This window comes from Chionomys nivalis, chromosome 16 (assembly GCF_950005125.1).
Source record: "Chionomys nivalis chromosome 16, mChiNiv1.1, whole genome shotgun sequence".
In the NCBI taxonomy this organism is placed as follows: domain Eukaryota; kingdom Metazoa; phylum Chordata; class Mammalia; order Rodentia; family Cricetidae; genus Chionomys; species Chionomys nivalis.
Window position 1 is genome coordinate 18,372,742 of NC_080101.1, and position 72,089 is coordinate 18,444,830.

The window sequence follows — 72,089 nt, forward strand, 5'->3', positions numbered from 1 at the left end:
AAAACTGTGCTGCATATATTCCATATGCAAAAATGTGATCTTTGGCCTTCCTAAGTCTGCACAATTGCAAAGAACTGAAGCCCAAACTAGCACCGACCTGTCTTTCTGCATTGCCTTGTGTGGAGCAGTCTGTGGCTGGACAATCCTTACTTTCACGTCTGACTTCACAGTAGATACCTGAAAGCCAATGATTTTTTTCCCTCCTGGAATTGGCTCCTTGGTTGTTCCCCCTTAGTTGGAACTGCCATTTGGAACGTTCTTAAGTGCCACCTTTTCTTCAGTCAGTCTGAATGGATGCCCACTAGTGCTTTTTATTTAAATAGATGCCCTAATTTCCCCTTGTTCTAGTCCATCTATGCCATAATGACATCCTCCTAAATACAATTGTCATTATATCATTCCAGTTCAGGACAACAAATGGCCCCTGTTCCCAACTCTATGAACTGTAACTGTGCAGTCTGTTCTTTTGCCTAACCATCTCAACGGAGAATCTACTTCTTCTAAACACCATCTTTATCAATAAGTTCCTTCTCCCACAAAAGTCTCCTGTCATCGTCCCGTGTATAATCACCTGTCTAGATGCAAGCCAGGGACTCTGGTGACTGATGATATTATTTATTTATTTAATTGTTTTGGCATTATAGGTTTCTTATCATTATACAAAACCAAGGGAAAACCCTAAAAAACAATAATAAAATTCAGTAACAATTTGTTATAAGGAAAGATAGCTTGATACATATAAGTATAAAAGCACCACAAAATAGAAGTTAAAAACAAGATAACAATAAATTATATGCCTGTGTGTATCCTGTCACACATATTCCAAAGTTAAAACACTCTTAATTTTTTTTCTCCATTTTTCGATGGTTTGATGAATATTTCATTAGTGATCAGCATCTGTCAGAACATAAGGACGTGGTCTCTAACTCCCCTATGCCACTTATTCTCGGGATCAGGAGCATACTGCTTCTATCTTGTATTGTTTCTTACTTTGTGGTCTCCTCTTTTTTTAAATGAGTTCCTCCAGGGCAGAGGCTGCATCTTGTCCTTCCTCTGCATTCCCTGCAGATCTTAAGGAGGCCAGAACTACTCACAGGACAGAAGACAGCATGGGTGATTTCTTATATAATCAAGACAACCTGAAATATTGCAGGCAGTGCATTTTGGGGGGACAATCACCTATTGGAGAAAATAAGAGTAGCCCAATTTCTTCAGTACTAGCTCCGTGGAATGCAGTCCTCCAACCTGACCCTTTAGGGACCCCGACTTCACAGAGAATAGAGCACAGGGCCTGCTGATCACCTGGAGCCCCCTCACTTTTCTTCCTGGCAAATCATGCCCGTCACCAGTCCCACCACCTCTTAGGGAGGGCAGGCAAGATTGTCTTAAATGAAGTACATCAAACCAAGACATAGCGCTAACCTCGGTAATCAGCTTGTATTCTCTGGATGAAACAAGCAGCTCTATTTCCAAGAAAGTGTTGAGTCTCTCTCTCTGCATGGTAAGAAAGGCATTCAGCGAAAGCATAACACATCACGCAGAGCTCCTAGGAGTGTGTGCGAGCCCACAGATGAGCTCAGCCAGCTAAAGATGTAATGACACCATCTTTGCAAAGTTTTTTGCCTTTGAAGGTAGTCAGCACTTCCCCTCACCAAAGGCTTCATGTCAGGGTCCTGATGCCCGGGAGCCTGTTGAACACTCACTATTTCTGTCTTCCTCTTTGCCCTCTGATGCTGTGTGTTTAGTGGGTACTCCAGTTTATGCCCTTTCTACATTTGCTTGCTCCTTTAAAAAAGCAGAATTGTATTAAGATATGTTAACAGTACTGAACAATGGGTTTCATAGTGACATTGACATACTGTATACAAAGTATTTTGATCATGTGGGTCCTGCTTTACCCTCCCTTGCTGCCCTTCCCACTTCTGAAGTTTCCTTTCCTCTTCCCAACTAATTTCTTTTCTACTCCACGTTTTATATTTGACTTCTGTGAATCGGTGGGATTCATTAGGGTTACTCACAGAAGTGGGAGCGGTTTTCACTGGAGCGTGGGCATCTCATCACTGGCTATGATACTTAAGAAAATGTCTCTCCCTCCTCCAACAAACATTGGCTACTCACAGACCACAGCAGACCTCATAATTGCTCCCTCACTCTGTGATGTGGTGATGATGGCCCCAAGTACGTGTGGGTTCAATGCAGGTAATCACAGCTGCTGGGAGCTCAAGGGTGGCCATGGCATTCCATTCCTTGAGCCTCAGGTGGAGGGTGTGTGGTTCTAAATATCTCCTTTTAGGCTGAACACTATATGGCCATTTATTCTCAAAACTTTAACCTGTTAGGAATCTCTTCACTAACCAATGCCCTGTACAAAATGACTTCTCTGTCCAGGCCCCCTTGTGAATGACCTCAAAGTCATTCTCAAGTCTTTGCCTACTAGTGATATTTCTTTCTAGCTGTAACATGCCTGCTTGTGCCTTCATGCACACCCAGCTTCTGCTCTTCTGCTGGGCTTGCAGGAGAGATGAAAAGAGCATACATATAAGCTAAGCACATGGCAAAGACTATCTGATCTAACCTTCATAACATCCAGAACAGGGTTTTTATCAATTCTGTGTAACAGATAAGTAAGCTGGAACCTTCAGCAAAGCCAAGTATTTGTCTTACGAAGCACCTATAGTAAGAAAGAGGTGGACTTCATGCCCAATCTGTGGGGCTTTGGATATTCTATTCTTTCTTTAGACTTCAGTGTTGTATTACATAGTTAGTTATTTTACAGATACATAGAAGACACTAGCTTGGAAAATGAAGGAGCCTCAAATGTCCTTCTCTTAGTTGTCCCCAGACGTCAAGCCCAGGGAGATCAATGGACCTGCTTGTAAAAAGGCTCCAGGAGGAACAATTGTCTTCAAAATTGTTCCAGGCAGAAACTGGTTTAAATTCACTGCACGTTGAAATCACGCATGGCAGGAAGACTTTAGTTACAACCTGAGTGATGCAAGGTCTAGGCTAGATTGTACCTAGCTGACACCACAGGAGAGCAGTTGTGCAAAGGAGAGGAGGCCACCAGTGAAAGCCCAGTGCCTGACCCCCAGCAGGAACCTCAAACACATTCACTTAACTTCCGCCATTCAGATATAGTCACTTGCCCAGAACCCACGCTGTGAGCTCTTCTAGCCCTATAAAGTCAGTTCCCAGGTTGACAGAGAAGGGTGATGTCTAAGAGATGGGATGAGCTAGCATCTGTGGGACTGTTGCAAGATGGACCAGAGAGCAGCATGACTCTTCCCCTCTGAGCCACACCCCACTGCAGTGTGACCACCACAGCGGGAGAGCATAAAGAAAAACAGAGGCAGCTCCTAGTGGGAACCGTTTGTTACAATTGCTCTCCATTAAGCATTTGTTTCCACAGCAGAGTGCAGGGAAAGCCCCGGAACTGAGGAGAAACAGCTCACCCTGGGATTTACAGTTCCGTGTCTCTTACTTATGTCTTTCAGTCAGAGGCCAAACAGATTCATGTTTTCCTCTCGCACAAACTGCCTTTGTTCCTTTTCCCTGATACCCAGAAACTGTCAGGCTCTCTACTGTCTGAGATAGCTGACTATTCCCCATGAAACCTCTTGAAGGAGAACACTGCTGTCTCCAACAAACAAATTCCCGAAGACAAGGGATGTAAGGAATTGGGGGCAGGCATAAGGGGGCACTTAGGAACTTGACTGGTGGATGCGGCTTCAAGGGGAGAGCTGAAATAGGCAGTCATTGAGTCTTATTTTAACATTGCTGCCCTGTAGCTGTAGGAAAAAGTACCCACTGGCTAGGCGGCAGGCACCTGCTTCTGCCATGTCTACAAAACAATAGCGTCTTTTGAAGTGAGAAGCGCATGGTCCAGGAAGGATGGGAGAGGAGGAAGAGCCATTAGGAGTGTCCTAAGGGCAGGAGTTGGAATGTAGTACTGGAGGACAAGTCGTGACTCAGTTCTCCCACAGTGGAATGACCTTGGACAAATCAGTGGGCACTCTGAACCTTGGCTACACAGTCTCCCTCTATGAAACCAAGCAGATAATACCAGTGGGAGGACATTTATGGGAGTTATTGTACACAGTTTTAAATCTCATAAAAATTCAACAGCCCAAAATTAGTAACATATTTGTCTTATGCAAACTTGGATTCCAAACACAAAGCTCACAGCACCAAGGACCTTTTGCATTAGGAAAACAGTCATTCTGCCTCAGAAGCTTCTGGTTATCAAACCATTGAGGGGAGCAGGTGGTACCCTCTAGCTAACAGGGCATTTTGAGAGACAACCCTCAGGGTTTGTACTTTAGGTCGATTCCTTCCTATTCTGACTGGGGAGCATGAAGAAGAAAAATAAAGAAAAAAGAAAAATAAAATATCCAAATAAGAGGCAGATTATGTTTCATGATCTCTGAAGCTGGTTTCCTGTGGAACTCGCTCTGAAGACCAGATTGAACTCAGAGGTCTACTGCGACTGCCTTCCCAGTGCTGGGATTAAAGGTGGGTACCATCATGACCAGCCTGAAACTTTTCTTTAATTCCTTTTCACTGGTTGGAAGCTTCACTCTGAGGTCACCACTCCTTTTGTTCCATTTAACAGCAGGCTTTTCTTTAATCTGTTTACCTCCTTCAACCTAGAATTTAGTTCTATTTTACTTCCTCGTGCCCTTTTCTCCTCAAACTGTACATTTTGTATTTTTCCCTACTCACCTTGCTCCTTTTTTATTATAGATCTGCATCAGAATAAACACTAATAAAGATAGAACAGAGTCTATACTAGGTTATTTTGAGATTTCCTCTGCGAACACAATCAATCCAAAACTCTTCGCTTTGGTCTCAGTTAGACCTTTTAGACATGGTCAAAGAGCAATCCATTCTTCACCAAAGGATCACAAGAATGGTCTCTAGGTCACATAAAAAGATTTTTCTTCTCTGAAGCCTCTTAAGCATCCCTCCATATTTCAAATCAGCCTCAGCACCACTGTATTCAGGCTTCCACTAGTATAGCTCATTAGGTCAACTTAAAGTGTTCAACTGCTTTCCTAGTCCAAAATCCTAAAGTCCACCTTCCTCAGAGCAAAAGCATGGTCTGGACTATCACAGCAATGCCCCAGGACCTGGGACCAACTTTTGTCTTAGTTATGGTTTCTATAACTCTGTTTTAAATTCTTTAAATTAAATTAATTAAATGACCTGCCTTGCCAATTTGTGGTAGGAGTCAAATAAATGACACAAACAACAGCATTAAAAAGAAAAAGAAAAAATGCCATTGAAACAGAAGAGAAGAGTAAGGGACGGCCTAAATTAGGTATAGTAAATTCATGAAGCAAAATCTCATAAAATGACTAAGTAACAGGAAAAGGAATGGGTAGACCAACATAAATGAGAGAGTGAGGGGTCCACTCATGGGCTGCAAAAATCAATCTTCAGAGAGCATAGAATCGATCTGATTCCCTTGTGAGAATCCAGACCTGTCCAGCACTTGAACATATAAGAGTACCCTGGTAACATGATTAGGGTTCAAGGATGGTCTTTGCTTTGGGGAAAAATGAAGCAAGATCCTATAGAAAGAAGATACAAATACAAGCCAATAGAAATTCTAAACACAGCCTGGAGAGATGGCTAGGTGGTTATGAGAATTTACTGCTCTTTCAGGGAATCTGAGTTCAATACCCAAAACCTAAGTCATGTGGTTTTCAAGCACTTGTAACTTTATTTCCAAGACAACCTGATGGCATAGTCTCATCTCCACAGGTAGTCAAACACACACCTGTACACATATAAATGCACATAAATAAAAACAAATCTTTGAAATTTCTAAACAAACCTATAAAATCCTAAACTAATTGAAGTTCTTCACAAGTAGATGGAAGAGCTTAGGGAGTGGTGCATACTTCTCCCAAGAGAAACCAGAGAAGGAAAACTTGCCCAGTGAAATTAATATTGATTTTGTATCACTTTAATGAACTCTTGAATACTTTGACTCTTCCCAAATATCAGAGCAGTTTTGTTTTTGACCCATGACACTCTAATTCTAGGTGAATAATATGTTAAAGGGTGTTCATCACTATTTGTTCATTTCATTGGTTTTCTTCATCTCTTCCATTTGAATTTTATTGGGACAGTCGACACCAGGTCATTATTCCTCCCTGGGATAGTCTACACCAGGTCAATATTCCTCCTTGGGACAGTCAACACCAGGACACTATTCCTCCTTGGGATAGTCTACACCAGGTCACTATTCCTCCTTGTGATAGTCTACACCAGGTCACTATTCCTCCTTGGGATAGTACACCAGGTCACTATTCCTCCTTGGGATAGTCTACACCAGGTCATTATTGCTCCTTGGGACAGTCTACACCAGGTCACTAGTCCTCCTTTGGACAGTCTACACCAGGTCACTATTCCTCCTTTGGATAGTCTACACCAGGTCACTATTCCTCCTTGGGACAGTCTACACCAGGTCACTATTCCTCCTTGGGATAGTACACCAGGTCACTAGTCCTCCTTGGGATAGTCTACACCAGGTCAATATTCCTCCACAGATGTTGAGCACTGCTGACCTTGGAACTCTGTGTCTTTTTTCTTGTGCCTAGGAGTAGCACTATTAGGGGGTGTGGCCTTGTTGGAGGAAGTGTGTCACTGTGGGGGTTGGATTTGAGGTCTTTTTCTCAAGCATCACTCAGTGTGGCAGTCAGTTGACTTCCTGTTACCTGCAAGATGGAGCACTAAACTGTAACACCACATCTGCCTGCAGTCCACCATACTCCCAGCCATGTTGATAATGGACTTAATCTCTAAAACTCTAAGTGAGCCACCCCAATTAAATGTTTTCTTTATGAGTTGTTGTGATCAAATTGTCTCTTTACAGCAATAAAAAAGCCCTAAGATACACACACATATATGTATATGTATGCATATATCCACATATGAGACCTACATGCATACATATATATTCACTAATATGTACTTGAACTGACAGAGATATAAGGCCAAGATCATTTATAAAACTGATTGATTTGAGTTTCCTCACTTTTGAGTTTCAAAAGTATCTTTTAAAAAAACTGTCATTAAAAGCTCCTCTGTCAAAGCAAAGATTATTTGGGAATGCAATGAGCAAAAATGATGAAACTGGGAGTTTAGAACAGAAAAAATAAAATGTGTACACTGTTAATGTTAGGAATGGGTGAGTAGGTACTAAGGAAGACAACAAAGTTGGAGAGGCTGCCCATGATGGCACATGTGGAGAGGCGAGTTCTAGGAGGAGAGACACAAGGCTAGCCAAAAAGATTCTTGGTGTAGGAGGCCCTTCTGTATTTGTGTTGCTTTCATTGGTTATTAAAGAAACTGCCTTGGCCTAGTTGATAGGGTGGAACTCAGGTAGGCAGGGAAGACAGAACAGAATTCTGGGAGGAAGAAAGCAGAGACAGGCAGACACCATGAATCTCCGGGCTGAGATGGACATAGGTTAGAATCTTGCCAGTAAGCCACAGTCACTTGGTGATACACAGATTTAATAGAAATGGGTTAATCAAGATGTGAGAGTTAGCCAAGAAGAGGCTAGATATAATGGGCCAGGCAGTAATTTAATTAATACAGTTTCTGTGTAATTATTTTGGGGATTAAGCTAGCCGAGCAGCAGAATGTGGCCCGCTCCTCATACTACAGATTCTGACCAATAATATTGTGTTGGAAGAGAGTGGAAGTCTAGCATTAAGAGAGTGGAATGTTGTAGCATTAATACAGTAGGGCTCCCTACAAAAGTTTTTGCTGTGGTCAGTACGATTGCAATGTACAGTGGACGTTAGGCTTTTCTTGGAGCTGTACCTTCAGCAGAAAACAGAGTACACACTTACTAAAATGGCTATCGTTTTGTGAAGCAGATGGAGTGCGTGGGGGCACAGTAGCTGAGAATTCCATGTTAAGTTTCTCCATAATCATCTCACTTTAGTGTTCTCCTCAGTTGATCCATCAAGAGAGATTAAGAGTAGAAACATGTCCCATCCAGGAAATGCATGGAGACTAAATAGCCCACCACCATCTGTCCCTGATTAGGTGGGGTAGAGCAACTATGAAAGCTGTTCCCTAGGATGGGTTATGAATTCACTCATTTGACATGGCTGAGAGCAGATCTCCTGCCTGGGTCATTGTCCTTACTCAAGGTCTTTTCATGCTTAGAGAAGGAATGTACCATTCCACAGATATCAACGAATGAGGGAGAAACTGGAAGCCTTCTGAAGGATAGAGACATTTAAAAGACACTCTTTGGACTGTTTGATGGACAAAGGAGACATTCTATCTTGTACACTGCCAGGTATCTGATAACAGGGCACAACTCAGAAAAGAGGCAGGTTGGGACTTCAGAATAAGAGCCCTTGAACGCTTAGCCATTCATTCTTGTGGCTCACCAGTGCCTACCAGTCAAACCATAGATCAAGAAGAGCTGACTGCAAGGAGCCTTTCTGGTCCTATGCAGCTAAATAACATTTCTTTCTTATCTCAATTCTTGTTGATTTCGCTGTTTCTATGACCCGTGTGGCATTTTCGTTAACCCCTGTGGTGTTTCAGAGCTGAGATCTGAAGCTGACTGCCTTGGGTTTATAATCTGAGGTCTATGTTGCAATTTCTTTTCCCATAAAATGGAGCAAAACCAGAACCTGTTTTACAATGTTATTAAGACAGAAAGAGAAAAGAGAAAGAACCTTTGCAAAGTGCCAAAGGTGTTGCAGAAGCAGCCAAGATGCTATGGTTGAAATGACTATAACAGGAAGTATAAATGAGCTACCTCTCATAGAAGTAAGGCCTATGCATCAGGATCTGTGCGCAGTCTGCCTGTTTGATCAATACAAATCCAGTGTGGTGCATAGTGCACAACAACATGAATATATAATGAGCATCACATTCCTCAGGTTAGTAGAGAGGTGAGTCAGGCTAGACTAGGAGCAGGACCACTCTCTAGAGTGTCTGCTGCCATAGGAAATGGAAGTTCTGCTAACAGAGCCAAATGGGTTGGCCAGATTCAGACAAATGGCATTACCATGAAGGCATAATCCATTGGTAAGAGTAACAGTAAGAGGGCCTAGACAGAGAGACTCACTGTAAGGAAGAGCAGTTCTTTAAACAGACCTATTCAAATTTGCTGGGTGAACAAAAATTATTCTTTTTTGAGGATGTGGCCACTGGTAAGTTTCCCATGTACTTATAGACAGCTTTAGTTTAACTTAGAAGTTAATGGACTATAGAATACAGATAAATGCATTGAATTAGGCCATACGTAGGTAGGTAGGTAGATAGATAGATAGATAGATAGATAGATAGATAGATAGATAGGCAGACAAATAGGCTATGATGTATTGAGGAGGATATGAAGGGAATTGGATGGGGAATGGGAGTAAATATAATCATATTTCATTATAAACATGCATAAAATTCTCGAGAGTAAGGAATTTAAAAAAACTTAAAGAATTATCTATTCAAGACCCACACAATAATATGGAAATAGTTTGAAAGGCCAAGGGTCCAATAATCTGCACAATAATGTGACCACATACGCAGTGTCTTATGTTCAGAAGGATGTAGATGAACATACTGTCTCTACATATGGATGGTTATTCGGATCTCCTATACAATGGGTACTCATATCTGAAGTTCCAGATGGATGGAAACATTAACCATAGGCAGTTAGTCAAATATTGGACCCATAGCTTACACTCCCCAATTTCCATCATTCTTACGGTTGTAGTTGACAGGCTAGTGCATAGTCACTGAGTAGACTTTTCTGTGTCCTTGATGATGGATATCTTAGTTACTGTTCTATTGTTGTGAAGCAACACCATGACCAAGGCAACATATACAAGAAAATATTTAATTGGAGGCTGGTTTGCTGTATCAGAGGGCCTGTCCATGATCATCACGGCAGACAACATGGCAGCATGACAGGCAAGCATGTCGCTGAGGTAACAAATGAGCACTTGCATCTTATCTGCAAGTTGGAGACAGAGAAACAGAGGAACTGTGCATGGCATGGACTTCAGAAACCTCAAAACCCAGCTCCGGTGACACACCCCCTCCAACAAGGGCCTCCTAATTCTTCCAAAACAGTTCTACCAACTAGAGACCAAGTAGTCAAATATATGAGCCTGTGGGGACAACGCTTATTTCAACCACCACCGTGGGTTTGACATAACTTGAGGTGCTGGTGGATGGTATGAACACAAACTCAAGGATGGTCACTAACAAGAAGGGAGAAGGCAAGAGCCAGGACTTCAGCTCAACTCTTCATCTTGAACAGTTTTGCAGACAGATTGACCATGTAAATATTCTTTGATCCATTTCCAAAGAAGCTCCTCAGCTTCATCACTGGACTCACCCAGCCAGAAAGCATAATCCCATGGTTCCACCTTTGAAGGTAGGTGAAGCTGGGGTCTGGGACAAGGACAGGACGAGAAAGTCAGGCCAGTTAAAAAATGGGGATAGTTAGGGGACTGAGAGGTACTTGAGTTGAAATGTTATCATTCCATAACAGCATGCTGAAAAATGAAAGAATCACTCAATACACTTTGCCAAACAGCTGCTTCGATTGACTTTTTTTTTAAGCCTCAAACAACCAAATTGTGCAGTTGTCAAAGGCATAGCCGAAGCCGCAGACCATGCTGTTTTAACAAATAATGGATGGGTTGGCCAGAATGGCAATTAGCATCGCAAGGGGAAAGAGATGAAAATAAAAATGAGCAAATTTTCTAAAGCTGCTCTCTCTACATGGGAGGTGCCTTGCCGTCTTTTAGATTTACATTGGATTAAATTCATAGTCACAAGCAAGGAAGGACTCCAAAGAGCATAGGAGATTTACATACAATCCCTGAGGGCTGGGAGGTCATTATGTCTGTAAAGTGCTTGCCATGCAAGTCAGAGGACCTGAGTTCAAACCTCAGAATCCATGTAATTTAAAAAAAAAGCCATGCGTGTTGTTGCATGTGCTTAATGTGAGCACCAAGGAAGCAGAGCCAGGCAGATTCCTGGGGATCACTGGTCAGCCAACCTTACCTAACAGTTTGACTTCCAAGCCAGGGAAAAACCTGTATCAAAAGAAAGATAGATGTTGCCCTGGGAACAACGTCTAGAGTTGTCTTTTGATCTCCAAACACTCATCACACACACACACACACACGTGCACTCGCACCATGCACCATGCACATGCACACGTGCATGCACACACGCAGACAATTACAAATCAGTTGTTTTTCTTTTCGTCCCTAGTAACCAGACTGTGCACAATTGTGAACAGAAAAATCAGGACTATTTAAAATATCAGGGCTTTATTTCAGGCTTTAATTGTTGAACCGCTTCTGAGCCTTTCCTTTCTAATGCACATATAGCCATGATAGGAATTACCCAGAGACAAAAGAACAGTTTGTGACTGTCTCCTGGGCTGGCTAACTCTTCGAAACTACTTACCTGTAGACTTAAAGAAATAAAATAAAATAAAAGGGCTCATTTTGAACTGGTTGCCAAGAACCCGAAGCTCAGAGAACACACAGAAGAGAGAGTGAGGCTCCACGGACAGCATGGACAACAGAAAGTCCTAGACCGGCTCTGACCTGACTCCGCACTCACCTCCGAGCCCGGAGGCCCTCCCTTGCCCTAACTGCTCATGGTTGCATCTCCAAGGGACAATTTAAAAATATATAATTTTTTTTATCAAAGCCATTCGTGTTCACATGTTAAAAATCAAATTCTACTAAAAGGTCTATAATGAAAAATTACGTTCCCTTGGTCCACCCTGCAGCCTGGCCCCAGGCAACAACTTTAAACACTATAGCTGTTTCTCGTGGTATTTTATTTCCACATCTCCGATAATATAGCCTTGCGTGCTTTCTCTTGACTTACCTTTTGTAGATATTGTTTATTAATTTCTTGGTGTTTTAGCAGAGAGTTTACCTCCCTTTTGTTGCCCTACCTCTCTCTCCATCTTCCTAATATAGATAGTGGTTGCATTTCTCATATTAGGTTGACAACCCCCAAATGAGTGGCTTCAATAAAAAAGGGCTTATTTTGTGGGAGTCTCCAGATTTGTGGGTGGTTCGTCTGTCACTGTAACCTGGCCTTACTTGTTTAACCTTGCTGAGGTGGGAGGCTGGTGGGAGTGGGCTATCGTCTGAGAGTTCTGCCATTCTCCACATTTTAAACCTGGCCTTCTTCAGAGAACAGCAGCCCAAATGCAACAGGTGAACTCTAGTTCTAGGCATCATGTCTATATCACATAAGAGTCATCAAAGTAACTGACAAGGCAAACCTCTGACTCCAGAGCAGCAGGAAGAGAAATTCATGGCAAAGTCTTATTGCAAATGGCAGGCATGACGAAGATGCTGTTGCAAGCATCTTTAGAAATAATCTAGCTTAACCAATAGTCAGAATTATTTAAATATTGTGCACTGCAGGGCCAAGTTCAATAGTCATAGCTCTATTTTTGCACAATGCATTTAATCTTCCTGGGCTGAGGATTACAATGGGGCCTCTGAATCCACAGGTTCTGCATTGTGGGGTGGAGGATGGGGGTTTTCATTCAAACAAGTTGCATCTGTACTAAACATTACAGACTTTTTCTTTCATGCTATGATTTCCTAAACAATACAGCACAGCAACTATTTACATAGCATTTACATTGCATTAGGCATTTTTAGTTGTCTAAAGATGATTTCAGCTACATGGAGAATGTACGTAAGTCATATGCAAATGCTATGTAATTTTATATAAGAGACTTAAGCATTCATGAATTTGGGTCTACACTGAGTATCCTGAAACCAATGCCTAAGTGTATTAGTTACGTGTCTTGTGAACGTGACAAAATAACCAACAAAAGAAGTTCAAAGAAAGAAGGGTTTATTTGGGCTCACCATTCAAGGACAGAATCCAATCATGGTGGAGAAGTAATGGTGGCAGGAGCTTAGGCAGCTGGTCACATGGCATCCCCAGTTAAGAGAGCCAGAAACGTTTCTCAGCTTGGCTTTTTTCTTTTTATTTAGCCTAAGGACCCAGCCTATGGGACAGTGTCACGTACAGTTGATGTGGGTGTACCCACTTCACTTAACCTCATCTAGATTAACTACCCACAAGCCTGCCCCAGACTGTCTCCTAGGTGATTACAGAGCCTGTCAAGGGTAGCTGTCAATACTAACCAGCACAGAAAGGATGCCTAAGGAACCCCTACATTGTTCAATTGTTCCATAATAGCAATAGTTCACTTTCCAAACATTCAAATGTGCCAGGTATCAGATGGCTAAGAAAACCTATCCAGTTCTCTGTCCTCTGCCATCTCCACACGCTCACCCCACCTCCTCACCCCGGTATTCTGCACTGGCTGTTCTCTAAGTCTGCAAATAAAGGACAGAAGGAACATTTCGAAGCTTTTTTAGTGTCCAAAACAAAAAACCTCCGAGGACATCAGGTGCCACAAGAATGAAAGGGTGGTTTTACCACAATGTCTTCATTCTACTGTAGAGGGGCGGGGTCAACTTCCGTGAGGTCAGTGTGACTTCGCAGGGAGAGCACGAGTTCCAGGGTTTAGTAAATTACTATAAACCGGTAAAAACAATGGAAGGGACCAGTTACTGGGAACATAATAACTGGATTCTGATGGTTCTTGCAAAAAGTGGAGCTGAAAAGCAGAGGGCTTTTTTAGTTTTGCATAACACAAGAAAACAGCGTTGGAACTTAATGGTGTCATTTCTAGCGAGGATCAAAGTGGAAAGCCAACCTTATAACCCACATTTTGTTTCTGTCTTTTTTTTAAAAAAGGCTTAACATTTTTCCTCTCTGAAAAGAGAAAACAAACATGGATGTGAAGATGGGAAGATTTTATTCTTGGCTGCACTATTTACAAATTTCAGATATTAAAGCCTCCTTTGTGGATTTGGGGGTATTAACACATATAGGTCAGGTGCTTAGACAGTGTTTACATATTGACAAATTTAACAAACACCTTCTCTTGTTCTAGTTATTATTTAGAACTCGCTTAATGACTCGTTAACATGCTACCGGAAATTTTAGGGTTCTGATAGAAGAACAAGCAAATAATCCCCCTTCGTTAGAAAGCAGAAGACTGAAAATTGATGTAAAACTCGCTCTTGGAATATTTTGAAAGTCTCTTTTTTCTGGAACCATTGATAAAATTAAAATTTTGTTAGTTCTAACACAAGGAGAGAAAAAATGAGAATAATAATAATTTTGCCAAACATAATACATGTTGTTCTTCCCTAAGAAGGTGGCAAAGATGGTAAATTGAGGGGAACTCTAGCTCTAGCTTATCAGATCACACGGCAGCAGAAAGAACCGGTCTTACTGCATCTTAACTGAGGCTTGCCGCAGGAGGTAGTGGCAGGAGGTGTGTGGCAGGCCAGGCTTTTCATTCCTGTCTCTCAAAAGTTCTTTACTGAACAACTAGTAGATGCCATGTGTTGTGCTAGTAATTGGGGTACAGCCAAGGAAGTTTTGTTTTTTTTATTACTTATTAAAGAATTAGGTGAAGTTAATAAATCTTCCCTCTCATCCTCTTTAAAAACAAACTGACCCAGATGGTGAATGGACTGAAGACAATGATGCAGATTCAAAATGATGTCAGTACATCACAATTAAAGAAAAACTCTACCCTTGGTTGCGCTACTCTGGAGAACTTGCTTAAGGTTTCCAAGTCCCTACTGTTTTGTTTATAAAGTAGAGTCTGATGGCAGCTGTTTGACTTATTTTGAACTTTAAAAGCAAGATGTAAAGAGCACAGCATGGTGTTTGGAGTACGCTAAGTGCTTAAAAGATAAAAGACTTTACTGCTGTGTGAATGAATGATCTCTTCATGGTGCACATCCATTCATACACTGAGGACCTTTAGAATGAACTAGGTGGTTGTATTAGTCAGGGTACTTTACTGCACCTGAACTTATAGGAGGAATCTCTCAATTTCTCTCTCTCTCTCGCTGTATGTATGTATATATATAATATATGGGATACATATTATTTGTATATATGTATACGTATCCCATATATAATATATTAATATTAATATTATAATATATCGCATGAATATAACATAGGTGGTTGTATTAGGATTTGCTATAGTAACTTAACTTATAGAATGAATATATTTACACATAAATAATAAATATCTAAATTTATAATTTAGATATATTAAATATAATTAATATATTAATACATAATATAATATGTAATGTGGCATATGATATATATGAAAATAAATACAGTGTGTATATCTACCTAGCTATCTTATATATGACAATAAATACAGTGTATCTATCTATATATCTATATATGATTTATCACAATGACTTATAGGCTGCAGTCCAACCAATCCAACAATAACTGCCTGTAAACACAAAGTCCAAGAATCTAGTTGTTGTTCAGTCCACAAGGCTGGATGTTTCAGCTGGTCTTCAGCATATGCTGGAATTCTAAAAAAGTAGGCTCTAATGCCAATGAAGGAATAGATGTGCTAACAAGGTGAGGACAAGCAGGGAAAGGGTGAAAGCTTCCTTCTTCTATGTTCTTATATAGGCTTCCAGTAGAAGGTGTAGCCCAGACAGAAGGTGTGTCTTCCTAGCTTAAGAAATGGAGCAAAGATGTGTGTCGTCCTACCTCAAAGGTCCAGACTGGAAGTGGATTCACCCACTTCAAACCAAGCAAAAATAAAATCTCTCACAGGCAGTGTGAGGGTGCTAAGATGTATTGGAAATTTAGAGTTCTCAGAAAACACTTTGCTAAAAGGCCAATAGCTGAGTGGTACCTGAAAGAAACGTGGATGAGCCTCAAGGCTGCTGGTAGCACAGTGTGCTGAATTCTTAGGTGACATCAGACCTTTGGCTCCTGGGATTGATTCTCATCACTGTACAGTGTGGCACAAGGAATTTTACAGATGCCATTAGGGCTGCTCATCCACTGAGCACTTGTGCACATTTTTGGGGGGGGGGGAGGCGCTCTTTCTATCTCAGCCATTACAGGTATCCATTGCTAAAGTGGAGGAAGCCACATGGAACTACCAGAGAGAGACAGCTAGAACTGTGAACAAATGCCTTCTACAACCAGGAAGAAAAATGAGATTTCCCACACTACAGACACTAGGAACTAAATTCATCCTATCATCAGACTGACCCAGGAACTAGATTCCTCCCAGAATGTCCAGATAAAAACCAATGCGCACACAGGCAGCACATGAACTGTACTCTGGCTTTAAAAAGGACCACGTGGAGTTGAGAGGGAAAAACAATGGGGAATATGGAAGGAAATGGAATGATTTGACCAAAACACATTATGTGCCTATGCGAAGGTCTCAAACAACAACAAAAACAATGAAGAAATAAGGAACCAAGCTGGTCTTCAACTACAGTTAGTCTGGTCAGGTCCTAAGAGGAGAACCTGGTGTAACTCACCTGGATTTCTAAAGTCTATGGTTATGTGGTAATAAAGGTTGTTGCTTCAAGTAGTTATTGTATGGAGTGGGCCGCTTGTTTGACCTGGCTGCCCGGCTAACTTACACCCGAAATAACCATACAGAAATTATATTAATTAAATCACTGCTTGGCCCATTAGCTCTAGTTTCTTATTGGCTAATTCTTACATCTTAATTTAACCAGTTTCTATTAATTTGTGTATTGCCACGTGACTGTGGCTTACCAGCAAGATTCTAATCAGCGTCTTAGGCAGAAGATCCATAGCGTCTCTGACTCTACCCTTCTCCCCAGCATTCAGTTCTGGCGTCTCCACCTACCTAAGTTCTGCCCTATCAGGCCCAAAGCAATTTCTTTATTCATTAACCAATGAAAGCAACTCATGAACAGAAGAACCGCGTATACCATAGTTATGTCTGTATTAATTTATTATGCTGCAATTTAATTGCAAATGAGTGCTTAGGGAAACAGGAATTTAGAACTCTCAGCCATGGTTTCACGTTCAGGGTGCTTAAGAGAAAAGGTCAACAAATATGGAGTCCCCTCAGCCAAAGCTTAAAGAAGTCATGCCCTGGATTCCAGTAAAGATGGTGGGCCATGAACACTGAGCCATACCTGTGTTCCGGCTGGAACCAGAGCCCTGTGTTCTTACTGTGTCACGTTGCCCCTCAAAAGGTTGTTATTTTATAAAAATATTTGCACTCCGTTTTTGTGGCCCCTTGAAAGCGCCAGGTACTATAATTCTTTTTGGTTTTCCCTACTTTCAAGATTAAGCACACAGCAACACTGGGATGATTTTATGAGCATCTGCAAGAGTAAACGTTCAGTTCATTGTTCTTCATTTCATTTCTGTCCAGTGATTTCCTCGGAAGACGTAAGGTTGTTTATTGAGTTGTTGACAGGTGAAGAAATCAGACAAAAGAAGCTGTGGTCTTAATTTGGCCAACTTGCTCTTTTTCTGTCCCCAGTGTCTGTCTACTCACCTAGGAAACCAAGTCAGAGTCTGAGAGCATCTCAAAACAATAAAACATTTCTAGAAATGACACCTTGAATCCCTTCCATCAACCTACCCTTATATATTTTCTTTTAAAATGAAATAAAGCAAATAATGCTCAGGTGAGTTTCTCCTGGTGTCTACATCAAAGAAGAAATTAACAGAGAAAAACATCTTATAATGGAAACAAACAAAAAATGGAAACACAATGTAACAAAGCACATTGAAGACCACAAAAGCTGTCCCAGGAAGGAAATTTAATACCTACATGGAAAGAAAAAAAATTGCTCAAATAAAGTGCTTAACTATACATCTCATGGAGGTAAAAGAAAAAAATAACAAGTCAGATTTATTTTTTTACAAAGAAAAAAATTAGAAACCAGAAATAAGTAAAATAGGAGCCAGAAAAACAATAGCAGAAACCAGAAAATACTTAGCCAGACATTTAAAATAAATAAGCAAATTTTTAGAGCCCTTACTTAGAGTAAAAGAAAAATGTTCTGATAAATAAAACTTGAATGAAAGACGACACATTGCAACTAATATCACAAAAACATAGAGGATCCTAAGAGACCATTATAAGCAACTATGCAGCAACAAACGGGGAGTCTAAAAGAAATCAATACATTCCTAGAAACACACAGCTCATCAAGGCTAATGCATGCAGAGAAAGAGTCATACTAGACTAGCAGTGGGCAAGAAAACTGAACCAATCATCAGGAACTTACTGAGCCAATCATTGGCAAGTTATTAACATGAAAATAAAAAAAACAGTGATAACCATTGTCAATTGTCAGGTTCTAGAATCCCATGAAACAAGTCTTGGACCTGTTTCTGGAAGTATCTCGATTGAGTTAATTGAGATAGGTGACCCTCCCTAAAAAGGTGGTAGCATTGCCTGGGACAGATCTCAATACAAAGTCAAAGCAAAATACCACAAGTGTTTTCTGCCTTGCTGCTAACTTCATTTTGTCTTACAGTTTTAGAGGATACAATCCCCACTATGATAGATTGTATCCTCTAAAACTGTAAGACCAAACAAAGCCTGCCTTCCTTCAGTTGCTTCCTTCCTTGTCAGGCATTTTGTACTTACCAATGGAAGGGCTCTATGGCACCACTGAATTATACCAAATATATAAAGGATAATTAATGTCAATACTTCTGTAACAACACTCTGATACTGAAATCAAACCCAAACAAGCATTGTAAGTTGAGAACTAAAGGCCAACACCAAGAAAATTTGGCAAGAAAATACTAACAAAACAAATTCAACAGCACTTAAAATATATCATAGTCATATTTAGGATTTATACATGGATTCAAGGATAATTCAACACATGCAAATTAATACATGTGACATTAACTAAACAAATGAGAAAATCATACAGCTCTCAATAGGTTTTTTTAAAGGCATGTTATGTTATTCCATGATAAGTTCCCTCAATAAGTTAATAAAGAAAGAATGTACCTCAGTTAAATGTCATATATGATGAACACACAACTAATAGTCATTTTTGGCTCTTTGAAATATCACCTAAAATTGAGAAGACAAATCTCAGTTGTTAACTTGAGATCTAGAACAATCTGAGAGATGGGTCTCGCTCGGGTTTTGTTTGTGGAAGAGTATCTTGACTAGTTCAATTGATTCTAAAAATGAGTGTGGCACCCTTCTCTGACTTCCCAGTCCCAACTGTGTAAAAGACTGAGAGTAAGTTGAGCACAGGTGGCGTTCATCTCCCTCTTCTTCCTAACTATAGACACACTGTGTGCTTCAGGCTCCTGTGAACCTTTCCTTCTTCAATTTGCTTTGGTCAGGGTATTTTTCTCCCAGCAAAAGGAAAGGAAAATGATACAGAACATAAAGGAGGAGGCATTTATCTGCATTCAGGGGTTCATAAGTTTCAGTCCATGATCACTTAGGCCTGAGAGAAGGTGGAATATTACAGTGAAAAGCTTCTTACCCCATGAGAAGCAGGAAACAGCAAAAGAGAAAGAGAAAGGGGATTGAATGAGCTATATATACCCCAAAGGCTTGTCTTCAATGACCTTCTTCCAAAGAGAACCCACTCCCCAATAGTCCAGTAAGATATGAATTCCACTGGTGATGGGAAAGCCCTCATGGTCTAGTTATTTCTCAGTGAGCCCAGCTGTTAATAGTGATGCCTTGGGCTCAACCTGAGTCTTCAGATGTTTCATGGCTTAAACTGCAACACTGGTGAAAAGCTGAAGTATTTTCTTCAAGACAAGAATGGGTCGTTTTGGTACGGTTACTCAGTACAGTACTGACTCAAGTTATGGGAAAGTCTCTCATTAGAAAGAAGGGTATCGGTATTTGTGAATGACATAGTCTTATGTGTAAAAACCCACAGACTCTACTAAAAAAAAGAGAACCATAAAAACAACATAGAAAAAGTATTCACTTATATACTCTGATTGTGATTTATCTGAGAGGGATATAAGAAAATAATCTACTATAAAATAGCATTAACATAAGGAATGTCATTAAGCAAGGAGGTAAAAGATCTTAAGACAGAAAACTGCCAGTTTTAATGAAAGAAACAAAAGAGGGTAGAAAGGAATAGAGGATTCTCCGTATTCATGGATGTGAAGAATTTCAACTGTTGAAATATCCACATTTCTGAAGAGACTTTGTAGATTCTGTACCAAGAAAATTATGCATACTGATGCATTTCTGTTCCACAGTAAAAGCACCCAAATAAGAATATAAATTCCCTTCAAAATTAGTAAAAAAAAATGAATTTTTGAATTAAAATTAGCACAAATTTTATCTCACAAAATTACGTTGGAAATTGCGATAAATTAATTCATGAGGATATTTTCTATTGAAGACATAAAAGGCTATTATAAATATGTACTGGCATAATCTCCCATGTACCAAAACATCTATCAAAGGAAGTAATTTTTAATGAAATGAAATAGAGATTCTTTACATAGATCAAAAAATATATGATAATACAGAAGATAATGTACATTTGCTAGTGACAAATATCTCCAATGTCATTATCAGCATTTAACATTTATGAAAACATAAATTTATGTACATGGACACATTAGCCACTTTTCTTATCACCTTGACAGAACAGCTGACAGATGACTAAGGAAGAATGTGTTCTGTCTTGTGGTTCAAGGGGATACAGTCCTTCACGGCGGGGGAGATCCAGCCATAGGCAGCTATGGTGGTGTGACCATTCAGCCTAGCCTCCTTATTTCCACACATCTCAGTGCAAATAGAACGGGGTCCGACTCTGAATGTCACAGTCCTCCCTTCCTACAGGAACTCACTTCCTCTGGCTAGGTCCCAACTTCTAAAGATGGTGTGACTAGATGGGTACCAATTTTTTGAACAAGAGCCTATGCAGGACATTTCTCATTCAAATCATGACATATTATAAAGTCCAAAAATGTGCATAAAGTTAAAAACCTAAATGCAAACATGAAAAAAAAAAACAGGAAAGCATTGAAGAGTATTTTACAATAGGCAATTATTTTCAATATGCTGTTTGAGATAGGTGCTCATGAGTGTAGTGCTCACAGAGGCCTGAAGAGGGTGTTGGATCCTATGGAGCAGGAGTTACAGGCAGTTGTGAACCATTTGATGGGGGTGCTAGGAACCAAATTCAGGTCTGCTGCAAGGATGTAGATGCTCTTAATTGCTCAGCCATTATTAGGTCATAATTTTTGAAACTTTTTATTGATTCTTTGTGAACCTAGATCATAATTTTAAGTCTACTTTGGCAATCTCTGTTAATTTGTATATTTAGACATTATTCACATATAAGATTATCAATATTTTTTGAGTACTTAAGTCTGACAATTTCTTAATTATTTTCTGATTTACCTCCAGAAAATGATATACATGGAGACAATGTTCCATCAAGATTGAAAAAAGAGCAAAAGGAAGAATCTTCCCGTTATGATGTAAGACAAATATTGAGTGGTTATGGTTAGTGATAAAGTAAGAAATGACCTTCAAATTACTTAAAGGCTATTTCAAATATAAACTTTAATAAAAAAACAGTAATATATGTATATATATATTCAGTATATATATATATATATATATATATATATATATACTGAAACCAAAGTGCAGTGTGAGTTCAAATTTCATTTTCATTTTTCTCTAGATTTGAATGCTTGGGCATAAAAACAACTTCCCGAGTATCAGTGTTAGCCTTTCATTTCTTTCTTTCCATATATATATATATATATATATATATATATATATATATATATAGTTTTTTGAGAGAGGGTTTCTCTGTAGCTTTGGAGCCTGGGCTGGAACTAGCTTGTAGATCAGGCTGGCCTCGAACTCACAGAGATCCGCCTGCCTCTGCCTCCCGAGTGCTGGGATTAAAGGCGTGCGCCACCACCGCCCGGATCCAAAGGTCAGTGTTATCACTTCTAAAAGAGATAATAAATCCAAATTACAAACTATTTGGAATGATGAAAATGGTAGACAGCTCTGAGAACATTTTTGATTCTCAAAGCATAAGCTAGCTCTTTATTTTCTGTTTTAGGTTGTCCTAAACCTTCATCTTGAGGACTCCTCCAAACAAGAAAACCGAACTCCAGACAGTTTCAGATTTTTGTGTGCTCAGTTGTAAGAGTTCCATGTGGCCCTTTGACTATCTTTTCTGTTGAGGTTTATTTCCACTCTGTCTGTAATTTGTGCATATGTTTATCTTGCCAAGGACAATTCAGTACTATAAGATCACCATCTGATAGTTCCAATGTCTAAGTCATGTGTTGGTCTGTCTTTGCTGATAGTTTTTAGTAATGGATTATATATTCTGTGTTCTCCATGTTCTGAGCCATCTTGGAATATATTGCCAACTCCATGACTGCTGAATTGTAGAGACTGGACTTTTCTGTATAGCTCCAAAGCCTTAAGCAGGCTTTTGACCAATACACAAGATCACAGTTCAGTCCATTTTGACTTAGCTTAGCTTCTGCCAGTCTGTGTTCTGCATGGGTGGTTCTGGGGCCGACCACTCATTTGGATAGAGTTGTACACAGGATTTATGACCCTTTCTGCTTCTTTCTTGTCCACTATTTTCTTTACCTTTCACGTGCTAGCAGCTATGATTATACCGAGCTCTTTAGGGAAGACACATTGAAACCTTCATACATGGGTAGCACAAACTAAATCTTGCTTTCTACCAACCGTTTCCCCCCTCACACATAGACACATGAGAAAAATCGCCACCTTGTGTTCCCTTTCTCCAAACATTGACTTCCCACTGGAATCTATGTTCGTTCACATACTCACTCTTCCGCCTATAGGTAATTAATCTTTTATTTTTATTTTGGAATTTCTAGACGTTAGCTGCAGAATGGTCTAAAACGATCATATTTTACCAGGAGCAAGCAAAACCCCCAAGGCTCTAGATGATTAATTTTCACTTACTGAAGTTTCCTTGTCTTTTCTCTGAAGATGTGAGGTTTCCCAAGCACGTCTCAAGGACACCAGGCTTCTCAGAATCCCGATCCGTTCCTGTGAGTTCCTGCAACAGGCACTCTGCCTACCCAGAGTTGTCTCATTAGCCTCAAGCATTCACAGGAAATTGCACCCGGGCTCACACTGAACAAGATGACCACGGCACTGAGGGACCGCAGAGCCCAAGAACCAATTAAGCCTCAGGTAAGGAAAGGATTTTCTTCAGTTGACTGATGGCAGCCATAAACAGAGGCACTGACCACAGTGAGTTTAATGCGGGTCCCACACATTTCTTCTTCAGAGTAAAGAAGGAAGCATGACTGGAAGGGCTAATCTAACATGAGCTGCGGATGGCTTTTCTGTTTGCACTAATTCATGTTTAGCAAATTTGCTCGTCTGTGATTCCCTGGCACCAGGGGATATGAACGTACACGTTTAATAGGTGCTTGTGAAGTTCCCTGTATTGCTCCTGAAAAGCTGTTAGACTTACCTAACGTGACTGATCATTTTACTCTTTGGAAACCCATCATTCAGAAGAAGAACCATCTCGGCTAACACGGGAGGGCTGGAGCTGGGATTAGACTGTAGCTGAGCCAACTCTCGCTCTGGCCATCCACTTCTCGTGTTATCTATCTCTGAGATAGTCTTCTATACACAGCCTTTAGGTTAGAGTCTAGAATGTTCTGCATGGACAAATGATCTGCTTGGCGATGTGAGTGCAGGCTCCTGAATTCAGTTAGAGGGTAGACAATGCGATCATCGCATTTAATAGATGGTTTCTCTGGAATCTGGTTGGCAAATCAAGTCACATGATCTCTTCAGTGGCTGCTCTCTTGACTTTTCTACCTGCTCCCTATTAGCATCCTGGGCCCTCTACTTATCAATGGATTTATCAGGTATTCAGTGAACACATAAGTCAGACGACTGAAGGTGAGTGACCAGGCCAAATCAAAGAAAACTTCTCCCGGAAATGTCCTTCCGATGAAGTGCTGGACTGTGCGTATGTGACAAAATCAGTCATTTACTTGTGGCCTAAGAGACAAGAGCAGATTCTTGCTCACCAGCCTTGCTTAACTGTGCTGCAGGAAATGGGACCCACCAATTCAACTGGAAGCAAAAAGTGATGCTACTCAGAAATCTCTTCAAACCCAGAAAAAATCCTGATGGCACTTCAAAGGCCTCAGCATGGAAAAGTAAAAGTAGATACAGTTGCACATTGCAAAAGCTGGAAAAAAAAATAATAAGACAAAGAAAAGCCGCCTGTCTTCAAGAGCTAGGTCATCCAGTGTGTCCAGGCGGGAGTGAGTCCTCAGGTGCTGCCCTCTTTATCACGGCTTTCCACATCTCTTTTTATCTTCTGCTCTTCTCCGCTTTCCAAGATCATAAATCAACAGAGACAGGTCTTCGTTCTTTGCAAGAGAAGAAAGAGGGCGTCTAGACTTCTCCTATTCCACGGCAACCTTAACTACCTTATAAATGTACTCCTAGGGTGCGGCTTGGACTCTTTCAAAGGCAAGTTGGTTGATACACAGTCGGGGGATTCTGAAGCACGGGTACCGTCCTTCTGACATGTCTGTCCCCAGGAACACCAGGAAGAAAGCCATATGTGAGGATGGAAGATCAATTCAAGAGGCTTCAGATGCCAGAGCCAGGGTCAGAGTCAAATACAAGAGTGTGTGACAGCTGAAATTGTCCATGATTTACTAATTGCCAAAGGCAGTGACCGGGTCATGAAGAGCAAAGGCCAAAGCGAGGGCTTGGTGCCCATTGCTGGCATTAGGTTTCTGTCTGGAGCAGAAGACAGGAGAACAGTGAAGAACATTTGGAACTAATTAGAGAGAATGAGGAAACTTGGGGCTAAGATGTGGCAGCCTGTACTGCTTCTAAAAATAAATAATAGCTGGACAACCTTTCCAAAGGCTCCATTGCCCTTTATCTTTCTTGTCCCTGACATAACTTATGCATAGTTGATGGAAGAACAGCCTCATCTTTCAGCTTCTTGGGAAACTTTGGATCTTATCTCAAAACAATACAGCTTTAAAAAAAGATAGAAGTAACTGGTCGATATTCAATGTTTTCCTCAAGCATAATCTAAACCAAAGATGTGGAATAAGGATGGAAGGAATGGGGATGCAAGGGAAAGAATTGACTTTTGAGGTTGGAAAGACTTGGCATTCAAGTCTTCCCTCCCCTGTCTGGAAACTGTGGGATGCTGAGGACGGTAAATGTTGTCATAGAGATGTTTTCTCAGTGGTAAGATTAGACCTCTACCTTTAGGAAGGTGATGTGTTTAGAATACGTGACAGCACTCTTGCTTCCTCTTGCCAGGCTTATTAGATGGAACTCCCCTTTCTTAAGGCTTTGCATTGCAAATATCATGTGAGCCATTATTAACCATCAGCCATTTCAGAAATTCAAGTCAACAGCAAGACTACCCTATATAAAGTCACATGGTGTGGTTTCAAGAATAGACATATAAAACAGTGGTTTAGATTGAGAATCAAAAGTGTACTTAAAGGCAAAAATTAAACATACTTGGAGAAATAAAACAAATTTTATGCTAAAATACTGAAACACAATAATAATAAAGCCCTCGAGATGCAAAGACTATTTCTTTATTCAGTTATATACCAAAAGGGAAGAGGAAAAAATAAAAATGTAAGTATTCCAGATTTAGAAATTCTCTACAGCAAAGGTTTCACAGTCAAAGGTAAAAGATAAAACATGATCTTGGAAGAAATATTTAGAGCTGTAAATTATAAGGTAAAATAGACCAAGAATAAGCACATGAAATCTTCAAATATTTCTTTTATGTCTATAAGCACAAGTCTGAAACCAATGGAATTACAGTTTAAAGGAAATGGGAAGGCAGTCAGTCACAGTGGGAAGCATCAGAATTTCTCTGTGGAAAACAGCCTGCCTTATTAGTAGTCAGGACATCCACATTAGAATGACAAGGAGCGACAACCAGTCTGCAAAGATTATAAAATCTGATAATATTAAAAGTTGGCAAGTGGGGTTTGGGGTGGAGAATATTATTAAACAAACCTGTTTATTAAACAATTGTGAAGGATGAGATGTCAATCTTAGAACCCAGAACTTTCTAAGTTTGTTCTGGGAATGGAATGCACACACATGATTTGATACAGCTAGACCTGAAGGAGTTCTGCTTATCCTACAAAAAGTATAAACAATTTGAATATCTAGTCATAGAAGAATGGATGAATACAGTGCTATAAACACAAAGAATTAGAGTAAGGGGTTCAGATAAGTGAAATACATTCACACATATTAACCTGAGTCAATCACTAAAACACCTACAAACTTAGTAGGTCTCTCCCTTATCTAGACATCTATGAAAGTATAGACAGCTTGAGAGCCTTTTCATCTTGGAGTTTATTTTATTAGCCAGGATGGCTGCAGTGTGGAGAATTAAGTGTCTTCAAAACTAAGAATTAATCATTGACAATTTAAATGTTTTTGGCTAGACCTCATTCAGTCCTTGTTTGCACAAATTTAAAACAAATATGGATAAAATGTTGAAAAATCTTCCCAGTTGTTAACTCTTGCCCCATGGATGATTGTTACTTCTAATTTGTACATTACTATAACTTATTTTTTTTCTCAAGAGAAACGTGCTCGCCATTATTTGTGAGACTCATAAGATCCCAGGTGACAGCACTGGACAACAAGTTAAACTTGCTCTAAAAATATATACTTGCCTGGGCCTCGGAAACTCGTGTTTTAAATGCTGATTTTTGCATTATCTTATATTTAATGTGTTTGTATTATAGTTCTCAGGATGTTCCGGTTTTGAAAACACTGTCTTGGGAAACTCTTGTCTTTTTTCTGTTATTTCTTCATTTATAGATAAGGGAACTAGGGTTCAAGAAGACAAACAGTTTGTCCAAGTTAACGAAGCTCTGCAGTCACAGAGCTGATGGCCTGGCACAAGCCTTTCCTCAAACACAAAACCTATTCCCAACCCTACATGACAGTGTTTTCCCTTATAAACCATGAACTGCTGGCTGAATGTACCTGTATTCAACTGTTAACTGAATTTAAAATCTGAGGGGAAGATGAGTTGGATAGGTTTTAGAAACACACAGATTGTTACCAACACATGAATGGCTAAATAAGAAGCTGAGGGAGCTTGTGTTAGAGAGGATTTTTAGTGGTCCTAATAAGGCTAGTATGCAAAAGGCTTTCTGCACAAAAGGAAAAACATTTTGTTCTAACCTCGCATTCTTATATAATGTAGTAAAGAAATATGGAGTTCTGTTGACCTAATTGTGGTAGCTAGAGTGGATTTAGCAGGCCGCTCAATTCCAAGTACCCTATGACTATGATTTATTACCTTACTTAACTACTTTTAGTCCCTTTCCCATCCAAGGATCCAGAGATATTATCAGAGGTCACTCCCTCCTCTTTCTCTTCATGAGTATTTTGATTTTCGTCATTTTTAAAGATACTTTTTGGGGGGACTGAGGATGTAGCTCAGTTGGTGAAGTAGTTGCTTAGGGCTTAGGTTTCATCCCCAGCATCGACAAAACTTGGTGTGGTGGTGTTTGCTTATCTGAAGGTGCAGGCAGCAAGGTCAGGAGTTCAAGACCATCCTTAGCTACAACGCAAGTAAACCTGGGATTTAGAAAACTGTCCCAAAACAAACAAACAAAAAAAAAAACAAGAACGTCCATGTTAGTATTTATTTGAGGTGTGTATAACCCAGGGTGCATGTAACTTAAAACTCACACACTCCCCACATTTCATTTCAAATTTTCTTGCAGTTTCAAGTTGACAGCCAGAGAGAGGGGGTGCCTTTCCCCTCAGTGTGAGCTCATCAGAATTAAGACGGTCATGCTATAGTAATCTCAGTAACCAGTGGCACTGGTCCATCCTGGATCTAAATTAATGTCCCTGTAGCATCTGGAAGGGGATGAATTTGATTCCGTGAAAACAAAGGGATTGCATCAGATTATAGCAGAGGCCAGGTGATCAAAGGGATTCTGCAAAGACAAAAGCATGCGTCTCTCATACTGTCAAGGCCACATTGGGAGTAGAATTCACATCAGTGACCGCGCAGATCCCTCCCGGGGATTAGACAATAGCTGGAGAGAAAAGGCACCTAGCGTGACATCTGGCAGATGCAAAATGTCTAATGAAGTTTGCTTCCTAAGTGAATAGCTAAAGGCTGATGGCTCTGGCTACCTATGTCACCTCATGTCAAAGCTCCCACAGCCCATCAAGTCTAACTAAACATCGGGACCATGCTATTGAACATAGCACATAGCTTTCAATTGTCCTCTTAAAGTGGAAACCAGAACTTTGAGGGGAGGCTGTACGGTCTGGGCTTTGTGACAACCATGGTAACAGAAACGGCAGTCACTAAGGGTTGTGGCACGCCTGCCATGGGCCAAGAAGTCTAGAGAGTGTCTACCTCGTATTTTCTCACTTCATCTTTGCCGTAAGTGATGAAGTGGGTATTAGTATTGTTTCCATTTTGCAGATGCAGCAAACTCAAGTCATCTGCCCAAGGTCAAGGAAACGACAAGGCTCGCTTGGATTCTCATTCCGGTGTTGGACTCCAGAGCCTGAGCTCTTAGCCACACATTGTTCTCTCTCAGACTGCTCTGCATGGCCCCTTAATACCCAGGGAGGAGAAGGCTCAATGTGAAATGGTGTTTGGCTGCATTCCAATCCATCAACACATTCATCACCAGCCGGCACAAAGAGGGCAGGTAGGGTTGGCGTCCCTGCACTGGAGCAGACAATCCAGGCAAATGTATGCACTGACTTCCAGCTTGATTCTGCAGCTCGGTCTTGACTTTCCAAACACATCAGCTGCTCTATTAAAAAGGGGCCTTGGGGGTGACAGGGGTCCAGAGGGATCAAAGAGAACTTATCTTTCTAGGACCTTATTCTTTCATTAAAAACAAACAACAACTAAAAAAAGGGAGGGGGGGACTGATTTAATCATCATAGTTCTGGAGTTATTTCTCATTGGAGAAATTATGGAGCCGAACACTGATTCCAAGAAGTGTTGGGATGCTGGGCACAGATGGCTTTAATTATTTGGGTAGCCATTGACAGATGTGACGGTCTAGGTTTCTGCTGCCTTGGACAGGTGTAAGCTATAGGATTTACCCAGGGGGAGTTGTGGAGAGACAGAATTGGACAGATCCCGTTGATGGCCCCTTATTTTGTCTTAATCCACCCCTAGGTACATACTAATCATATTTCTTTGCCTGAAGGCATGGTCAAGGCAGCCGAACCTATCAAACCAAGTTTGAGTGCAGGAAAGATATTCTCAAAGAGAGAACTACATTGTTAGCATCTGGCATCAGCCTCTGCTTTGTGTTTTTCCTCAGGTGCCTTTCTTTCCATTAATTGTGGCTTCATAATTAAAAGGAGGTGTGTTTGTGTTCCGTTTTCTGGATCAACATAAGCTTTCAACTTCTTCAATTGTCATCTACACAAGCAGTTTCAAAGGATTGAATGCCAACCCGTGAAAACATTCATTACCAGAAAAAGATCAATTGAGCAAGGCAGAGAGCGTAGGCAGACAAAGGCCTTGGTTTTAGGAAAATAATGAACACTGGGATAAGGCTTCAAACCTTTCAGGGACTAGTAATGAATCATCAGCATCTACTAGCTCAGGGCTCTGTTCTAGGCACCTGGGGTGCTGTGGTGATGATTGTCACCCTTGTTCCCATGGAAACTTAAATGAGGAAATGGACAGTTTAAAAATATTTCTCTATCCAAGCATATGATCATATACACACATATATACATATACATATATATGCATATATATTTGTATACAGGCACATGTATATAGTTCCCCTTTATCCAGAGGAACACATTCAATGCATTTCACTGGGTGTTTGAAGTTATACACAGCACTGAGCTTCCTTTTATTTTTTTTCATATCTTTGATGTATTTAGTTTATCAACTTAGCAATAATGAGATCACAATATAAATCACAACACACTATACAAGAAGCTCTGTGAAAGTGGTTGTTATGATTTGAATATGAAATTTCTCCCTTGTAAGTTGGTAACTTTGGTTTTTGCCGACTGGCACTATTTGGAGATGGTCTTGAAGCTATAGAACTAACTAAAGGATCTGTGTGTGTGTGTCTGTGTGTCTGTCTATCTCTCTGTCTCCTCCCCATGTGTGTGTGTTGAACAGTTCTCATCTTCCAAGTGTTCTCGTTGCCATAATATTTTACCTTAGCACATTGGACCGAGTAACTAGGGGATGGTCGCTTTGAAACAAAGAGCCTAAAGGACTCTTTTTCTCTTCAAGTTGTTCTTTCAGGCATTTTATCACCAAAAGATAAGAAATTTTTTTGCTACAGTGGTATCCCTGTTTCATATCTCAATGTGGTACCCACCGTGGTGACGTGAGATGATGCAGTGCTTCTGTGAAGAGACAAAGTGAGGAAGGTGACATATAAACTGTGACATAGTATTAGACTATGACCAGAGTCACTTGCAAAAGGAACTCATCATCCGTCCCGTAATCTAGAGAGCTACCCAATGGATTGGTAACACTTACAGCATCTATATGACAGAAACAGATGCCACATATCCTGGGCAAGACAGGATGGTGGGAGATGTCATCCTACTATCGAAAGGGCACACATTTAAAACTTACAAATTATTCTGGACCTTTCCAGTATTTTCAAAGCATGGTTGAGCATGGGCAATGAAACCGCAGAAAGAGAAACCAAGGATCAAGGAAGATGTCAGTATATATATACACACAAGTGAACTCTATACTTGTAGGGACAACTGTAAATGCCCACGTGTATGTACATGTGTACCTATGCATGCACATATTCATATTAATGTATGTATCATATGTGGTGAATATAGTACACTAAGTGCTCATAACAGATTATGTCTCAGGACTTGGGTTTAGTCATGTGAGATGCACACAGGAGGAAGACATCTGAGCAGCCAGGAGAAGAAGAAGGTAGGAAGGTATTTCCGGCCTTCCTCTTCACTTAATAAAGCAGGAACCTTGGATGAGTAACTGTGGTGGGCTGAGTTGACCATTCGTAATTTCAAGACCTAGCCCCATTTTGAGAACACACCTTTAAAGAGAAGACAAATTTTTAACATGTTCTCAGAAGGAAGGACAAAAATTAATATTGCCAATGTCCTAAGAGGAGATAAAAGGCTTCAAGACAGCAAGGGAGCAGGATTCTACCTCAGCCTTTGACTCTTGAGTTCTTTAGTGGGACAGAGATTTAGTCAGTTCTCTTAGTGGTTTTTGAAAGAGTCGGTGCCTGAGGGAATAGAATTTCCTCAGGCTGTGGCTTATTGTGGCCTAGCCACTGCTGATGGAGGCGGAGTTGTAGTTGCTGATTGGAATAGCCGGAGCTTAAAAGGCAGCAACCATAACTAAGGAAAACTATAACTATAACTAACCATTCTTCAACTTCATCAAAGACTCTGGAAGAATATAATATTTCCTAAACAAACAAGAAATAAGAAAACTGTAGAAATGACAGAGACATCTCAGTTATGATAAAAGATAAAATAGATATAAATATTGTAACTGTAATTCTTCCTTGATAACTTTTGTTATATGTAATTTTACTATGTTAAAATGAAAGCCTTCTTTTTTGTTTAAACAGAAAAAGGGGAAATGATGGAGGAGGGTCATCTTTTTGTTGCTTTCATTGGTTAATTAATAAAGAAACTGCCTAGGCCCATTTGATAGGCCAACCCTTAGGTGGGTGGAGTAGACAGAACAGAATGCTGGGAGAAAGAAACCGAATCAGTGAGTCGCCATGATTCTCCCACTCCAAACAGACGCAGGTTAAGATCTTTCCTGGTAAGCCAGCTCGAGGTGCTACACAGAATATTAGAAATGGGTTAGATCAATATGTAAGAGCTAGCCAATAAGAGGCTGGAACTAATGGGCCAGGCAGTGTTTAAAAGAAAAAAAAAGGCAGCAACCATAGATAAGAGGACAACAGATCTGAACTCAGTCTGACCTGACAGCACATAGGGTGCACCAGCCCTGATCTGTGGGGGCGAAAATGTAAGGAAGGAGAGAAACGCCCACCTCAGGAAGGCTGTTAGTGATAGATAGTTCCTGAGGCTGAAGTATTAGAGAACCAACAAGCTAACCTGTAAGCCCGAAACCCTATTACATAATTACCTGGATCTTTTCAGACTGACTAGGAAGCTATTCACAGTGAGCACACAGCTGCCTAGCCCGCTATGCTTCGGGTGGGCACAGCCCTCCCATCCACTCACCTCCCCCTTGCGCCACACACACAGACACACACACACATCTACACACACTCACCCTAAACTCCTCAGACAATGCAACTTTTTAAGAAGCCCTTTGAAGAAGCCCTTGAGGGATTTGAATCAACGATCGCCTCAGATCCTAAACTGGAACTCCTCGGTTTGCTTTTTAATGATATCTCCCAACTCCGCCGCCACACCTGTTTCTGACTGTTCGCTCCCAGCTACTCTAGTCTATTCTTCACTCAGCTTGGTGCACGAGGGCTTCTTTTTCTTTTCTCAAATAAAGAAACAGGCATGGAATTAAGTCTCCACGTCCCATGTGCTTCATTATCCTGGTGTGTGGGGAATGTGTTAAACAGACAGTGTGCGTTTCCCTAAGTACCAGCAAAGGATGAAAGGAACCCACAGTAGCAAAGGGTTTTCTTTTCTTTCTCCCGCGCTCTTGCTTTTAAACTGAAACTCTGGGTGATTCTATTCACACTGGGTAGTAGAGCTGATAAGATATGGGAGGGGAGATCTCCAGCAGTAGGTTTTATTTCAAGGAAACTTTTTTAGTCATAAAATGTTCTTAGGTGTCTTTGATTTTTTTTTTTTTAGTAGAATTGCAAACCTGAAATTAAAAGACATTTTGGGGGAAAATATATGCTTGATGTGAACCCTGGGCAGTTATATAAATAGAGCGAATTGAATGGAGTTGCATAGCCCAAAGATTATGCTTTGCTATGCTGCTGAGATTTTACACGCCAAAACTTTAAAACTTTAGACGAAGACTTATGCTTACTTTATTACATATATTTGGGTATCTATATATTCATACCTATCCTCCTTCTAATGAAGTTTTTGTGTGGCTCTTTTGTAAAACTTGAAGACACTTTTTCCTGGGAGCAGCAAGAGAGTGAGAGGGTGGTGTGGGATTTGAATAAACCCAGCAGCTGAGACTCGGTGGGAAGCTCCCAGCTAAATGAACTTGCTAATTTGATCCTATCTTTTCAACACAGAGGGATCTTGTTCCTTAACTTTTGGATTTCCCTCCCTAAGTTTCCAAGATGAGCCATGCATCCATAAGCTCTTATGCTGAGTTTGGGGGCACCCATATGTAAAGATGATCACTGTTTGGAATCTGATTACGTTCTCAATAGCAATTTGACACGCTTTCCTTGGCAATTCTTCTTACTTATGTAGCATAGGAAATTGTGCGTGCTCCCAGGTTACCGCTTGATAATTCAACAAAGTGTGTGTGTGTGTGTGTGTGTGTGTCATTTTGTTTCATGTTTTGGAATCAAGGTGTCCTGTGGTCTATGCTTTTACCTCCAAAGCACTAGGAGCACAGGTGATCATCACCATGTCTGTTAATACCGGTTTTGTAAATATATAACTTTTCGAGCTGTGTATGTAACTTGGTTGATAGAGTGCTTGTTTGGCATGTGTGAAGCTATGGGTTTGGTCCTCAGCACCAAATCAACTGGCTGTGGTGGACCATACCTGAAATGCTAGCACTCGGGAGCTAGAAGGAGGAAAATTAAAGTTCAAGATCACCGAGCTACAGAAGACACTGTCTCAAAATTTTTTTTTTCACTTTTCAAAATCTCATTTAGTTGAATAACCATTTGTTCTTTGGTTTCCTTTTTCTGCAGCTACTTCCAAGATACCAGTCATTTTCACTAAGGTGGTTCTGAATATTGCAGAAGTGTGTGTGTGTGTTTATATCTACATGAGCATGGGAGGAGGGATCACTGATGGTGTTGTTCATCAAGAAGCGTTTACTTTGCTTTATTTCCTTCTGTTTTAATTTTTCATGCATCATTATTGTGTGTGTGTGCGTGATGCGTGTGCCGTGGCTTCAGGACAGCTTTGTGGAGTCAGTTATCTCCTCCCACCTTTATGTGGTGTTCCAGTTACTTTCTTTTGCTATGATAAACCGCATAACCAGAAGCAACTCAAGGGAGGAAAGAGTTTATTTCAGCTTCCATTTCTACATTACAGTCCATCAGAGGAACTCTAGGCAGGAAAAAGAGGTAGGAACTGGAGCAGAGGCCATGAGTGAAGACTACTTACTGGCCTGCTTCCAAATTCTCTTTCTAGGTTATTCTCAGTTTTGTGGTACAGCCTAGACCCACATGTCTGAGGATGGTCCTGCTCACAGTAGGCTGGATCCTGCTACGTCAATTAGCGAGAAAGTAAATGCTGTACAGACATGCCACAGGCTATATCTTCCCAGGTGTGTTGAGTCAACACGAAAAACTACCCAGGACCCTTGAGTTCCAGGACCGCTGAGCCATCTATTGATTTAGCTTTGTGTTTTGAGACAGACTCTCTTGTTGCCCTGGAACCCACCCACTACGTTAGGTTGGCTGACCAATGAGCCCCAGAGATCTGCCTTTCCGTATTGCCCAAGATACAAGGTCATAAGAATGTGGCACTCTGCCCTAATTTTTTTTATAGGAGCTTTGAGGATTGAATTTAGATCTTAATACTTAGGCAGCAAATGAAACATTTATCCAATTATTCTTTATGAATAAAAACTTGAGAGTCAGATATTGGGGTAAGAACCTGAATGATCAGGGAAATGGCAGAGAAATGACCACTGACCTCCTCTCTCTCTCTCTCTCTCTCTCTTTCTCTCTCTCTTTCTCTCTCTCTCTCTTATCCTGGATCTAAAATAGCTGAGATTCTAAGTCACGCCCTACTACTGCCTATGTCTCTCTATCTGTCCTTGGTCCTCCAAAACCTCTATGGCTAATTTTGGTCAGCTAGTAGCTAGTTGCACCCGCTGATTCAAAGCAACTTTATTGAGAGTCTCGGGACCATCAGAATGTGATCAAAATATCCCACAACAGGAATGCATTTTACACACTGAGCCAGCCCCAAAGTATCCATTTTTAAAGATTCATTGCTGTCATGTGTATTTTTCTTGCTATGCTTTATTCATGAGAAATATTCTATTCAGTAATTATATACTTATTTGTTGATTAATTTCCCTTTTGATATACATTTGGGTTGTTTCTATTCTGTGGTTATTTCTAATAAAATTATTATGAGCATTCTTGCATAAGTTTTTTTGTAGACAGATGTTTCTATTTTTATTGGTTTAATACATAGGAGTACAATTTTGGGGTGGTGAAGTAAGAGAATATCTAAGTTGCTTTCTAGAGTGGCTGTGCTATCTTGTGCTCCCTCCAGTAGGTCTGAGAGTTTTATGGTTCCATATTCTGGTCAACACCTCGTCCTAGCATTCTCTGAATTTTCAAGTCCTGTAAAGATTTTCCATTTTGGTTTTTCCTTGATGACTTTCACATGGACATTTTATATTTTTTTGTGTCTGTTCAAATATTTATCTGTACTGGTTATTTATCTTTCTGTTATTGACCTGTGGGCTCTTTGTATATTTTGGACATAAGCTTTTGACGGTGCCTATGTGTGGCTCTCGTTTCCAGTGATTTACATCATGTCTGCTCATAGGCTTTACGATGACTTAAAAAGGAGCCTTTTCACTTTGGAATGTTCAGTTCCTCATTTTTCAATTTTATGGTTGATGATGAAATCCTTAGCAACATCCAATTCATAAAGCATTTTCTCCTAAACACTGCACAGTTTTCAGTTTTCCACACAGGTCGTTTGGAGTTGTTTTGTATGTGACATGAAAGTCACGGTGTCCTTGTATACCCTTGTATAATTGTTCTGTAGAGCATGTTGAACAGATTTGTTTCCTACTAGTTTGCCTTGACTTATATGAGAGTCTGTTCCAAAGGATTTATTCTGTTCCATCATGCAAATCTCTTTCATTTTGCAAATATCATACAGTTTTGAGAACTATAGCCTTAGAGTATACTCAGATAGATATGCTTTTTCGTTTCTTTTTCCAACTCTCTGTTTTCTGCACTTCCATGTGAATTTTGGAATCATTTTATGACTTTATTTTTTTAAAGGTTAACGGGAGTTGGACTTCATCTTCACTGAGTTGATCGATAAACTGAAAGGCACTGACAGATCCATGGAATGTACTAAGATGATGTATTTCCTTGTTATTTAACTGATTCCACAGGACTTGTTTTGTAAGTAGCAGTATATGCTTTTTGGACATATTTTCTTAATTTTATCTTAAGTAATTTCTATATAAAATCATATTTCATTGCTGTATAATATTCCCCTGAGCCAAAAGACTGCTGTTAGCTAACCATTCTGATGATCCTTTATACGTTTTGACAGGCTTTTCCTAATATAATTAATGTGGTAAGAAACATCTGTGCACATTTTTTTTTTTGGAAAAAAAAAGCTTTACTTTAGCTGGGAGGTGGTGGCACACACCTTTAATCCCAGCACTTGGGAGGCAGAGGCAGGCAGATCTCTGTGAGTTCGAGGCCAGTCTGGTCTACAAGAGAAAGACAGAAACTGGTAGGTGGAGACAGAGGATAAGAGAAAGGAGTTCAAGTCTCTTCTTCAGAAGAAATAAAATGCATGCATTTTTCTCTCACTTTGTTAAATGGTTGAATATCAAATACAGAGTCAAGCTGTGGAAGATTACATGTGCAATGACTTGAGTTTATATTTGACTCAAGTCACCACACACACACACACACACACCCCTCATAATACTTGCTGTGAGTTTACTATACTGTGTCTGTTTTTATTCATAGCTCTCCCAAGCTATGTGCAGTCTTGTGAGGTCAGAGATTAGATGTACTTGGTGTTGGTTGTGAATTAAACCGATGGATTCATTTTTAATAAGTGGCTTCCTAAGCCTCACTCTCCTCTTTTCTAGAATGGGATTGTCAGACTCAGCAGTAGTTTTCCTGGCCCACTGTTCAGAAGCTCTGGGTTTATAGGCAGATTGTGAGGTCAGTGTTAAGTTGGGAGTGTAGCCCTCAGCCCCTGGCATCCATCGCAGCCTCCCTGGCCTCGGAGTTGCTTTGGTCTGGACTCCAAATCTCAGTATGCCAGGTCAGGACATTCCTATAGGGTATTTAAATGGGCTCCCAGAGGAAAATCACATGGGTTTTGGGTCTGCATGGGCTCCCTGCTGTCCTGTCTCCCCACCATGAACTTGACCACCCAAAAGCATCTTACTTAATAAAATGATAGGCATTTGGATTTGGTTTGATTTGACCTAACTGGATTTCTTGCACGGGCAGAGCTGTCCCTTTCTTATTATATTTTACTTAACAGCCATCATGGCAGAGGCTGGATGGTTCAGTAGTTCTGTGTTCAGTAGGATAGACATGGCGTGGTCATCATGGCAGAGGCTGCCTGGTTCAGTAGTGCTGGGTTTGGTAGGGTGGTAGTGGTGTGGTTAGCCTGGCAGAGGCCAGCAGTGCTGGGTTTGGTAGGGTGGTAGTGGTGTGGTCAGCCTGGCAGAGGCTGGATGGTTCTAGGCTTCTCTTTTGTTCACCATGATCCATGCTAGATGACCAGCTTCCCTTAGTGGATTCTCTATCCAATTTGTCTTAAAGATAGGCAAAAGCTCGCAAATGACTGTTTAAACTAGCACTAAATTTGATGGACCATACACCTTTTAGGTGAGGAACATTGTATTATTTGAAGGTCTGTTGTTTTTAGTGAGACTGTCGGTATAAAAAGTTCCCTGGGGAGTGGAGTTCTAGGCTATGGGCACATGACAACATGCCCCAAATGAACCCTTACAGAACATGGCTGCTTTGGGGCTGATCTAAAAGAGATTGGAATCACAGTTTGAATTCAACTTTATACTTCTGGGACATTCTATATGGTACCATGTTGTCCTGAGTGCATTCTTGTTCACTATTTTCTTCTGGGCATTTAGCAGATCAGAGCTTAGGGTTCAGTGAATGCAGATTCCTGATTCTTTGTCCCCACCCCAGAATCATTCATCATCCCAGAGTGTGAGCAGCTCCTGGTCAATGTCTGGGTACCAGATATTGCTTAGTAGGTCAAGAAATAAGGACAGGGCTAGAAGCAGGGGCGACTGTCAGAGATTCAAATTAGCTCAAGTCAAGAAACTGCTGTCATCTCAACTTTATCCCAAGGAAATCGCAACCAAAGCAAACCATTTGAAACCCACTTCTGCTGTCTATTATAAACTTGAGGGAAATTCTTCAACTTCTCTGAGCTATGGCTTCCTTGTCCCTGCAAGGGGAATGGTGAGCATCTCAAGGTTTGCATGAAGATAAAATGAGACGATGAATGAGAAAATAGTGGGTTCCAAGTCCCTAGATAGAAAATGCACCTCCCCTCAGAACCACATGGACAGGCACAGGGACCCTTTCGACTGAATTGGAACAGCAGCAGACAGAAGAGAAAAAGAGTGAGGGCCAGGAAAATGAGATTACCGTTTCTAGGCAACCGTGGGAAAGGATTAATATAAGAAGCATTCCTCATAAGGTGCTCCACTGGGTACTTCACAGAAAGGCCTTGTCGGGTTTTCAAAGTGGGATACAATTATCCCTGCACACAGACAGCCCTTTCAGAACTTACAGTTCTCCAAAAATTCTTCCCACATTCTCTTCCCCCCACTCTGTCCCTTCCTTCCTTCCTTCCTTCCTTCCTTCCTTCCTTCCTTCCTTCCTCCCTCCCTCCCTCCCTACTCCTAATTCTCCAATTAGCAAGGGAGAAGCACGGCAGGACTATTGTATTTTGTGTGGCCTGGTGGTGGTGCCTATGTACGTGGTGTTCAAGTGTGGATGCACGCACACATGCAGACTCCAGAGGAGGACACCAAGTGTCGTGTTCTATTGCTTTTCCTGATTTCTTTAAGGTGAGGCCTCTCATTGAACCTGAAGCTTCTGGTACTTTTTCTTTTTCTTGGCTAGGTTGGAAGCCAGCAAACCCAAGGATTCTTCATTTTAGCCGCACTCCCCACACTCAGCACTGAGGTTACAGGCACGAGCAAGCCATGCTCATCTCCTTACTTAGATGCTAGAAATCCAAACCCAGGTCTTCATGCTTTACATGAGTGATCTTATCCGTTGAGTTGCCTCCTTAGCACCCACTATAATCTTTAAAACCATCCCATTGAGGATCTGAGAAAACAATGCAGTCATTCTTTTTTGATACAAAACACACATCCATCTCCTGTTCGGGACCAGGATCTGTACCTTATCTTCTTCATAGATTTTTCCACAAAGTCTTCCAACAGTGATCACTAAGTGAAGAATGGTCATCAAAGCCCTGTTCAGTCCATTGCCTTAGGCATTTGTTCTGTGGCAGAAACTTCGAGTAAATTGCAAGGACACAGACTGGATGTGCACTGCCTGGTTTTCATCAACCTGACATGAGCTAGAGTCATTTCAGAAGAGGAACCCTCAGCCCCCATCCGATTGGCTGCTGTGTAAGCCTGTGGCACGTTTTCTTGATTGATGATTGATGTGGGAGGGCCCAGCTCACGAAGGGCAGTGACATCCTTGAGCTGGTTGCCCTGGATTCAATACAAAAGCAGGTTGGGCAAGCCATAAAGAAGAAGCCAATAAACTACACTCCTCCACATCCTCCGCATCAGCTCCTGCCTCAAGGCTCCTTCTCTGACTTTTCTCAATAACGGAAGTTTAAGCTAAAATAAACCCCCTTTTCTAGACTTGCCTTTGGTCATGGTGTCTTATCACAGCCACAGAAACCGTGACTAAGACACCATGGGAAACTTTTCCTGTTGCTATTAATCCATGTAGGAATAACTAATGTTAAATATTTTAGTTAACTGTCACATTTCACGATTAATCCATTCTTCCTTTTTCTTTCAATTTTTTAAGTAGTGAACTCCCTTCTGAGTGAGAAATAGTCCAGGGAAGGGGAAAAGGCTTACTGGTTAATGGGAAAATTTTCATTTGACAGAAAATATCTTGAGGATGCCTTGTCCTTCTGGCTGAAGCTGGGAGTCACTGACCTTGGACATGACATCTCTTCAAGTGAGAATGGGTGAAATTTTCCTGGGGGCGTATTTATCTTAAGTTGAAATGCAACTTACTGTCTCTGACTGTAATTTCAGTCTGCCATTGTCTCTTATTGAAGGCAGGAAGGGTTGTCCTGACTATTAAAAACCGTGCTTCGTTTGGACCCAAAATAAAAGCATGCCAAATGTGAAGGGAGCCAAAGTTGAACTTTGACTCCCAAAGGTTTATAGTGTTCCATTACGGCTGTCACTGAAACCTCTGTGTCTCCAGAAAGAGCAGCTCCCTTCCTCCTTCCCCAGCTTGTACGAATTAAGATAACACATCTACACTTCCTTAGAAGAAACTGGCTGGGTGAAGGGTGAGACTCCACGGGTCCTCAGCACCAAGATCTCCACTGCCAGCATCACAGAAGCACGGCAGACCAGACATGTTTGGCTTCTGACAATTTGAGGATTGGCTTTTTCCACCCACCTTTGTGCCTTTTGATGTTCAAAATCCATCCCTGACAAATACTCTCTGGCCTTGCAGGGCTCCTGAAACTTGAGAAGTCTTCTTGCCCTGAGACACATTGAACTGAGTTGAAAGTTCTCAGATGTGGCCGCAGCCTGGCTTCTAGAATTAGACAGAAGAGCTCCCAGGGGACACTTCTGCCCTGCCTACCCCCAGGTCTCCTGCTGCCCTTTCTTTCACTTCACCTGCAGGGAGATGCTTTGTCCTCAAAAGGCCCCCTCAGCTGCAGCCTTGCTTCCTGAAGGATCTCTCTTCCCAGCATCAGGCTTTCCAAGGGCAGCTGGACAACAGGTATGAACTCTCTGATGGTATCACAGCAGCTGGAGCTGAGTGCAGCCTGAAGACAAACCCTTCCCAGCTTGTTCTTTCTTCTCCAGCAGGCTGCAGAGGAATGATAGATGATGCTTGCCTGTCCTACAGCTATAGGCTGGTTTCCTAAGAGAGGGGTGGGAGAGGGTCATCAAGAGGGAAGGAGGAGGAGAAGGGGGAGGGAGAAGGGGAAGGAGAAAGGGGAAGGGGAGAGAGAGACAAGAAGGGAGGAGAAAGGGGAAGAGGGGACACAAGACAGAGGAAACAGCAGAAGGGAGAGGGAAAGAGCGGATCATAGACGGGGAAGCGGGGAGAACACAGGGGAGCGATTACCAAGAACACATTTCAATATTTAAGTTTCCTCACACTCCCCTCCTCCTTAAACTCGCCCAGAAAATCTCAACAGATATGTCTACAAATGGTGACATCAGGAGAATGGCTAGCAAAGCCAACAATACCATCTCAGGACACAAGGACACTTACAGAGCCTACTTCCCAAAAGCAAAGGCTTGAGTGCATTTCAGAGAAGGTACCCAGCCACAGAGCTTCCTGGCCTCCCGTTATTCCCTTAGATGAAAGGCCAGCTGGAGGACAGATGAAGCTAGGAGATTAGTAAGATACAGTGAAGCCACTGACAGGTGCAAGAAGACCTAGAGGCTTTTGCTAAGATGATAACCTGTGTGCAGGCCACAGGCTGGCAGCAATTCCCTCTCTCCAAAAACCTGAGGGTTTCTGGAATGACAGATGGTCATGATGATGATGATAATGTAGGGCAGGGGGAATTATCCCCCATGACCTCAATGTTCAAGGAAAGCAACCAACACCAAATGGTATCTGCAGAGCCCCAAAGGTGGTAGAAGCTTCATTTGTCATGGAGGTCTCTCTGTATGAGCTTAAATAGGAGTCTAGACGTGTTTAGAGATGTTTGATGTGTCCACAATCATAGCACACTGAGCTTGCCTAGTCTCATCTGATCTTGGAAGCTCAGGAGAGTTAGACCTGATTAGTACTTGGATGGGAGATGTCTGGCAGTTATGGGGCCAGTCAACTCTTCTTTGCACCTGGATGAGAGGAATTCTTGGGAGATACCTTCTTGCATGGGGAGAAAGGATGGTGGAAGACCCTCTTGCTTAGACTTGAGTAGTGGCTGTGCAATCTGTGTGCACCTCCAGTGCCCACCATACCAGAGTCCTAGCAAAAGAGGAAGCTGAAGGTAACAACCTGTAAATGGAGACTGCGCTTTTGTTTCCATGACACCCAGACCCGAATAATCACACAAAACCTATATTAATTACAACATTGTTTGGCCAACAGCTCAGGCATATTCCTAGCTAGCTTTTACATCTTAACCCATTTCTATTTTTTATATTTTGTGACGAGACTTGTGGTTTGTTACCTCATACTTGCTTCTTGGGTGGCTACATGGTGTCTGCCTGACTCCGCCTTCTTTCTCCTTGCCTTCAGTTTAGTTTTCCCACTTAGCTACATTCTGCCTTGCTATAGGCCAAAGCGGCTTCTTTATTAACCAATGGTAATAAAGCATTCATAGCATACAGAGGGGAATCCCACATAATTTCTCCCTTTTTCTGTCTAGATAAAAAGAAAGGTTTTAACTTTAACACAGTAAAATTACATATAACAAAATAGTTATCAAGAACAAATTATAGTTACAATATTTAGCCTATTTATATTAAGCAAAAATTAAAATATTCTATCATCCCTCTTATCTTCATGCATCTAAAGTTTTGCATCTAATTTATCTTTTATTATAACTAAGGGAAACTATAACTATCTGTCTTCAACTCCATCAAAGACCCAAAAAGGATATAATATCACTTAAGTAAAAAGGCAGTGCATTGTAAGATACTTCTAAAACTCTAGAATTGACAGAGCTATCTCACTGCTTGGACAGTTACCCAAAGTTCTTCTGTAACATTCGGGCATCCATTGTCAGTCTACAGGCCCATAGTATCTGGCAGACCTTTCTATGAAGCAGGAAATTTGAAAGACTGTTTCGCCTATATCGGCAGTTTGTCAATCACTTTTCTCTGTGTTTTTCAGAAAGTCTGGCAGCTTCTTCTGTGAAGCAGGAACCCTGAAGGACCATCTTTTCCTTTAGAAAGTTCAATAGTCACTTTTCTGTGGGTCCTGCATGTCCAGTTCATACAGCATAGCATCAAGAAGTCCAGGCAAGAGCAGTTTCTTGCCAAAATGGCTGGTCAATTCCATAACAAGTTTCTTTGATGTCCATCAACCTCCCTGAAGCAATTGGTGCTGCCAGAAGCAGGCATGTTGAGAAAAGTCTAAGTTCTTAATACATTTTAAATGCTATACTCTGTAGGTCTTTGAAGTGTTGAAGATTATCTATCTAACTGAAATATATCGCTGAACATTTAGAAAACCTAATTAATGTAGTTAAAAGTTTGATTATTATAGATGTCTATCTATTAATCTGTATTTTAACTATACATTATATTTTTAAATGAGCTCTATAAACATAATACCTTAAACAGGAGTAGAAATATATGTATACAGTGTAACAAAATTGTTCTTAAATTTGTATCAATAGACCAAAATTTATACCAATGTAAATTATTAACTTCTATATCATATCCTCCCTTTTTATAAGAAAGAGATTGACTATAACCATTAATCACCTACAATCAACCCCTTTTAAATGAAAACATTTGTAATTAGAGGCTGTGCTTTTGTTTCCTGGTCACCTAGACCTGAATGAATAACCACGCAAAAACTATTTTACTTACAACACTGCTTGGAAAATGGCTCAGGCGTACTCCTAGCTAGTTCTTACATCTTAGATTAAACAGTTTCTATTATTTTATGTTTTATGACAAGGCTCATTGTTTGTTGCTTCACACTTGCTTCTTGAGCAGCTACATGATGTCTGCCTGACTCTGCCTTTTTTCTCCGTGCATTCAGTTTAGTTTTCCTACCTGGCTATATTCTGCCCTGTCATAGGCCAAAGCACCTTCTTTATTAACCAAAGGTAATAAAAACATATTCATAGCATCAAAGGGCAATCCCACATCAACAGCCAATAAGTTGCCATCAGAAAGGACATTCCTGCCTTCAGTTGTTCCCCTACACTGGAATGTGACACACACTAGGGAACAGAACCTTCTCTGTCATCTCCCAGAAAGTCCCAAAGGCCTGAGACCCTACTCAGCTTCAGAGTTCTTGCATGTTTTATTGACACTCAACTAATGCACTTCTGGAGAGAGGCAGTGCCAGGTAGGTGACACTCCTGAAATTGGTCACATTATAAATGCTTAAAACACAAGTTGCACGCAAATAACATCATATATCCGCAAGAGATCCAGAGCCATAGACCCACCATGGCTATTGCCGATGTAACCTCTGAAATGTTCCTCCAGCTAACCAACAATTCTGTTTCCTGGCCCCTCCTCTATGTAAAGCTCCCTTTTAGCTACTGAGTAATGCTGGTGAGACCAGTACTTGACCTGGACAAGCTGATGATGCTACAACTCCACCCACTCTCGCATCCATCACTCAGTCATCACAGTAACTGAAGGAGAGCTTCTTTATAGAAGAAGAAAAACAAGAAAAACTGACAGTCGGAGGGGCTAAGTATCTGTCTTAGAATAATGCAGTATGTGGCTCTACAGAGAAGCCAGGCAAGTCAGATGATGTGGGCAATTAATTATCCATGCAAGGCAGCGCCCCTGCTTATTACAAACAAAGCAAAAAGACCAAGAAACAAACAAAAGCTGCTCTGTGCTTCTGTGTGGGGCTATGTCACCAGCTCTCACCCCCAGGGAGAAAATAGCATCTGTCAGAGGCTGTCCACCTTGCCTTGCTTCTAGTTCATTCTCCAGTAGCTCCTGCATTTCTCCCCCTGCCGACCCAAGCCTCGGGAGTAATCAAATCAGTAACTGATATTCAGAAAGTAGGTATAGGCTTAGCTGAAGTGGATTTTGTATGTTAATTAAGTGTTTTATGGAACCTCTGAGATCTCAGATGACACTCAGTAAATATTCCTTCCTGAATCCACACATTCTGTGAGCAGGTTCTGTATAATAAAGCAATTTCAATGTCCTGACAGATGGGCCATAGAAATTGGCTGTGTGGCTGTGATTCCAAAAGATTACATACAATGAAAAATCTGGACAATAAGTGCTCTTTCTGATTGTCGTCTGGGTGCTGGCCATTCTAGAGGGGGCAGAGCTCCACGATTGTGCTCATGTCGGAGCAGAAGATAGACCCTGAAATATCTGCATTTCATCCCAGCATTAGAGTTAGGGTTTAAGATTTCCTTCCTTCCTTCCTTCCTTCCTTCCTTCCTTCCTTCCTTCCTTCCTTCCTTCCTTCCTTCTTTCTTTCTTTCTTTCTTTCTTTCTTTCTTTTTCTTCCTTCCTTTTTATTTGCATCTCTAGCTACTTTTTCTCTCTGCATCTTCTGTAATTTCTGTAAACTCTGGGCCACATGAAAAGCTGTATATAAAGTGTTTACCAGAAGGGTGGGAGCAATGAGTTCCCTCTTCCCTGCCAAGCTCAGAGTACTCCTTGCCTCTGTGACTTCCTGGAGAGAGAGTGTGTTCTGCATTCTGACATACCTTCAGTCCTTTCAGAACAGCATTGCAGATTCTTTGCAGTGAACCCACGGACTTAAGCCCTCCTCAAGGCCTGCAAAAGGGCACAGATCACATGACCTAGGAATTCCAAGCATGTGATATAAAATGTGCTTGTTCTCAAAGAAAAACACCCAGTCGGCAACATCTTTTTTAACCCATCCGCATTGAGAGTGTTTTAACTTGAAAGGGGAAAAGACCATCTGGGGCTTTTGTCTGTAAGTTCTCCCACTTTGGACAACAGCGTTGAAGAAAAATTTCTACTGTCTTCTTTGCCACCTTGCCTTCTTTCAGCATCCTGCCTCCCTGACTCTTCTGGTGGTACATGCTTCAGTGATGAAAGGGACCTTTTGCAGCCCACAATTAGATCAAGGCAAAATTGCCTATGGAAATGACCAAACCCTTAATTAGCTAATTGCAGGTGCAATTGGCCACTTGCTCCATCAGATGAAGGGCAAGTGGTTAATTGAGCCCATGAGTGACCTATTCAATCAGAACCAACAAACAGCTCATCAGATGAGGTCCCAGCCAAAATGTGTCTGCAAACAATAGCACGCATAAAAAATACACAAATCACAAACCGCAGTTGGGCTGCCGTCTGAAAATACAAGCCATGGGACATGAGAGGATGGGGAAACAATCAGCATGGGGAAAATTCAATTCTGGGGTTCATGGGATGGGTTCTGCTGAGGTTTTGGAAGCGAAAAGCTGCTGATGTTGGACAGAGCATCTTCTTTGAGTCATTCTTACTTTTTTTCCCTTGCTTTAAACTCTTGGGAAAACTTGCCACTCTATCCCAGGGGAGATTTTCATTCACAGATAGGGTCCAAGGGGCTCACAGCACGAAATGCCGTTCACAATGGGGATCAAGCAGGTAAAGGTGCTTTCACCAAACGCACAATCTGAGTTTGAGCTCAGGACCCAGAGAATGAATAGATGTAAATTCTTTTCACTGGGAACTTGGGAAATATGAATGAATGAATGAATGAATGAATGAATGAATTTATAAATGAATGGGTGAACAATACATTTGCATATGGAAGCCTAGAACACAGACATAAACATTTCATTAAATTGATAGTAGCTTGGGATTGTAAGCATTGGTAGAGCATTTCCTTAACATGCCCAAGGCCCTGAATTCAATTCCTAGAGCACAGAAGGGGGATGGGAGGGGGAGGATTCTGTTGGATTTCCCGGTTTGGGACAGCTTAAGTTTGTGTTACTGCCATGTGCATTCCAGGAAACATTTTTCTATTTTGGTCATCTGAAGAAATGTGGATGGTCCTCAGGACATTGACAGAAGTAATAATAGTTCTTATCCAAGAGGACAGGCTAATCTAAGATACAAATCCTTTAATGTCAGCCAGTCAAAATGACAATCTTCTTCATTCTAAGTAGATTATTAGGGTTATTTGTCCTTCTTATCAATTAAAAGTCTTCTACTCTTAGACTGCTATCTTTTGTTGTTCTTGTTTTTTGAGACAGGTTTTCTCTGTGTAACAGCCCTGGCTTTCCTGGAACTAGCTCTCGTAGACTAGGCTGGCCTCAAACTCACCAAGACCCACCTGTCTCTGCTTCCCAAGGGCTGGGATTAAAGGCATGCACCACCTCCACCTGGCCATTAGACTGCTGTCTTAACAAGGCCTTTGCCTTCGCCACTCAGGAGGATAAGACCAAAGGACTATGCGCTGAGATGGGACATCACCCTGTCATCTGCCTGTGTGCCAGCTAGTTTTATGTCAGCTTGATACAGCTAGAGTCATCTAAGAGGAGGGAACCTCAATTCGGAAAATGCCTCCATATGCCTGGGCTATAGGCAGTTTGTAAACATTTTTTTTAATTAGTCATTGGTGAGGAAGATTCTAGCCTCTTGTGGGTGGTGTCACACCTGACCTGGTAGTCTTGGGTGCCATAAGAAAGTAGGTTGAGCAAGCCAGGAAGCAGCACTCCTCCATGGCCTCTAATCAACTTGTGCCTCCAGATTCCTGCCGTTTCATTTCCTACCCTGACTTCCTATGATGATGAGCTGCTATAGAGAAGTAAAATAAACCCTTTTCCTCCCCAAGTTGCTTTCCGTCATGGTGTTTCACCACAATAATAAAAATCCTAGCTAAGACACTCTGGGAATCTTACACGTTACCTCTGCTCAGAATCTGTTGTGGGGTCATCAGGTGGCAGCTTTAGGGGTTCAGACCTTGGAAAAGTGGAAACCTAAGCAGGGCTGAGTCCACATGTGTCGGTTCCCTTGTCACTGATGGCAAAACTGAAAGAGAATGCAAGGCGGTCTCACTGCTTGCAAGTTTAAGAATTCTGCTTGACAGAATGGTATGCTAAAGAAGTAGCCAAAATGCAAGGTGCACGTGATTCAGACAGGATCAAAAGAGAGCTTCTTAGTGTGAAGCTCGTGGGCAGAGGCCAAAGCAGCTCTCAGATAGAGGTGGAGAGTGGGAAGGTCCACAGCAAAGGAGAGAACCAAACCTTCTCTCAAGCATCATAAAACAGACGTCACTGCGCACAAAGGCAGTGTGATGCACTAGGGAATTATTTAAGCATTTTAAATGATAAAATAAAATCTACTACAAGATGCAGACCACGTCAATAAGACGTTAGTGTGTGCTAGTGTGTTCTTTGCAAAGAATTGTAAAGTGCACAGATTTTTGCCCCATGTGATCCCTGTGGGGGAAAGGAGAAGCCTAGTTCCAGGAAACATCTTAGCCCTGAGACAGGGGATAAGGCTTTAAAGATCTAGTGGGTTCCTTAAGGGAATACACTCACTTTCAGCTGCTAAAATTGACAAGGGTCTCTCTGAGATGAAGCGATGAGGACAGAGAGTGACCGCCTAGTATATAAAGGCTAGGAGTTCAATCCACAGCTCTGCTGAACAGAAGCAATATGTTCCCTTGGTAAAAAATAATACTAGCTCCAATATTTAAGCTGGGCTCCGGAGCATTTGCGCTAGAGTTAAAGATCTGACTCCATCACCTCTCTTGCCTTTGCCACCTTGGACAAATTGTGTGACTTCTCTGTGATTGAGACCCCTAATCTACATCTGCTCCCGAGATAATTGTATCCTAAACTCTTGATAAACACTGCAATTAGCAGGTGTCAGAGACATGATTCCATCTCTGTCTGGCTCCAGAATGATAGCCTTATTAAACTTTATGCTAAATTCCCTCACATGTAATTCTAGTTTGGATTATTGCCTTGAATGTTGCTTTCTTAAATATGAGTAGGGTTTTAATGCATGTGTTGTTCTACAAATGATAATTTCACTGGCAGTATAATTTGTATATGTCTGCACCAGTACTGAGACAGCTCTACTCCATCATTCTTTCTGGCAGCCTAGAATTTCACAGGATAAATGAGGCTTAGATGCTGTCAGGCAAATCAGGGTTCCAGACAGACTCACCTGGAAAGCACCATTCAGGTAGACTGGAAGGTAAATGCTGCCCCTGAATCTATGGGAGGTAATGCCAAAGGCGATCCACTAAGAAGTTTCTGTTTATTTATTTATTTATTTATTAAAGATTTCTGTCTCCTCCCCACCACCGCCTCCCATTTCCCTCCCCCTCCCTCAATCAACTCCCCCTCCCTCAGCAGCCCAAAGAGCAGTCAGGGTTCCCCGCCTTCTGTTTTTTATGTTTTGTTTTGTTGTACTACAAATGAGATTTTGGGAAACTTTCTTTGCCTTTTTCATGCTGGAACTTCTTCTTTTTTCTTTTTCTTTTTTTTTAGTTAAAAAATTTACTTTTCATTTTATATATCAATCCCTGTTCCCACTTCTTCTTGTTCTCCCATCCCCCTCCCCTTTCCCATCCTTTATTCACTCCTCAGAGAGGGTAAGGCCTTCCCTGGGGAGTCAACAAGGTCTGGCACACCAAGGTGAGGTAGAATCTTCCCGTTCCCCCTGCCAACTCCAGCCCCCATTCCCGTATCATGGCTGAGCAAGGTATTCCACCATAGAGAATGGATTTCAAAAAGCCAGTTCATGCACCTGGGATAGATCCTGGTGCCACTGCCAGCCCTGCCCCCCCAGATCAAGCCACATAACTGTCATCCACATTCAGGGGGGTCCCATGCTTTGCTGGAATTTCTATGAACTGATTACCCAAAAGTAGAATTCCAGAAAAAGAAGTATAAATTATTTAAATGTTGATAGATGCTGCCAGAAGGACTCCAAAAAGATCCTACTGTTAATCCTGCCCTCCACCAGTCTAAGGGAAAACACTCTTTCCTATTCTCACTGAAATGCATGTTGCCATCCTTGTGTTTCTTGTTGCTCTAAAAGGTGAACTTCGAAACCCAAGATTTGGTTGCTAATGAGGTTAAGGCACTTTCCGTAAGCTTTTGAATTCCTTCTTCTAGTGATTGCTCCGCTACCTTATAAAACAATGCATTTTATATTTGTACACATACAATAAACACAAACTACATATATCTATTTAAAATAAGCAAAAGGTAGCTACTATACTGTTCAGTCTCACTGGCCTCATTTCAAGTGTCTCCTGGTCTCCATTAAAACAGAGAGTGGAAAGGAGACGGAAGAGAAAGGGAAGCTGGGAGACCACCAGCCATGAGATGGATACAGGAAGAGTACAGTGTGACTGTAGAAAACAGACATGGAGAACTAAGAGAAAACTTACAAGTTAGCTGATCAACATTCCAGTGCAATGTGGTATATGAGAACCAACTTGTTCTTATGTATTTTTTGAAAACATGAAAAAAAATTATTTTATATACGTAAGAAGGCTATAAGTCCTCATTGAATTTTAAAAGAATTTAACAGGACAGGCTCCAAAACCACAGAGAAACCCTGTCTCGAAAAACCAAAAAAAAAAAACCAAAAAAAAAAAAATATAAGAATTTAAAACAGTATGCCGTCATTCACAAATGTGAACAAGCACATATAAAACCTCAGCTCCCATGAGCACTCCCACACTGGGCCCTGCTAACCTGCTTATTGCAGGCTAATACCCTCAAGAGCTAGCCATTCAACATGTGTAGGTTAAAATAATAATTATAGTGTTGTTTAAATGTCAGGAGATTGGGGAATTTTTCGATAATTTATTAATAATCAAACGTTTTTGAAAATGTTATTGTTAGATCTAAAAACATTGTTTTCTGCAAGATATTTTAAGATATCCTTAAATCCAGAGAGAGATCTGATGAGAAGAGGTGGGAGAGAGGAAGAATGACAAAGAGAATGAAAACTGTAAATAAAATATGGCATATTAATTTGGTGTGTCCACTAATGTCAACCAACTAAGAATGAGCTCATTGAAGGCACTTGATGACAATCCTCACACAAACTCACTCCAAAAATTAACTGCAATGATGGACAAAATAACTTGGAAAATTTATTTATAAGCATTAAAATATTGATATCTGTAGTATTTTATGAGACCAACTATTTTAAGATTATTATGCAGTGTTATGGTCGCACTGCAATGCAAATCATAGTAATTAAAAAAACAGCCAATAAAATAAATTTTTGTCTTTTTTCAGTATTAATTAAATAATTATAATTGACATTAAAGCACATTGTTTTTTAGTAAGCTAGTATATATATAACTCAACCAAGGATAGAGAATCAATTCTATGAAGGGAGAGTTCTCAAAATTCAACACAAATATAAGATGATAATTTTAAACATTACACACATGCACACACAAAATTTTAACATCTGGAAACCATGATGGGTTGGCAACAGTGGGCATTTTCTGACTTTATTGTGGGCTCTATTAGCAATGCTGTGACTTAGTTTGATTCTTTTTCTGTGCGGAGTTCATGAAGACGAAAATCAAGATGACAGTTTATCTTAAATTCCCTAGAGTGTACTGATATCTCTGCAGACAATGGAGAAGTGGGGCTGGAAAAGGCATAGGAGCAATACTTTCCTTTCAAGTATTTTTACAGTGTGCTCTAGTAGCCTAATGACTATTTAATGGTATTGTCGCGTCGACAGCTAAATGCTAACATATTGCAGCCATTCACACATCTCTCCAAACATGATGGGTTCAAAGCACGTAAGTAATCAGCTGTATTAAAGTGCAGCCCTAAAACTGTGATTGTTCAGAGTCAGTAGTTACACCGGCAGTGGGTTCCAGAAGGAAGGCTTTATGATGAACTAAGACTAGATGCTATTGGCCCAGGTATTTCAAAGATTTTTAAGGAAGGCACTGTGTTTGTGTGTGTTTGAGCATCAATGAAGGAATTCCACTTATTAAGTAACTGACAAACATACAACCACATCTCGGGATTCTAGTGGTTTCCTGCTTGTAGTGCAGATAAGGCACCAGCGAGGAAACAGAGGCTTGAAACTTCAATGAAAAGCAAAATCGTTTTCATGCCCTTGAAAAATGGCGGTCAGAGATGCCAAGACACTGAGGACTTTTCAATGCAATAACGAAAAAATCTTATAGCGTTATTAGATATATTGGAAAGTATTGCCAAAGACATCCCAACTGTCTCAGTGGGAGCCATTTGTTAACACTTCCCAAAGGAAATTCATACCAAATGATGAAAGTGTGTGCTTATTAGATAACAGAAGTCAATTGTAAAATAAAATATATTGTTCTTTTTCTCTTAATCTTCTCCAATCACTAATAGAACAGTAAGCTTCATCATTGAATAGGTATTCACGGCGTGAATTAAGTAATAAGTATGTTGAATGGGAAAGGATGGAGCCCAACTCCTGGCCATGACCATCTACACAAATGGATTTATTCAGCATCAGTCACCCCGGCAGGCAGAACATTTTCAGAACACTCTCAGTTTTAGAAAGCCCTTCTGTGTGCTGAGGCAAGCCTACCTCTCATTGGCCCACAATTCTCTGCTAGAGCTATCAAAACCAACCCCTTCCATCTTCCCTGTGTGGCTGTCAAATACACTGAGGCAGAGATCTAGCCCTTCACCACGGCAGCCTCGGTCCTTCACGGGGAGCATACTGAGGGGAAAGTGGTCGGCAGACTTACGGCGTCTCAGCTGGCTTGACAAACACTTTAGTCACAGCCCCCCTCTTCATTGGCTACATCACATCTGAAGGTCGCTGTAGACCCTTGGCAACCTAGGTGCAGCTGCCTCTTCTCTTGTTCTTCCTCATCCTTGTGGATCCTCTTCACTTTCTCTGCAGCATCAAGTAGCACATGGGGAAAAGGCTTGCTTTAAGATGGGCAAGGCCACAAAATTTTGGTCCCATCTCATGTTCTCCTCTCAGGCTCAAGCGGCTTTCTGTCAGCATTTTGTTTCGATGTCTTCCTTTCTCATTCTTCAGGATCTATCTAACCATTTTCACCCCTTCTAATAAGCTGTTTCAGAATCTACCCCCAAATTACTGTATCTTTGCTTCCAACAGTATAAAAAATTGCCACGGAATATGCAACTAGTCGGGATGTACTCCGGTAGGAAGAAACAGAGCAGCGTGATAGAATGTCTTAACTCCTGCCTCCTGGTGATGGACAGGCCTAGATTCTGCAGCAAACGGTGATCCTTCTGTTGGAGCTCCGGTGGCTTCCTGCTACTTTTAAGTCAGTACAGATACTCTCATTTTATTACTTCACTTTTCGTGGCCCCAAGAGGAAATAGCAGCCGTGTCCACAGTTCCACATGCAGATTCTTAACAAGATATTTATTTGTTAATACCCAGGGATTCCGCAGTGGTATCCACAAACTAGCATCAATCACACACTTGATGTTAATGACAATTTACTAAGTTCTTACTGGAGTCATGGGGAGCCATGAAGGACAATTATTTTATAGACGAACAGCTAAAGGTCAGAAAGATGTTTTCCTGCATTGATTATAATTTGTAGATCTAAGACCCCTAAATACATTCTTCAAACAAAAGTCTCTGCGTATTTCATTGTATTCTTATTCATAAAGAGAAACTGACAAAGTAAACGACCATGAAAATCATAACTCTCTACACACAGAGTTTTCTTTTAAATTAGTGACCTTGGGTTTAGTTTTTTCTAGATTATTCACCCATGAATCGTTCTATAATGTTTCTGTCCAAAGTTCTTTCTCTTCTGTGAGTTTCAATACAAACTCAGATGAATACAGACAAACTCTCTACCACTGAGCTATGTCCCTAGCCCAAGCTCCAGTACAATGTGCTGTGTATTTCTAATTCAACTTTAACTCAGATTCACTCATTCAATATTTTTGTCTTCCTTGTACCCAAATGTATGACACTGAGAGTTCAATCCTATGGTAAGATGCAGCCCTTGTATTTGAAGCCTGTATACTATGTAATAAAGAAAGCAGAGAAATGAATCTGAAATTTCACTATGACTTTTACCGTTTTATAAAATTAATAGTTTTCAATAACAATAACTAATAGTTATTATGCAGTGACTGTCCACACACATTAAAAAGATGAAATGAGTATAGAGTGTATGATTGCTATTTTCCTATAAATGTTTACTGCCTATCCAGCTGGCTTTCACTCTCTCCTCGGTGTTCAGCTCACCCTTTGCATTTATCCCCAATTAAACCGAAATGAACCTGCTTATGGTAGCTTGTGGGAAGTGTTTTAAATAATGTTTTCATCTGTTTTAGTGACACCTGTTGCCAAGGCATTCTTTCATTTTTAGAAAAAAAAATTGACTAGGTTGAGTGAGGACCAAGAGACAAGTTTAAACACATATGAATGATAATGTTAATATATATAAAGGTCAGTTTTTAGACATAAAGCCCAATAATTCATAGATCAAAAGTACATCTGGAGAATTATCCTTACAATGAAAGAAGTGAGAGCTAAGAGCACGACATGAGGGAAGGCAACACTCCTAAATAGATTGTCCTCTAGGAACGGACACAGAATCAGTGGACAGCTCTGGAGCAGAAGCATCCTCCCTGGGGTGAATATTCGACAATGTTGTGAGACAGTTTGGGTTGGCAGCAACACTACTGGAAATAAAGGAATAGATGCCAGCGCCACTGATCAATATCAGATAAGAGTACATGGGAGCACTCCCCTCAACCATAACGTCCAAGAAGGAATAATCCAGCCCAGGTGCTGCTAGCCCTGAAGTGAGGGGCTCCAGACTAAAATAATACTCATGAGAAAGTCCACTGTATAGCATCTTAAAGCTTCGCTCTTGCAAAATCCTCATTCTCAGGATCAGGGCTGCCTTACATGGTTGAAAAAAGAAGGCTATTTGGAGCATCTCACAGTAGCAATGAAATGACCTTTTCCCAAAATATAAATTCTATCCACTCAAACTCATTGCTGATAGCAAGGTTTATAATGCTTCACTCAAGCAAAAAAGAAATGGGGAGTAATGTTCTACCTCAGACAAAGAGGTAGTGCCTCAGACAGAGACCTGGCATGCATGGATAGTTTGAGGCAGGGAGCTAGAATACTATTCGGCTAGGTTGTTGCTGTTCTAATGTTATTGTAAAGTTCTAAACTCAATGCATGTTCCACTTCCAGAATATCTTCACATAGAAGGCAAATGCGGCTCAGTGATTTCATAGCTACAAATAGTTAAATAGAATTAGCACGCTCACAAGGTCATGAGTATGTTGCAGTGAATGGCATAGTGCTTATTTCTAAGATACTTATTTAAGTAACTCTTCCCTTCTTTCCCTCCCAGTATAGACTTGAGAACAGCAGTCTAAAGAGTGGGTCTACCAAAACAGAGTATTTCTTTACCAATGTGGAAGAGAGGAAAAATGAAGTTTATAAGCCCGACAGTTTCTCATGCCTATAACATCAACACTCAGAAGCCATACACAGAAAACCTAATACAAGATTGGCTACACATTTCAGGCCAGCCTGGGCTTCTCTCTCTCTCTCTCTCTCTCTCTCTCTCTCTCTCTCTCTCTCTCTCTCTGCAACCAGTGAATAAGCAAGCAAGCAAACAGAAAATAAAACCAAGTCACCCAACCCACACAATGCCTGCCACCTCTGTTTTTCTTTGCCAGGATTTACCTTGCAGGTTTCCTTACCCACTCTTTCTATTTTTGATGTCTTCTTCCAAATTCATTACTAGCTTTAGAGGCTGAAAACTAATCCAAGTTGTTTCTTCAGTTCAATCTTTCAACGGTTTTCTCGCATCCCCCCTGTGTAAAGCCTTTCTGCCTCATCTTTCCGATTTAGCTTCTGCCCATTCTCCATCAGCATGTCTCCCCGTGTCTCGTACTTCGGGCCTGACTGCAAACCAACTTCCTCTACCTATTGCCTGACAGACTACACTTAATCCTTGAAAAATGCTCCGCTGCCTCTGTCCTCACTTTCCTGAGGCCTCTCACCTCATTTTCACGTCTAAGGTTGTATCATGTATATTACTTGATGGTCTTCATATCATGTAATCCACTTCCATTAGGGACTGCATTTCACGAAATCCCAGCAAATAGTTTAGAAGAAATAAGTAAAATATAAATTTTACCTGCCATCTCTTCATATTGATCACCCTAATAACCATGTATCCAGTCAAAAGGATATCTACATTTTTAAGAAGCTGAGACAGACTCCAGTTTTCTTTTCATAAATTAGGGAAAATAAAGGAAAGATTAAAGTGTCAGATGCATAGATGTTTCCTATCGCTTTGTATAAAAACAAAGCTATTGCCTTCCTTTGTCAGATGTAGCCTTAGGAAACACCTGAACTAAGTATGAGTGACTGAAAAGGGCTGGATAAATAGGCAAGAAAGGAAAGGTTTTTAATATTTTCTACCAATGAATGGTTTCCAGCTCTTTTTCCAAAGAGTCCATGTTTTTGTTTATCCTAGTGTGATTCTATCTGGAAACAGTCCTCTAACTTGTCACCATCATTGCCTCTAAAGACTTCTTGGGGTACTAGAATCCTAGAATCAAGTATCATTGGTTGGCTTAGTCAGACCTGACAATTTACAGCAGCCTGTAAGTTGGGTACCATTACAATCCCACTGTGTCAATGACAAGCATGCCACATGGAGGAAGTAAAAGCTTAATAAACCAGTTGAGACATCATACTCAAACCCAGGAAGTCTGTGGAGGGACCACACTCCTAATCTGCTCACTAAAATATCTTTTATATCAAAACATACAAAGTGGGATAGATTGATGTTTTAATTCCTGAAAGGATAGGTCTTGGAAAATGTATTGAAAACTCATTCTAAAGGTAGAAAAACATCAGTGAACAATTGCTTTGTTCACTTCCTGAACTTTCCCTTTTTTTCTTCTCTCTCTCTGTCTCTCTCTCTCTGTAGGTCTCTGTCTCTCTCTGTCTCTCTCTCTCTGTCTCTCTCTCACACACACACACCATAAGTGAGAACTGCCTTTTATCATAGTGAAAGCTTTCCCTATAAGTAAAGTGAATGGAAAATACAGAATGGAATAGTAAAGTTTACCTTGAAAAAATTGCCTGTATGATGTTCAGGGCATTAAAGGGTTGTATATTTACATGCGGAGGGAAAAGAATCACAAGTCAGCTGAAGTCATTCCTCCACAGGAATGACTCACATGTCACCATCCACATAATATGTCACACTCTAAGGAGGAGACCAGCCCTCAGCTGGCATAGAGAAGAGATTCCCTTCAGCGGGAGCCATCTTTAGTCATCAGCTATTAAAGGGAATCTAATCTAAGGACCTCGTCTCATTTGCACACAAAGTCAGAAAGGATCACTCTCGGAAAAAAGATAAAAATGGTTTCAACAAAGGAATGTGATATCTGCTGCCCTCTCCACCTGGAACACCCTTTTTAGCCTGGTTGCGTTGGTTATATATAATTGCCAATGACTACCTGGTTCTGGGGGAGAAAAAAAAATGAGCAATAAAGATAATTTTAGTCATCCTTCCTTCAATGTCTTTTCCCTGGCCTCAAATTGAGAGGAGAGCATGCAGCCTCAATCCCACTGCGGTGAAATGGCGTCAGGGAAGACAAAGCAAGACCTAGAGGAAGCACTTGACGATGATTTGCGACCGTATGTTTTTCTTCAAGCAACCACAAAAGCAAGGCTAGAAGAGAAGCGAACAAAACATGGCTGTGAATTTTTAAGCTTCATTTGCTTATTCAACAAATATATACTGAGCGTTGCGCAAAGAGCTCATATTCCAGTGATGGAGCAGTCGAAATGGCACCTGATCTCGGGAAATTTAGAAACTAATGAGGAAAGCAGATGAAGAAATCACAAAACCTGGGCTGAGTATTCCAAAGGCAAGCGCCTCCCTTTTAATAATGAAGTCAGAGGAAGCCTCAGCTGAGAACTGAAGGCTAAGAAAGAGCTAAGTGGAGCAAAAGCTGAAGAGTAATTGTGGGTTACAGATGAAATGGTGGGGCTCGGTGCATAGAAGTAGGTGGGGATTACCATACATGCAGAAAATGAAGTAAGGTCAATGAGATTGAAGCTTACTGGGTGAGGGCTGGAGAAACGGCTCATCTTGCTGTTCTTATAGAGAACACAGGTTTGGTTCCCAGATGTGGTTGACAACATCTGTGACTCTGGTTTCAGGAGATCTAACACATCTTCTGGTCTCTACAAGTCATACTAGCAGTACACACACATGCATGAAAGAAAAACACTCATCTGCATGAAATATTTTTAAAATAACAAATAAATAAGCTCACAAGAGAGTTCTAGGGTCCTAAACCAAGCTGTAGCAACCGTGGTCTTAAGAACATGTTGGCCTTTGAAGCAAGCAACAACAGTGAATACTGGCCATAGGGCACTATGCAGTGAACTTTCTCCCCTAATATTAGAGACAAAGGGGTGGAAAATATATGAAACACTAACTTATTATGCATCATTCAAGGCCATTGTAAGGCTCTTTATTTGCAGATGAGAAAACTGTGGCTCAGAGGGCTATAGAGAACACAGCAAAAGAAGCTGTTATGACCTGGTGTGCTGGGTAGTTTTCTGTCACGAGCTAAAGTCATCTGAGAGAAATAAGGTCAGGCTGTAAGCAAGCCTTTAGGGCATTTTCTTAATTGGTGATTGATGGGAGAGTGTTGACTGAGGTTTCTGTCCTGCCCAATTCCCACAGTCATTAAGTCCCAAAGAAATTACACAGAGGTCTACATTAATTATAAACTGATTGGCCTAGTATCTCAGGCTTCTTATGAACTCTTATAACATATATTAACCCATAATACTTGTCTGTGTTAGCCACATGGGTTGGTACCTTTTTCAGCGAGGCAGTCGCATCTTGCTTGCTCTGTATCTGGCTTCCTCTCTGTCTGGGTGATGACGGCAGACTTCAACTTCTCTCTTCCCAGAATTCTCATTGCCCCTGGTTTCCCTGCCTATACTTCCTACCTGGCTACTGGACAATTGGCGTTTACTTAAAATAAAAGGGGCAGGGTACAAACCATTGTCCGACAGCAGGAGAGGGCCCAACCCATGGTGGGTGGTGCCATCCCTGAACTGGATTCTATAGGAAAGAAGCTGAGCCAGCAATGTGGGTGGAGCAAACCAATAAACAGCATCCCTCCATGGCTACTGGACCATCTCCTGTTTCCAGGTTCCTAACCTGTTTGAGTTTCTGTCCTGACTTCCTTCTATGATGAACAATAATGTGGGATCCATCACAGAAACAGAAACCCTAAGACAACTGGATTGAATTTCTACCTTGGCCTATCAGGATCATGTCAAATGGAAAATCTAGAGGCCAACTTGATCTGCTTCAGAGTTTTGTTGTGCCCACGCAGAGTGATAAATACTGGTTCTGTGGGCAACACTTCATTTTTATTGTTTTTGGAAATCAGCTTCAACAGGATTTCATTTACATCCATCCGCCTCATGGATCTTCAAGCCAAAACCAAGCAAATATGCATTGTTAGCTTAAAATGATGCCCCCTTTGCCATACCATCAGTCAAAGCTACACTCAGTCCTCAGATACGGACCGCTTTTCTTTTGCTTCACTGAGCTATGAGTCACTGGGCCACAGCAATCACACTTGGCTTAGGGAGTTCATTGCTTTGTCCTCAACTGGAATTTACAGGGAACTCAGGAGTTACCAGAGTTGAAAATGATCCAGTGCCAAGTCACGGCAAGAGAGAGTTAAATCGTTGACACTTTTAATGTCTCAGCAAATCGGCACATTCAGAAATATAACATTATACTTTCTCCTGGAAAAAGAAAGAAAATCAGGAACACTTCATTGGACTGTAATCATTTACCTAATTGAAAGTGTTTGCCGAGGACCGAAGACTGCCTGACAAGTAGAATCACAGATATCTGTTTCTTAATGCTACGCAGAGCGTCTGGTGACTCGTTTATGTCATAGAACTCAAGGACTGCCAAGAATGACATTCCACTCCCTAATGGATTCAAGAGTTCGGCCTTCTGGCAAGGCTCTAAAGAGTCTAAGCTTTCTCAGCATTGGCTCTCACAGTTGCTATTTCTCCCTTGGGTAGGTTGTTTGTTTGTTAGTGTTTGTGGGTTTGTTTAACAAAGACACAATTCATCATGTGAGAATTATTAAGCTCTCATCAAAGAGTGTGAAACCACAAAGCTAATTGACATCCAAAAGCAGGGTGGTCGGCAGTTGACTAGATCCACAGGCCAAGTAGCTTTGGTCAAAGCCGTGTGGTTCAATGTGCTGTTGCCCCACCGTTATAAATCTTTCTGTACCCTTGGCCTCACAGAGTCCCAGGTGAATCACTGAATCCATGGATATTAAATTCAGAAAAATGCTAATGGATTGCTCTGTTCCCTTAAGTTTCTCCTTAACTTGCCTTGGGGTTTTCACGCAATACTATCCACTGCTCTGAGTCCTTTGTGTACATTGTGTCCTCTGCTCAAGCTGGCTTTGGCTTCTCTTTGAGATGTCCTCTTTGTGAACTCACCAAATAACTTTAACTGATTTCTCCTCGACACTAACCCCGCTTTCCCCAAACCCCCATCACCACTTCTGGTTATTCTGTTCATTTGTGTCCACCAAGAACATTTTATTGCCCAAGGATACAAACAAGATTCAAGGCTGCCTGAAGAAGCGGTTCACACTACTCAGGGAGAAACAAATGCCCGCCATGTACGTATTTTTTAGTTTTTGCAAAGGATTGAGTAATAAATTCAATGAGCCGTTATACACTCGTGCATCTTGGGAATGAATAGTGTTATAGGGAAATGAGTGTGATTTAGTATTAGATGAGCAAACAAGATATAAAATTAGAAGGGTGACGGGACTTCAGCTGTACACAGAACATGTACTAGGAAGTAGTAACATTTAATATCCAACAAATTAATAGCAGTTATCTTCTAGGGATTACAAATGCTTTGAATTTTCCACTTGGGGCCTTGATCTTCAGGTTTTAAAAACTGACCGTTCAAAATGTCAGTAATAGCCAAGGTTCAAAAGAGATTTAGACCAAGCTCTCCAAACCCTGCCTGGAGTCCTCGACCCTTTCACAGGTGAGGAGTCAGGGCTAGCATGCATCTTGAGGAATTTACAGAAAAGGTTCAATTCCCAGCTTCGACTCCCCTGCAAATGTGACAGGGATTTTTAAATGTGCCCAGAGAACTGCATCTGGGGTTTTGCCAGTCCCGTAACGTTTGGGACGTTTGCTGAACCCAAAACACAGCCGGGCCCACCCATCCATAATTAAAGCCCTCCCCCCAAATGAATTCATTGCTTTGTGGCACCATCTGTCTCATTCCCTTATTTACATAATAGGGAACCCTGCTCTGACTGCGGCAAATGAGGAGCGACAAAGGAATGGCAAGCAAAGATGAAATGTGTACACGGGTACATCAGATTATGTATAATATGGTCAAATCCCTCCAATTTAAAATCTCTTTAAGGATCTCAAAGCCCATCATCGTTTCCACCTCGGCCTCCTTGCAGCCCTCAGAACTCCTTCCATCCTTCTGCCGTATCTGCAGCTCTCGCTCACGTGTCTTGGTTTGCTCCAAGAGTTCGTTTGCCACATTTTATTTTATTAAATATTTTATTTTTCTCTTGTGGACCCATTAGAACACCAGTTCGAGAAAGTGCCATAAATCTACTGTGTTTAGTATTCACCGAGGGGGCTGCAGAAATAAGAAGGTTCCTATTAACCTGAACTTTAAAATGGGAAACAACAACAACAAAAAAATGTCCCCACTAAGAGCTTCTGTGAATCCTTCTTGCTTTCTTCCTGTCCCTCTCCTGGGAAGTTTCTGACCTGATAATGGGAGTGGGAACAGTAGCTCAGAGACAAAGGGCTGATTTTCTAAGGGCAGCACTCACTCTAATCCCACGGTTTGTGTCTTTTTCCCAGGAGCTGAGGCAGATCTGGCTTCAAAGTCCCCACAGCAGCCACAGGCAGTACTATCTGGAGCACTGGCCCAAGAGTCAAATGTCTTGGACTTGTGTCTCGTTCTGCCCCTAACTTCTAGTGACCTTGGGCAAATCAATTCTTTGAACTTCCATTTCCTAATCAATAATGTTCTTATAAAAAAACAACCCGTGAAATGACATTCTTCCCTGTGGACCTAGGGTTTGCATGCGCATGAACCCAGACATGAAGAAAAGCAGCGTCAGCGGCACACACTGAAGGTGGATTTGGGGGTTCCTTGGCTCTTTTAGGTCCAGGGCTCACCTTTCATCAGAACTGAGCCTTCAAGTCTCTAGGCTTTAGAGGTTTCCAGACATAGATTGTCTTCTGCAACAAGATCGATTCTTTTATAGCTGAAGGTTGGGAGGAAGCTGTCTCAGCTCACCACTGACAGTCCAGAGAACAGCAACACTTGAGGTTCAAAGTGTTAGGAGCTAAGATGAGAGCAGTGGTTTAATCTGAACACCACAGATGACCTCTGTATAATATATAATATACAGTATACAGTTTACAATATACGATATATGTACATATATGCATATACACATAAACACATATATATTAACAACATAAAAGCTGAAAATTCTATAATCATATCCACAAGGGCAGAGCTCTCAGTGGATTCGGTATAAAAGGTTGTTCCATTACACAAGAAGGCCGTGCATATCAAGCTCATGGTTTAACAATATTTTTAATGATGCTAAATTGGGAGATTTCCTCTAAAGATCTGCGAGATGTACTATGTATTTTAACGCAGTACCACAAATCCTTGCCAAAGCAATTACAGAGCAAGAAAAACTCATTTCCTACAATAGGGAGCAAAATTGTCAAGCCGTCTCTAATTACCGAATGCATGAACTTATATGTGGAAAACCCTAAGGATTCCACCAAAATACTCTAAGAACTGATCAGCAGCTTTTAGGATTCAAAGTCAATGTATAGAAGTCAGGAGCAATCTATGTACTAATTATAAGAAATGAGATTTAAAATAATCTCATTTGCCACAATGACAAAAATAAGTACAAGTGTAAATTTAACCCAAAAGGTTAAAAAAAAAAAACCTGTATACTCAACACTATAAAACACAAGTGGAAGAAATGCAAGAACAATAATAAATAAGCATCTGCATTCAGGATTTAGAAGACTTGATTGATATAGTGAGAATATTCATAGTATCCAATGTAATATGCAGACTTAATGCAATCTTTACCAGAATTTCAGTCATTTTTAGTAGAAATTGGAAAAACAACCTGTATGAATATATATATATATTTATATTTTATATATATATATAATAATTATGAGGAACCAACTTATAGATATAACATTCCCTATTTCAAGCCATATTATCAGATGAGTGTAACCAAAACAATATGGTCCTGGCGTAGAAGAGTTCACATTGACCAGTGGAACAGGAAAAAAAATCTACTGTGCGAACTTATTTTTGACAAAATTGTCAAGAACACACATGGGAAAAGGTCAATCTCTTCAAAGAAAACTCTCCATGTTCCAAAGAATAAAATTAAACCTTTCTACCATATACAAAGTTCATTTCAAAAAGGATTTAATACTTTTATTTTCAGTACTCCAGGATCAAGCCCACCCCTTCGTGTGTGCTAACCAAGGGTTCTACCACTGAGCCACATGCCCAGCATCTTAAAACATAAATATAGACCAAAAACTGCAATAACTATAGGAAAAAAGTATAAAATAAAGATTCCATGGCATGGGTCCTGGTGATGATTTTGCTGTCTGTTATCCTAAAAGCTCAAGCAACAAGACCGAAAAGTAGGCAAGTGAGACTGCATTGAGCTAAAAGGCTTCCACAATGAAAATACCAAGTAGAGAATGAACCTGCAGAATGGAAGAAAATATTTGTAACCACACATGCTATGTAGATATATGATACACATATCCAAGAACTCAATGGGAAGAAAGCAAATGACTTTATTGAAAAATGGGGAAAGAAAGCCAGGTGTGGGTACATGCTTGTAGTCCCAGCTAAGGTCAGAAGATCATGATCATGAACTCAAGTCTAGCCTTGGCTATAAGGCATTTTCAAGACTCTCATGAGCTACAGGGAGAGGAGAGATGAGAGGAGAAGAGGGGAAGGGAGAGGAGAGGAGAGGAGAGGGGAGGGGAGGGGAGAGGAGGGGAGGAGAGGCAGGGAAAGAACCCTGATGAACTGATTTCTCTAAAGTCATACAAATGGACAATAGGCAAATGAAAACACACTCAGTAGTGATTAGGAAATGTTGACTAAAACCATCATGTGGTAATACCTCACACTTACTAGAAGGACTTTTATCAAAAACTAAACATTGAAGAGGATGCAGAGAAAACAGAATTCATACACTGTTGGCAGGAATGAAATAATAAAATAGCCATTATTGGTAAATGGTGTAGAAGTCATATTAATTTCTTTGCCTATTTCTCTGACAGAATACAAGGCAGAAGCAAATTTAAGGACAAAGGGGCTTATTTTGGCTCTTAGTTCAAGGATGCAGTCCATCATGGAGGGAAGCAGAGTTATAAGGAACTTGAAATAACTGTCACATCCCATCTAAAAGACAAGAAACACAGGAAGAGAAATGCATGCTGCTGTTAGTAGCTCTTTCCACTAATCCAGCCCGGAATCCCAGTTAGGGAGTGGTGATACTCACAGTGGGTGGGTCTTCTTGCCTCAATTAATGAAATCAAGGCCTTTGTTCACAGGCCTGCCCAGAAGTCTATCTCCAGGAGACTCTAAATTCCATGGAGTTGACAATTAGCACTTTTCACAGAGGTCTCTGACAAAATTATGGATAAAGTGCCATAGAAACCAGCTTACCTACTTCAGCGTAGATACTTGCAAAGGAAAGGAGGCCAGTACATCAAAGTTACACCTGCATTTTTGTGCTCATTATGGCATTATTAAAATGCCTAAGACATGGATATAACTGAGTTTCCAAGTAGATAAAGAAAATGCACCGTATACCAACAAAGAAATACTATTCAGACTTTAAAAGGCAGAAATCCTGTCATTTGCATTACCATGAATGAACTTGGATGATTGGATGACGTAGGCTAAACAAGGCAAAAGGAAATAAAGACTACATGGTCTCAATTGTGTCTGTGAAATCCAAAAAAAGCTGAAGTCCTAAAGCAGAGAATAAAACTTCTGGATACCAAAAGCTAGAAACAGGGTCCAGAAGACAGAAAGTGAAGAGTTGTTTATCATTGGTTGAATTCAAACAAACAAGAGAAATGAATCCTAAAGTTGATGGCACTGTAATCAATAGTAATGAATTACGTTATTCAAAGTAACTGAGAAAGTTAAATTTTAAGTGTCCCACTTTAGAAAATGAAGTGGAAGCCATATGCTAAATAGTTGCTCTAACCATACGACACTGCATATATATCTAAGCAGCACATTCTACCACAGAAACATATATAACAATGATGTGTCAATCAAAATCCATATTTATAAGTATCAGTAAGCATACAAATGAAAGTTTTACTATTTATTAAATTTAATTTTTTGAGGGTTTCATACATGAGTACTTCATTTACAGCCCTCCTTTTCCCCTCCCCCAACTCTTTCCATATCTCCCTCACTCCCTCTCAAGTTCATGGTCTCTACTTCTTTATTATCATTTTACACACACACACACTTATTCATATATAAACACAGCCTGCTGAGTCCATTTAGTGTTGATCGTATGTGTACATGTTTAGAGCTCACCACTTAAGACTAGATAACATGTCACAGGGATCATCACTGGAAAAGACTAACTCTCTCTCTCTCTCTCTCTCTCTGCATCCCTTAATCACCTGTGGGGTCAGGTGGGACTTGTGTGTAGTAGGGAGCTGCGGGCCTCTTCCCACAGCCCCGCTCATGGCTGCCTGGCTAGCTTATGCCCCAAAATAATGACACACAAACTGTATTCTTTTAAACACTGCTTGACCCATTTCTATTCATGTGTGTAGCACCCCAAGAAGCGCTTACCGGGAAGATTCTAGCCTACGTCCATCCTGGGTCGGAGCTTCATCGTGTCTGTCCCGGAGAGGGGAGCATGGCCTCTGCTCCAGAGAGCAGAGCTGTCGAGTCTGAGCTCACTTCCTCTTCCTCCCAGCATTCTGTTCTGTTTACTCCACCCACCTATGTTTTAACCTATGAGGGCCAAGCAGTTTCTTTATTACTTAACCAATGAAATCAACAGATTGATATGACACTCCCACATCACTTCCCCTTTTTCTGTTTAAACAAAAAAAGGAAGGCTTTAACTTTAACATAGCAAAATTACATATGACAAAACAGTTATATCTATTTTATCTTTTATCATAACAATGGAAAACTATAACTATAACTATCTATCTATTCTTCAACTCCATCAAAGACGCCAGAAGAATACAATATTACCTAAGCAAACAAAAAGTAAGCAATTTTCAAAACTCTAGAAATGACAGAGACATCTCGCTACCTGGACAGTCACCCAAAGTTTCTCTGTACCGTTGGGGCATCCATCTTTGGCCTACAGGCCCATAGTATCCAGAGACTTTTCCATGAAGCAGGAAATTTCAAAGGTAGTTCAGTCACTATCTGCTGTGTTCTGCAGAATGTCTCACAGACTCTTTCATAAATCAGGAACCCCGAAAGACCATCTCACCTTTAGGCAAGTTCAGCAGTCCTCTCTCTGCGGGTTCTTTGTGTCCAGTTTATGCAATAGTCCAGGCAAGAGCAGTTTCTTGCCCAAATGGCTATCAAACTCCATAAGGTGCCTCTTCGATGCCCATCTTCTTTCTTCTTGAAGTAGATTGGTGCTGCCAGGAGCAGACGTGTCTCATTGTCATGAAAAGTCCTAAGTTATTAAAACATTTAAAATACCATATTCTCTAGCCTTTGAAAGATATGATGACTGCCTATCTGAAATATATGCATGCACATCTAGAAAATCTAACTAACATGACTACAAACTTGACTATTATTGATAATTATCCATTAACAACCTATATACATTACATTTTTAAGTGAACTACACAATCATAATACCTTAATCAATATCAGAAATACATATAATAAAATTGACCTTAAATTAATATCAGCAAACCAAGATTCATATCAATGCAAATTATTCACATCTATATCATCTCCCCCTTTAAATGTAAAAGAACATTTATAAACAATATATGGGAACATGGGCGCAGTTTTTTCTCTCCAAACTGCTTCCTGCTGAATGGGGGCGCTGTTATTCGGGTCTTTTATGGGATAACCTGTCTGCTAGGTTCATCTCAGTTGGCAGTTGAGTGAAGCAATTTTTTAAGGGTGTTCACAGCAACCCTTCAGGAGGACGTGGTCTATCATACCATATTGTGATCAAAGAAGCAATCCATAGAGTCTCATTCTCTGTGAAAACAAAAGAATCTCTTTTCTAAAGTATCATATCCTTAGATCCAAATTCTGAAGTCAAGGTATTTTGAAAATATCTATCTTGGATTAGTTCAGCAACATTTATAAACAAATATATTTTAGCATCTGTTGCTCCTTCCTCAGCATTCAAACAATTCAAAGAGAGCATAATAGCATACAGTATCAAGATTCTCTGTGTATTTTCCATCTTTGTGCAGCTTTTTTTAACTCTATTTTGTTTACTTTTACTTTTATTTTATATTTTCTGTATATCTTCGTCCTGGAATAACTCTTTAGACCAGGCTGTCCTTGAACTCACAGAGATCTGTCTGTCTCTGCCTCCCAGGCAGTGGGATTAAAGGCATGTGCTACCACACCTTGAAGTCTCAGAGGTCAATCTCCCTCTGCCTCCCAAGTGTTGGGATTAAAGGTGTGTACTACCACACCCAACTACTTCCTTATTTTTGTTTTTTTTACTTTTAAGAACTTTATCTTTCAGCCTGCATATATTTTTAAACACACTGTAAATCATTTAAAGTTTTCTTTGTCTTTGAATCTCTCTTTACTGTATATCTCTCTTTTTCTGACCACATGAGTCTTTAATTTACCAAGCAATATCAGTAGGATGAAAGCCGTGGCTTTGACAGCTGGATCCAGCCATTCCTTAGCTTTCCAGCCTCATGGCTGAGGTACCGGCTGTAGCCATGTTTATCACCACAACTCTGTGGCGTTTCAAGGTCCTTGCTAGCAAACAAGCTACAACACTCAAATGCTCTCTCTGTAGCTGACCTCCTGCCTCAAAGAGTCAGAGTTTGCCCCACAAAGCCGGCATTTTAAAACAGCACAACCTTTTTCCTGCTACAGCTGAAAACAAACAAGCATTCGGTCAGCTTTTATCAATACCATTTAAGTGTTTCGTGGCAGGACCTCTTAATGAGCTGCAGGGTTTTGCAGCTGAAGCTGAGTCAGGAAGCCTCTCTTAGATGAGAGCGCTTGCTTGCCTCTAGCAGGCAGAGCAGACCCGAGAAATTGTTGCTACCAAGTAAACATGCTTTACTCTATTCTTTCCCAAGCTTTCTCAGGCTTTCTGTAGATTCAGTGCCCCATGTCAGGGCGCCATCTGTAGTAGGAGCTGCGGGCCTGCTTTTCGTCCTGCCCGGCTCCTGCACGGCTAGCTTTACACCAGAAATAACAACACACGAGACTCCCCTTTATCCAAGTTGGCATGCAACCTGGTGTTGTTATTGTTCATGTCTTGTTTAGGTGGCCCTGTGGTTGAGATCTCAGGAATGTAACTTCCCCATCACAGATAGAAAGCACTGTATCAAAGCAGGCAACCTGGTCCTATAGCTCTTATAATTTTTCCACCCCTTCTACCATGATATTGTCTGAGTCTTAAATGTCCAGATTGTGTTATAGAGGTAGGTATCAGCTGGTATTTGGAAACCCATGGTCGGTTTCACTCTGCATTTTGACCAGTTGTGGACTTCTGTAATGGTCTTCTGCTATAAAAAGAAGCATCTTTGATGGTAGCCAGAGCTATGCTTACCTGTGGGTATAACACTGGTTTGTTTTGTTTGCTAATGAAAGGGCATGGAGTTGGGGAGTGGGAAGATGGAGAGAATCTGTTAGAAGCTGAGAGAGGAGAAACCTTGAATAGACTATATTGCATCAAAATTTTTTCAATAAAAAGAGATAACATGAAAATCAATAGAAGAAGACATCTAACACCTACCTCTGGCCTCTGTACACACACAAATGGATGTATGGAGGCTCATATATCACATGCACACATATACATAGGGCATATATCTCTGTCTTACAGAGATTTAACTACATATACAAATTATATGGCCTCAATTGTGTCTGTGGATTCCAACAAAAGTTGAAGTCTTAAAGCAGAGAATAAAACTTCTGGTTACCAAAGGCGGTTGGGGGGACCTTTAACCATGAAGCCAAGAATGCCACCTGACACCAAGATATTCTAAGAAGCAGTGCTGTGGTTGCAAATACAGTGATTATCTTCAGAAACTCAGCTGCTTTCACAGCCCCATCTCTTCCCTTATGCAGCAGAGTCTGTGTCTAGATTCCCACCCCTGTGCTCTATAATGTAGATGGAGCTGAAGGCAAAACCCAAGCACTTTTCATCTGTCTTGCCCACATGAGGCGACTCTTCACTGAAGTAGTCCAACAAGGCCATGTGTAAATTCCTTTGACTCACCAAGAATCAATTATGTCCTCTTGCCTTCTAAGAGAGCAACCACAGTCTTGGGATCAGAAATTGGGAGGCTATGGTGATGCCCAGCACACAGTACTTATGCAACCAATGGTTTGGTGAAACGAATGATTGCAACACAGACAAACAAAACGGGTCAAACTTACCAGCAATGCTGTCTGTGGAATTAGTTTTTTTCCAAGTCAAAGTGATTTCCAAAAATGAGACGTTCTACTTTTTGTCAGTAGAGGACATTGAAACAGGCTAGGGGTTGTCATATCCCAGAATAACTACTCACGAGAGTGGAAGTGGGAACTTGAACTTTCCTTTCTTGCAAGCTGACTATGCAAAGAAGGGGTAAAGGAGGCGAGGCTTCCCTTAAACCAGCGAAATTCTACATCAGGCCATAAACCGTGGTATAGTTTAGTGACTGCGCTTAAACGGATGCTTCCCATTGCCTTATGAGATCCGGAAAAGTCGTAAAAATTCATGGCCTACTTGTGGCTGAGCTCTAATAAAGGAATAATCGGCGCTTTAAGCGAGGGCTAATGGGAGGTACAGTGGGAGATTTACTAGAGCAATAAGTGCTAAACAAAGAGAGTAGGTTTTTCATGCCATTTCCACTGACAGGCAGATAAGACTTCCCTGACACACACCCTTATGATCTTGCTCCACTAAGTGACAAGGTGTGGTCCTCAGCATTTGGTCTCCTATACTTTCAGGAACCAAAGCCTTGGAGTCTTTATTCAGGGCACTATCACAGAGGTCAGTGATGCTCCAGGAAGGTCCCCACAGTAGCAACTAAAGAGGAAGTAGCATGGAATTTGTAACAAGAGGACTTTTACTTTAATCCTAGCTCCAGCCATCATAGCTGATTTTATTACTGTCCCCAGTTGTTGCTTATCAATACTCTTTTTTTCCCCATCACTTTGAAACTGTCAGTGACTCGCTGCAGGAACATAGTCCTACCACTTGGCTTCTCGTGTAACGACCATGTGACTCACTTTGGCCAATGAAATGTGCATTTATGTAACATACCACACAGCCCAAAAGAACAGCACGAAGCTTGGGGAGCTTGGCTATGGCTCCTTGGTTCCTTACCATCTTGAGAACAATATATTCTACCTCGTGACTAATTTTCAGGCTGAGTTTTGGATTAAGAAGACAGGCAGGACAGAGCTGAAGCCAGAGACCCAGCGGTAGGCCATGTCTACGTTAATCTGCGCCACCAGGAAGGCAGGGTCCACGCAGTCTGGCACTTGCTGGTTAGACAAACGAGCGAATAAATGATAGCCTCACTGATTTATCATAAAATGAGAAGGAAAACTGCTTTACGCCCCGTGAGTGGCTGGTCCAGATGAAGTAATGCTGTTACGATTGTATTGTGATTGTGAGGGGCAAGAGTTCTGGTTCTCATAACCATGTGGCCATGGGCAAAGGGCCATAGGAGGAGGCGCTCATTTACCTGTCAGTCCAGGTGAGGAAAAATAGCGTTCCATTGGCTGGACCTGTAATGGAGTGAACGTGAGCCTGCTGCTGAGAATATATAACATGAATACGTGTTAAAGTCTTGTTCTAACTCATTAATATATGGGATTGTTTGTTACCTCCGAGTAATACGGTAGGAGCTGACTCATACACAGAGTGACTTTTGAAAGTCACTCTTATTTATAGACCTGTGTTTCTAAAAATGGTGACACACGCATGCTTTTGTAGCAATCAAATGAGGTTTTGACACTATGCACAGCCCAGAGAAGTTTTTCAATGAATGGTGACCGCTGTTATTTTCCATCTGCTCCTCAATCAGAGCGATTAAAGAGACTGAGTTGGTCTCTCCACACACGCACTTCTGGTGAGCTGCGTTTCAATGACTTGTTGCTGTGGAGTTCCTGGGCCAACGTGGCAATCAGTGGTAAATTGGACATTTATGACACTCTCTTCCAGCACCAGAGAGGGAAAGTCTCTCAGACCTTTTTATTTCAGCCTTCACAACCCGTGAAAGAAATAGCAGCAGGCTGACTTTCACCCCATTACACGTCCAGTCAATGGAACGCTGCCTTTTCCTCACCTGGGGTGACAGGCAGGCAGCTGAAAGTCGCCTCCTATGGCCCTTTGCCCGCAGCTGCGCTGCTCTGAGAGCCAGGGATCTTGCTCACTGCAGTCCCGGCAATGTTACCTCACCTGGGCCAGCCATTCACAGCGCACAAAGCCTTCGTAGTTTCCATTCTGCTTTTACAATGCTTCCATGAGTCTCTCATTCATTCCCTCATTTATCTAACCCACAAGTGCCAGCTGTATGGGCTCTGCCTTCCTGGAGGCTGGTATTGGTGCACAATTGATAGTTCGTTAACTAGTTATTATATTTATTCAGCAAAACCTACTTAACATCCACTTCATGCTGGACACTGTATAAGTCAATGAAGAGTGCGAAATGAACAAAGCCCTGTCCTAGCCATTAAGAAACTCACAGCTGCACAGAGAATAAAGACACACAAGCCACCCACATCTGAACCGTCATAGCTGAAGGACTACCACAAATCAAGTGTGTGGAGGCAGAAAAGCGAGAGACACGTGAACTACCAGAAGAATGGAATTCTTCCCACGCTAAAGGCCATTTGAGCTATGCTCTGAAAAATGGCTGGAGGGAAGGACTGGAGAGATTGGTCGTTTGTTAAGAGCACACAGTGTTCTGGTACAAGGCTTGGGTTCAATTCCCAGCACCTACGTGACAGCTCATGACTATCTGCAATTCCAGTTCCAAGGG